General features: G+C 33.8%; 6 protein-coding genes across 7 annotated transcripts in view; 2 read left to right on the forward strand and 4 right to left on the reverse strand.

Annotated features, from left to right (window-relative positions):
• The first annotated feature begins 9,320 nt into the window (after positions 1–9,320).
• On the forward strand, positions 9,321–9,719 carry LOC110726133 (putative uncharacterized protein DDB_G0279653). The gene has a single exon (XM_021905599.1). It carries the CDS (start codon positions 9,321–9,323, stop codon positions 9,717–9,719), a length of 399 nt encoding a protein of 132 aa, XP_021761291.1.
• A 2,771-nt stretch (positions 9,720–12,490) lies between these two features.
• Positions 12,491–13,448, forward strand: LOC110726090 (probable calcium-binding protein CML15). Its single transcript, XM_021905546.1, has one exon. It carries the CDS (start codon positions 12,835–12,837, stop codon positions 13,303–13,305), a length of 471 nt encoding a protein of 156 aa, XP_021761238.1. The 5' UTR covers positions 12,491–12,834; the 3' UTR covers positions 13,306–13,448.
• A 1,203-nt stretch (positions 13,449–14,651) lies between these two features.
• LOC110726092 (putative phospholipid-transporting ATPase 9) lies at positions 14,652–21,959 on the reverse strand. 2 transcript variants are annotated; one of them, XM_021905547.1, is made up of 12 exons: positions 21,449–21,959; positions 20,645–21,133; positions 18,741–20,110; positions 18,295–18,405; positions 17,529–17,805; positions 17,310–17,398; positions 17,120–17,228; positions 16,708–16,917; positions 16,370–16,492; positions 16,159–16,257; positions 15,797–15,988; positions 14,652–15,708 (listed from the first exon to the last, which is right to left on the reverse strand). In XM_021905547.1, the coding sequence occupies exons 2-12, from the start codon at positions 21,041–21,043 to the stop codon at positions 15,172–15,174; spliced, it is 3,516 nt and encodes a 1,171-aa protein (XP_021761239.1). In that variant the 5' UTR covers positions 21,044–21,133; positions 21,449–21,959; the 3' UTR covers positions 14,652–15,171. The 2 variants fall into 2 exon arrangements, with proteins under 2 accessions (XP_021761239.1, XP_021761240.1); XM_021905548.1 differs by having other exon boundaries at positions 20,645–21,190.
• Positions 21,960–22,326: 367 nt separating this feature from the next.
• Positions 22,327–39,049, reverse strand: LOC110726093 (G patch domain-containing protein TGH-like). The gene is made up of 16 exons (XM_021905549.1): positions 38,747–39,049; positions 37,421–37,511; positions 37,238–37,332; positions 36,139–36,242; positions 35,721–35,782; positions 35,566–35,640; positions 30,822–30,973; positions 29,972–30,047; positions 29,785–29,871; positions 29,611–29,688; positions 28,663–28,810; positions 27,477–27,969; positions 26,884–27,168; positions 26,683–26,811; positions 25,023–25,199; positions 22,327–23,329 (listed from the first exon to the last, which is right to left on the reverse strand). Exons 1-16 carry the CDS (start codon positions 38,879–38,881, stop codon positions 22,703–22,705), a joined length of 2,814 nt encoding a protein of 937 aa, XP_021761241.1. The 5' UTR covers positions 38,882–39,049; the 3' UTR covers positions 22,327–22,702.
• Positions 39,050–62,619: 23,570 nt separating this feature from the next.
• On the reverse strand, positions 62,620–63,435 carry LOC110726134. The gene has a single exon (XM_021905600.1). The coding sequence runs from the start codon at positions 63,433–63,435 to the stop codon at positions 62,620–62,622; it is 816 nt and encodes a 271-aa protein (XP_021761292.1).
• Positions 63,436–68,445: 5,010 nt separating this feature from the next.
• The window catches only part of LOC110726094 (tRNA threonylcarbamoyladenosine dehydratase 1-like), a 6,708-nt gene continuing 3,064 nt past the window's right edge, over positions 68,446–72,089 (reverse strand). Inside the window, exons 3-7 of the mRNA XM_021905551.1 lie at positions 71,624–71,839; positions 70,887–71,011; positions 69,925–69,982; positions 68,948–69,120; positions 68,446–68,847 (exon numbers count right to left, since the gene is read on the reverse strand). Of these exons, the coding sequence (XP_021761243.1) occupies positions 69,010–69,120; positions 69,925–69,982; positions 70,887–71,011; positions 71,624–71,770 (441 nt within the window). The 5' untranslated portion in view covers positions 71,771–71,839 and the 3' untranslated portion in view covers positions 68,446–68,847; positions 68,948–69,009. The remainder of the gene's footprint in view (positions 68,848–68,947; positions 69,121–69,924; positions 69,983–70,886; positions 71,012–71,623; positions 71,840–72,089) is intronic.

Raw genomic sequence — 72,089 nt, forward strand, 5'->3', positions numbered from 1 at the left:
ATGTTTAAGTACGATTTTTGTACGTAATTTTTTATTACCTTCTCTTTTAGATTTTCTCTCTCTACTTAGAATATTTTATCTCTCTTAAACTTTCTCAACATTGTTCTTAATTGCATTCATTAATCCAGATTTCTTTTGGTAACAATTTCTTCTCTTTTAATTTCAGTTATTTTATTTAATTCATTAATTGATTTGATTCATTTAGATTTAATCATGCTTGAGTAGTTTTATTTGTAGGGTTTATGGGGATCTAATAAATAATATGAAGGGGTAAATTTGTGATTGTTGATTATCAATGCTTGGTTAATTTCCTATTGATTGATTTAATGCTATGCAATTAGGTTTGGCCAGATTTAATTGTATGAGTTTAGCAATATTAATTCGAGATTCGACAGATGAGAATTAATGTTTAGGCTTAGTTTCAATAGGCGGACTAATTTATAAATGGTTAAGTCGAGATTCGACAGATGAAATTTAATACCGGTAAATTAACTCTGTGATTATAATACGTAGCGAAAGCCCTTTATAATCTGATTAATCGATGATTGATGATTGCTTATTATGATTTGCCCTGGAATATTGTTTATTAGTGAACCTATGCCCTAGGCTTTTTAATATTTAATTTCTCTCTACTTCATTTTCCCTGATCATATTCTTCGTAGTATAGTCTTTAATTACAATAACATTGGTTACCTTGATAATTTAGATTATAATAATTAATTAGGAGTAGAAAGAATTGTTTCCATGTGGATTCGACCCTACTTCCTTATCTGCATTAGTTAGAGGATTTATGTAATATTTTTGATTAGGGGATACGACTTTACCCTGTCATCCATTTATTATAGCTTAACCCATTTATTGAGTTCTAATCCTCAAAATAAACATATTAAATTAAATTAAATGGGCTAATTTAATATATTTCTCCTAAATGAAATAATTTAAATTAATAGTCAAAGAACCATTAAGTCAAAGATTTGATTTTTTACCTTATAAATTTCGATGTGGCACTTATATAAATTTTACGTTCCTACACTTATATTATACCCCCTCCGATTCATAATGATGTTCCTATTTAGAATCTTTTGTATGAATTAAGGTTAGCAAGAATGATAATGTACATTTTTGGACCATTTAAAAATAATGATACTATCCCTTTTTTTTTTTTTTTTTTTTGGAATAAAGTACATTAGGATAATTTTTTTGGATCGGGACCATTTAAAGGGTCATATGGGAAAATAATGAGTATAGGTGACCTTAAATTAATTATTTTGTTTTGAATTGGCAAAATAATAATAAAAAAATGCCTCACGTAAATTACGACATGTAGGGAATTTTGTAAAAACACGACTTAATCTTGTGTCGGAATTTTGATTTCTTTTAGCATTTTTCAAAAATATTGCTCAAGATAAAACCCTTTCTTCAATCCATTTATTACTTACTTTGCAAAGCTACCTTTCATTCTTCCATTTAAAAAGGTTGAGAGAGCTTAATGAGACTATGAGAGTGATGATGATGTCAACCGACAATATTGTTACATTTGATGCAGTTCATGGAAAAAATATCTTAACTCCCAAATGCTTTGTAATATTCTTTATAACTCCTCCTACCAAAAATCAAAGTTATGCAAACAATAACATCTACACCTAAATGTTGGGTCTTTGATCATTAAAGTTGCAAATACATTTATCCAAAATCAAAGTTATGTAAATCAATTAAACAAACATTTACACCTAGATGTTAGGTCTTTGATCTATAAAGTTGCATAAATCTTCAATACAATTAGTTACCCAAATTTAGCATAGAAGGGTTGGTTCTAAACATCTACTGCCTCTGTTTCTTGACTTTCTCATTATGTGCAATAAAAGGGTATTATTTGTAAGACATAAAACATTTTTTTGTTGCACTTGCATATAATAAGAAACGGAGGTAGTAATACGAGTTAAGTGTAGTAGTGTACAACTCAAGATTACACAAATGCAACACCAAATATCAGAGGTAAGGGGTAATTTGGAAAATTTAGAATGTACCCTTAAAAGGTAAGGCACCTGCCTTTAAGATCCACCTCAGCTCCTCCCTCGGCAAAGAGCATTTTTTTTTTTATTTTTTTTTATTTTTTTATTTTATTTTTCTCGTATTTTTTTAAATTTTAAGCAGAAAAAGCGTAAAAAATGACGCACTTCCCACCTTCAAGAATCAAGATTCATTCTTTAGTTATTCCAATTTCCTTCCCATAAATATTCATAATTATAAGATAAGTCTCTTTTCTCAATTTATTCATTTAGTTAAATTAGCATTATATATTTATAATTTTTGACTTTATTTATAATCTTCTGCAATAATATGTTACACTTTATCTGTTTAATCCCTTATCATGTTTATTAATACTGATTATGAGATCTGGGTTTATGAAGATGATTTTTGTTGATCAATTAATTTCTTTAATTTTGCATTGGGTTTAACTTTTTATTTATTTATTTTATTTATTTACTGGATTAATTTTTTTAAAATCTGTGATAAAATCGAGTTAAGGGCACTGGAGGCAGCGGTTCATCGATCTGTTCCTGAACTGGGTATTCTTGTACATTCATTGCAGCAATCGATCGATAAACCTCTGCATCCAGCGCTTTATAACTGTTTTAATTTATCTAAGATAGCATTATTTTGGTGGGTTTTTTGATTAATTAGGAATTTAATTTTATATTCCATACTAAACCATTTATGTTATGATGCTGTGAATAGTATAGTTTTATTCAATTATGATCATATTATCTTTGATTAGTTGATAATATTTTGTTAGTATTGGTTGTTTGTAGGACCATTTGGTATTCATGTAGTTTGCTGTCTAGAATTATTGGATTTGGTTTTAGTTTGTTAATATCTTGATTTTGGAGTAGCCTAGACAAGAAGTACACCTTGTATTGGATCCAATCGTTTCGTTTCTGGGTTTTGGTAGGTTTAGATTTATATGTCCTTACCTTGAATCAGTTGTGCTTGTAAAGAAGTATGCGAGAGTCCTCTGTAGTACAACTGTACAAGTAGCTATGAGATATATGATTGAGGGAGACTGATATGTAATTGAGATTAATTATGATGTATTTGCTTATTTGTTACTCGTATGATTGTTTGGATCTTCTAATTCTAACGGTTTTTTTTTTTTTTTTTTTTCGTGGTTTTCTTGCTACTTGGTGGGTGGTCTAGGGAATGTATGGTTTGGACCTGTACAATCGGTTGTCTTGGTTTTCTATCTTGTATGATTTTGATCTGATTTTGTGTATATAGTTGAGCCAATGTCCTTGATGATATTCGTCAATTTCATTTAGCTTACCCTACAAACTTTATGCCATTAATATATACAAAGTACTATATAGTTGATCAAACAATGAGCATAACAAATTAGGGCTACAATCAGGAATCTCTTCAATAAAAGCTTTTTGTGAATCGGCCCAGGTCTGATTTTTGTGGACAGGCTTGGCTATATGTACCATATGTGTTTTAAGTTTCGCTCTTGAATGAATTTTGAAAGCTAGTTGTTGAACTGTTGAAGTCTCTTTATTCTATTTCACGTGGTTGATGCTTGGCAAATGTTTAGTTATGTTGGATAGAGTTAGATCACTCTGATTGTTTGACTTGTTTATATTACGGAGTACATTGATTGGAACTTATTTATGAATTTGGGCTTCCATAGTGAACCAAGCCTTGTCATGAATTTACCCAGTCAAGTATATGTTATTATCAGTGTTATTACTAGATCAATTGAGAATTGAAAAGAGGGGAATAGGTCAACGGCATGAAGTTGTTATATGTTGTTTTTCGAGTTGTGCGATTGTAGCTAACTGGAAAATCTATAAGATGATGAAAAGAGAAATGGTTGAACTTCAGATGCTACAGAGTGCAGACTGCGGTTATATTGTGGCTTTTGTTGTCTTGTTCATGACTCCGTAGGATTAAGTATTTTTCGTTCTGCTAACATTCTTGAATTGATTTAGAATTTGAATCAATTAAGTTGTGCAGTGATTGATTGTATGTAGTATTATTGATTTAGAATTAGAATATACAAATTATATACTGGTAGAAGCTACACTCAGGATTACCAAGAACGGTGTTGGGGCATTCGTCATGCACTGGCAGGACTACACACAAGAGACACCCCTCCACACACCTGAACGGAATCACAATTATTGGTACAAAATAAATTGTGATAGCTTGTAGACCTATACAAAAAGAGAATTCAACGAATTGTCATATTCTGGGTTTCAATCGTTGCACATTTGCATCTTTATGTCCTGCTCAGGTTGTTCGGGTGCTGAAATCAGCTTCAAGTGGAAGTCTGAGAAATTTGGGAACTTAAGAGTATAGTGAAAACTACAGTTTGTCTAGTAGAATGTTGTTGCTATCATTTGTGTAGACTTGGGGCATATTTATAACAAAAACAGTATTCCGTATCTATTAATGGCAATCTTATTATATGAGATTCTGTTATCTTTGCTGGCATAATTTCCCCCCTCATTTTAAGAATTGGGAAATTCTGATCCTTGGACCTTTATGAAAGACCCTGCTGCTTGTTGAGATTTTTTTTTTTTTTCCCTTATGGAATTGAAAAGTACAACATTCCTAACCTCTTATAGTGGCTACAGTACTAAATGCTAATGTGGTTGCTAAATTCTAATCATATCCGCCATTATTAACCATGAGTTCATGACCCTTTTCTTTAAAGGTGAACCCTCAATAATAATTACCTTTATTTAGCAATAATTAAGGTTTTTTTTTTTTTTTTTTTTTTTTTTTTTTTTTTTTTTTAATTTTAATTTTTATTTTTAATGAGCAATAATTAAGGTATACTTCGTATACACCTATATTTTCCGTTACATATATTGCATGTTATTTCTTATCATTTTATTTTTTTAACTAACCATATACAAAGAATGTACATAAAGCTTGGTTCGTGGATGGCTTGATTTTGTTGTTGTACCGTTAGGGCCTGTTCTCTTACGTTGAAATTCAATTCAATTCAGTTCAGCTCAGCTCAGTTCAGTTCAGCTCCTAATTTCCTTCTCTTATAAAATATTCAATTCAGTTCAGTTCAGTTCAGATCAGCTCAATTCAGCTGAGTTCAGTCAATGAGAACAGGCCCTAGTCGTTATAGTATCAAACTAATATTTTCAACCCATTTAAGATTAAGTAATACTTACTATTAGTGACATTACCTTAGCCAAAAGCTAGTTGTGTCCAAAATATGCTACTTTAAACCAATCCTACACAACCTCTTTTTTTTTTTTTTTTTTTTTTTTTTTTTTTTTTTTTTTTTGACAGAGAACTTTATAAATAAAGAGCAAATTACAACCTAGGTTAACAGAAAGGAACTAAAATACAAAGCACACTCAACAAATATATTACAAGCTTTGGTAATATAACCTATGTAATGGAGAGCATTGCCGCCGCGAACATTTGGACGGAAACCTGCAAGACAAACCCCGTTAAGACTTACCTGGGAGCTAAGATCTTGTCGCCGCCATAACATACCCAAACCAGAGCGAAGAAGGCGAGGAAGCTGAAAATGGGAGTAGCATAGGGGCCTAGCAAAGAGAACGGTACATAGCGTCAATGCAAGTCTATGTGAGCAAAAAAACTACCTCTTCCCTACTCAAGCCTATTGTGTTTGTGTATACCAAAAGGATGATTACACATTTTGAGAACATGTTTCTTTAAGTTTTAAGAAGTGATTGTTTTCTTACATTTCTTACTTATTAATTAACGAGCTCATCATAAAGTCTTCTAAGCGTTATGTAAACTAGATGTAAGCCCGTGCGATGCACAGTTTTTTTGTATTTCATTTTGTATATTATTTTGTAATTTCTTATTATCTTTTATATTAGAAGTAGAATATTTTTAAAAAATAATTAAAAAAATTAATTTTTTTTTAATAGAATTAAAAAAATCTTTTGATCGATCTAAATGATTTTATTTAACCACCCGACGAATGAGATAATATTTTCATAGTTTATTTCAATTTAACAAATTCAAGTTTTGCATACTTGACTAATGAATAAGAATAATTTTTTTTAAAAAAAACAAACTTAAGTTGATTTTTCTGTTTCGTATGCTCAACAAAATATTATTCCAAAGCTTTACATAAACTTGTTTTTCCTAATAAATATTTCAATAAGAACATTAAAAAAATTACACATAAGCAAAATGTAAAAAAAAAATTATTAGATACACATAAATATATGTAAGAATATTATTAAAACCTAATAAAAAATATCGATATAATTGTTGCGAAATAGATCTAAAAATTGTAAATGTATAAAATCAAATCTATGCATTGGAATTTTTTCATCATTAATTATTGAATTATTATTTTATTGTCGATTTGACAACGCGATATTGCTTATTATTTGGAACGACTGAAAAGTTTCTAATAGAGTAAACATTTCATTGTCTTCAATCAAGTTTGGACGAAAATGTTGAACACAATTGGCTTTAAATTGAGGCATGAACTTGTGTAATCACCCTAAAATTAAAAATAAGAAATTAAATTAATTTAATAAGTTGATTATGCAATCCAAATCACAATATTTATTTTTAAAAATACCTCTTCGTCCAATATTACCATATCCAGACTTATTAAGCTATTTTGTTTGCGGAAATTTAGTACAACAAACAGGTGAAAATCTCGTACTTTGAATTTTTAATCATTTTTGCTCGAATTTAATTCTCTAATCTGCATGTAAAAACGAAATTCATCAAACAAAACATAAACATATGAAATTAAGCTAAAAAGTACCCTACCATTGATGATCTAAAACTGACACAAAATTACCAATACAAAATTCTCTAGATGCGAATTTTGTATAAATATGAAATTTTGTTGGTGTCGTATATGTGTCAATTTATAACAGTAGGTATAAAAAAATTTAATTTAATTATGATTAATGAACAATTTTAATTTCTTATCATAAACACTATCAAAATTTATCTTATAATGATACTTTATCATTTAAATATAATTTTTTTTCGGAGGTATTATTTAGTATTTGTGATATAGTACGTGTCACAAGCTAGATAATTTTCCCTTAAATTTTTATTTGACCGAAAAAAAAAAATCATTTATAAGATAATTTTGATTCGGTTGCATTATTAAAGTGGAGTTGAAAATGACAATTATTATAAGATAAATAAAGATAATGATAAATAAAATTTGTGGTTTTTCATCCACGTGGCATTAAAATTTTATAAGATAAATATCATATCTTATTCGCTACTTTTACCTACGTGGCGATACAATTTTTTTATGTGGCATTAAAATTTTATAAGATAAATACCATATCTTATTCGCTACTAATACCTACATGGCGATACAATTATTTTATTCAAAATTAAAATACAAATCTAATTTATCATTGGACGAAATATTTACTTTTCTTATGTGGCGCCCCGAATGCTTCCGAAAAATGCCTACTTTATTTATATATATTAGATTGCAAAACGTATCACCTAATTTTTTTTTTTTTTTGAAATAAAATTGATTCATAAATAAAGTTATACGACATCTATAAAGAGATTTTTATCTAATGAATACATAATAATTGAATCAAATAAAACATTCCATAAGCAAAGCTACGATCATTGTTGCAAATCGTACAATCTCTAATCTTTATACCCTCTTTCATATCGCTGTGATTTACGGCCTTCATAGGCGAGGGGTCTATCGATATGTTGTAGCCGTGCATAAATTTTCCGTTTGATTCGCTAGATTGTAATCGAAATAATCTCTTTTTTTTATCCCGCACAAATTTTTACCCATGAAACAACTCTATAGCAATCCATGAAATAAAAAAGCAAATCCTCCTTCAAAAGAGAGAAGAAAAAACCGGGTTTTTCGAAGAAGCCAAATTCTCCTAAAGAAGAAGAAAAACCCTGTCTTTCGAGGGAGAAAAATTCCTCCTAGAAGAGGAAGAGTTATTATAAACCTAAAACAATAGAAAAAGCACACAAAAACAAACGATTTGGAGCTTTCCATCGATAAAAATTGATGAAAGCCTCTCCAATATTCAATAATGGAGGCTAGAGTTTTAGAGAGAGGAGAGAGGAGAGAGAGGCTAGGGTTTTATCATCACCTAATTTCTTTATGGTTGTGATATTTGATACTTTTCACAAATTTCACTTTCACCATCATTTATAATTTGTATGTAAAGATTATACTTACGTTAGGTTTTTATTTTTAGTTATACGTATTTAGTAGTGTAGTTATACGTATTTAGTAGTGTAGTTAATGTACAATGATTTAAAGAAAATCAGTAACATAATGTATAATCCATGATGTTCTAACAATTTATATTATATAATTATATACTAAGTATTAATTATAAAAAATACTCCGTATAAAGAAAATGAATAACTAGAAAGAATTTCATCTGTATAGAAAAATCTTGATGGCTAAGTAAAGACAACAGGTGCCTGAGTTTCAATTCCCTTTACACGTCCAACAATATTTCTTTTGATTAGGAAATTGCTTAACTGTTAATTGTTAATTGCTAGTCACTAACATGAAACATGATGAAACTACATACACAAGAAGAAAGTTTAATAAAAAGGTTAACTTACATGTATAAAGGACATAACTATCTTTTGAACTAATTAATCCCAATTATCTATAACATCCCTTCTATTATCTTGTTTGGAATTAGTAATCACATTGTTTAGATTTCCCAAACCAATTCATACTTCAAAGTGACAAACAATTGTAATTTCACTAAAATATTCTTTACAGTATTCACAAGTATCACAACCTCTCCGGCTCTCCACCCCTTGTATAAATGAGCTGAATTTATGGTTAAACATCACATAATCTAACAGTATGATAGTACAAGTTACGTCATATATTGTGTATTGACATGTGTGCCGAATTAAATTATGCTAGCTAATTTGGAGGGAGAGAATAATCAATGAGAGTTAATCACATGGGAGGATAGATTTCCACCTCACTCAATAAAAGATGGAATATTCTCTTAAGTTTTTTTCTTGTCTTTTCAAGTTAGAAAAACAGGTGAATGCCATGAGACTTGGCTAGCAAAAGCAAAAAGAAAAGTGGATAAAAAAGATAGTTTGATTACTTAGATATGTAACTCCATGACTCCATGCATGTGGTATTCCATTCCCTTCATAAAGAAAAAGTTAACAAGTATAGCACTAGTAATATAAAGTCTGTTTTGCCACTTTTATTACAATAAAATAAAACAAACCTTTAAAAATTTTGTCATCTAATTTTGTATAAATAGGCAATAAATTTTATGATCCGATATTACAAAAAAAAAAAAAAAATGGCAACAACAATATCAAATTTACCTAATCAAGAACAACCCCAAATGCAAGGGGATGTGCCATACACACAAGTTGTACCGAACAACAATGTGTGGCGTAACAATAACAATAATAATAACAATAACAACAACGACTACAACAACAAAGGATCGATAGGTCCATTTTTTGCTGTTATGTCTGTGTTGGCTGTTCTAGCAATAATTTCATGTCTTGTTGGTAGGTTTTGGCTAGGGAAGGAAGAGACTCCCCTAGAGAGTATCAAGTACAGGGGATCCTGTTTCGGGTGGCTTAAACGACGTTGGCGTTGGCCTTTTGCTAGGGGCGCTGATGTTGGAGGTGTTAGAGGTGGGAAGGTGGCTGCTGTTGCTCCTCCTCTTGCTGATGAAAATGACAATTAGAAATATGAAGAGTCTAACTAGGAATGTGTTTTGTATATGGATGATTCAAGGTATGATTAATTTAGTAGTAAAATAAACATAGTTTTTGTTACATGTTTTGTTATAAAATGTATCCAATTAAAGGATGGAACATGAGAATTTTTCATTGTGAATTCATTTTGAGGTTAAATGAAGGATCACAATGCGACGAAATCTTTACATGTCAACTCAATCCAAATTAGCAGGCTAGATCCTTAGGGTATGGAGAAGATCAAGGTTCCGATCTTGTGATTTCAAGGTCACGACTAACAAGTTAGGAATTCTACTAGACCAATGCAAGCTGCCTACTGTACTGCTTGAGATCTAGCATTGTCCTTGTGTAAGTTTTTTTAGATGTAGTGTTATCTATTGCAATGATATGATGAACATTGTATATATAAATTTATATGAAGATTGAAGATTATAATATAATGGATTTGAAGATAAATGTGGTTGTTTGCATATAAAAATGTTTGGATATCTATGTAGTATGTACGGTGCTGAAAATATTCTAGGCCGAGTTTATAATGCTTGGTTATGCACTCGGGATACGGTGTTCATTATGCACTCTTTAAAATGACAACTCACCAACATTAAACGTGTGTGCCTCACTCACCTAAACAACATAGTTAAGGGTGAATCACAAACAACATGGATTATAAACACAGTTCAACTCAAAAGAAGGTGCGTACATTCAATTTTCATATGTTGAATCCAATCCGATTCAAATTTCACATCTTATCCAATTCAATCTAATTTAAATTTGGAATTTTGAATTTGATTCGAAATTTCGACTTAAAATAGCTTTTAATAATTTTAAAGGCACAATGTCACATAGTTTTATACAATTGGTCCAATATTGGCCCATGATCTCAATACATGCCTTGAAAACATAGTATTAGATGATTAAAAAGATAGCTTAACAAGGTTTTGCAAAAATAAAGATAGTTACAAATAAATTACTAATAACTAGCTTACAACACATGAAATTAGTTGAGCTTTATTTATGTTTGGTCCAACTGCTAAAACAATCAAAGAATTAGTTGTACTATAAAATGTGGATGTCTAAACCAACAAGAATTAGAAAATTTGAATTCATCCCAAACACCACAACCTGTGGGCTCATGTTACTCCCTCAGTTTTTTTCGCTATTTAAAAAAAAAAAAAAAAATTTAAAATAAGTCTATCTTATAAATAGTGTTTAACAATAATACCATATAAAATGTTTATTTACTTATTAGTCTCATTAATGTTAATTGTTTCTTTTTTAAACTTTAATAATAGTGTGCGATCATTTATACCTTACAAATAAAATACTACATCCGTTCCTGAAAATTCGATTCACTCTGTGGTCAAAATAAAATAACTTTATGATTTATACAATCAACATGAATTAACAACTTTGATATTATTAGATTCCCCTAATAATAAAATTTTTAACTTTTTAAAATTTTTACTTATACATAACCGAAGTTATTAATGGTCAAGGAAACCGTACAAATGCAAAGTGAGTCAAACTTTTAGGAATGAAGGGAGTATTTGTTTACCTATTTCCCATTATTTATGCTACCAATAAGTAAAAGTGTGACATAAATTCTAATAGATATTATAGGATTATTATAATATTTGTCGCAAGATATATTTGTATAAATCGAAAAAGCTATATGGACATCACATGAGTAGCTGCGGTAGCCGCCCTAGTAATAGTAAGTGCTCCATAGCACTTTTCACTTGACCTACTTTTGACTAATGTTTATGATTTATTGAAATTTATTGGAATAGTCTCAACGAATAGATTATTTAATTTCAATTAAAAAGCTGTATGGACATCACATGAGTAGTTGCGGTAGCCGCCCTAGTAATAGTAAGTGCTCCATAGCACTTTTCACTTGACCTACTTTTGACTAATGTTTATGATTTTTTGAAACTTATTGGAATAGTCTCAACGAATAGATTATTTAATTTCAATTATTATAAATTATTTATTTATTATTTTTTGAAAAAAATTATTATAGTTTAATTTATACTTATTGATAAAGTTAAAAGTCAAAGGTTTGCATTGGCATATATACGCAAGAGAAATTGAGCACTTATTAAAAAAAAAAAAAGAAAAAAAAAGAGTAACTTATCCATTGACTCACTTACTTGGTTCGTTTAAGTCAAGGTATCAACTAGAGTTTTTTTTTTTTTTTTTTTTGTTTTTTTTGTTTTTTATCAACTAGTGTTTCTTACTTTTAAAAATACTATAAATTAGAATGTCAACTATCTTAAAAGGTTTAAAGTGTTGGAGGTTGATACCTAAAGTCGATTTTCTATATCACTGCTCTTATAAGTTAGGGTATAATATTGAGAGAAAAATATCCTAACCTTTTATTTACCTTTCCTTATAAAAAAATAAATAAATAAATTTCTTATATAGTTGTATACTTGTATTGTATGTATCTATCTTACATAACATATTGAAAAGAAAGAATAAAAAAATCCACCACATACATGGTGAACTAGGGAAGTATCATGACTATTTCCTAGCATGAACATCCTTCCTTTCCTATCTTATCTTAGACAAACTAAACCCAAATAATCACCAATATTTACAAATTTTTAAGAATATGACTTCTTTCAAGGAACTTGCCAAGTTGCTCAACTAGTGCAAAAATGATCACTATTCAACCAACTCAATACCAAAAAGTTAAAAATAAAATAAATAATAAATAAATAAAAAAGAAATTAAATAAAACAACCCATAAAATCCACCGACGCGCTTTATGTTATACTTTATCCAAACAACTATTATTACATTATTTACACTTGGTCAAAAATACACCCTTTAATTATCATAACAGAATTAACCACTTCCTCCCCTTTCAAAATTTCATCCTTTATATGCTCCTCCTCCCTTCTTTGGGACAACCCTTTATCTCTTCTCCTCACCACCACTACCACCACGGCACCGCCTTCATTATTCTCGATATCCCTATACGTACATCAACGTACGTACGAGCTCCATACCGGCTTGTTATTGTTATTGTTATTGTTTGAAATACACATACATAACAACTTGATCACCCACTAAAATAGAAAAAAAAAAAAACACATCATGGTTGATCAAATAAAGCAACTAAGAGACATATTTACACGATTCGACATGGACTCAGACGGCAGCATAACAGTGCTAGAGCTAGCTGCATTACTAAGGTCCTTAGGACTTAAGCCATCAGGTGATCAGCTAGAGGTCATGCTAGCCTCAATGGACTCAAATGGCAACGGAAGTATCGAGTTTGATGAACTAGTAAGCGCAATTATGCCTGATATGAAGGAAGAAATACTAGTGAATCAAGGGCAGTTGTTGGAAGTGTTCAGAATATTCGATCGCGATGGTAATGGTGTAATCACAGCTGCAGAACTTGCAGGAGCAATGGCTAAAATGGGTCAGCCATTGACATACAGAGAGTTAACAGAGATGATCAATGAAGCCGACGCGAATGGTGATGGAGTTATTAGTTTTCATGAGTTTGCTTCTATTATGGCTAAATCTGCTGCTAATTTTCTTGGTCTTCCTGTATCATAATAGCCAGATTTATGTGAAAATTAGTTGGTTTGTTTTTAACTTTCTTTTTTCTTCATCCATTTTAATTTTGGGTGTGAACTAACTGTATTTTTTTTTAATCCTTTGCATATTACACTGCTATATAATAATCTAAATTTCAGAAATTTTAATCTTTAACATTTTCATTTGTTTATGTAATTATGTTCATAGATTTGGGAGATCTAAAGACTTAGAAAACAGGGGAATTTTGACATTTTCTATTGTTTTTTTCTTCAGTGAAATTTTTGTTTTGACTTGTTCTATGTACATTTGACATTTCTACTAGTTTGTCTAGTTCTTTTACAGATCTAGTTTTCAGAATTTTCTAAATTTTTTTTTTTTAAAAAAAGATAGGTTCAATGCACGTAATATAATGTTCATGATTATGATTTAACCACCTAATTAAAAAGAGGGCAAGACAAGTTCATTGCACATGGTATTCAATCATTTATGTCTTTATTAATTAAGGTATGTAAGTTTGAATAGCTTACTAAGTGCTTCAAGTACACTACAAGCACATCTAACCATGGTACAGATAATTAATACTTTATAATATAAAAAATCAAAATTTTCCGTCAATATAACCATGATTGGTGTCTATTATATACTCGGATGTACCATGCACACTCATTTTCTTTCTTGGTTGAAGTTTTCCCAACTCCTAATTGAGAAGATGAGCAAAATTTTAGCAATAGGTTTATGACTTGACCGTAAAACCAGGTGTAAAATGGAAACTGCACGACTCGTGGAGTCATAGTACAGTCTCCAACAGCCGCTTGGTCACCATATTCAGTTTGTCTGTACAAGACATTGTTTCAGAGGACTGTTGCATTTCTCAACTTAACATATTAGTCTCACTTATTTGGAGTTGATCAATAAGCAAAAAACAAAATTTCTTTCCCTATTCTATTTTATAACTTAGGTTAATAAGAGAGAGAGACTTATTAACGCGCTGAGATGACAGACATTACAGCTCTTTTTGCTGATCGGCGTGCACAAGACTTTCCATGATTCCATCCTCCGTTTATGCAGTGGTTGTAGGATTTCATTGACAGCTTGTTTTTGGATACAAGGAAATCTTTGTCCCAATTTCGAAGATTCTGATTCAATTTCTCTACTTGTTCCATGTATCATAATTTCAGTTGTCATAAAATTTAGATAAATGAATAACAGTAGATCACAAAGGATATAAAGGAAGAGGGTACTGAAGTATCCCCTGAAAAAACAGATCTTGACAAAAATCAGAAATCTTGAATGTTTTTGCAATATTGGATACTGTTGGATTGACTAATTGTTTTGACAGCTATAAAGATGAAGACCTGGAAAAGTTTGCAGTTGAAAATATTCTACAGTGTATTTCTGATCTGAAGGCTACTATGCTCATTGTAAACACAGTAAGAATCAAGAAGGCCATGAAAAAGTTATACATTAGCATGTAATATCGATGAATTATTCATTAACTACCACATACATATGGTGATTAACAAAAAATGTTCAAGGATGCCTTTTCTTAGAGACTCCGAAAAAATAAAACAATTTTTGGAGCTTTCAATCTTAACATTATGAATTATCAGAGGAGCTTCATGTACTACGGTGAGCATGAACTTTGTACTTCACTCTGACCTTCGGCTCCTAGCTGTTACGAGTTCTGACACCTTTGATGTGTTGAACTTCAGCCCATATGTTAATTTAATGTAATGGAATCTTGATCATCAGAATAAGAATAATAACCAACAGCAGCTAATTCTTGTACAGTAAGACTTAAAACCTATAAAATACCTCTGGAGCTCTGTCTTCTCAGAAATGCTACACTTAAATAAATTGCACTGTACAGCCTAATATTCTGTGTTAATGTTCTCTGTCTAACAAAGTAAAATTACTTTGGACTCTCAGTTTAGCCATTAGCATTTGACAATAATGCAGGAAAAACTCCGTACTCAGAGCAGCATATATGAAGTAAGGAAGCAATGCAACCACGGAAACAAGAAGCATAACAACCCAAAAAGATGGAGCAGATGCACATGCTTCAGCAAAGACTTTATATGCAGTAGTTGATATGTAAGGATCAATGGCTCCGTATGCTAAGAGAAATATGTACCAAAATAGAATGCTTCCCCAGATGACCAAGTGTTGGATGAAAGTGAAATATTTTATGGAAAGAGCCATTTGAGCATTCACTACACATAACACACAAGTGTAGAGTACGGCTCCAATAACTTCAAATCCAGCTACTTCACCATCTCTACGAAAGGCCTGATTTTCCAATGTGAATATACAAAGATAGAAGATTGCCGTTGCACTAACTATCCCATTGAGTAACCAACCGAATATTCTTTTCCAGCTAAATAGGATGTTTTGTACACCTTCTTGGTGCAATTGAGGGTACTGAAAAGCAATCACATCAGTTATGAGAGCAGCAGGAGAGCAATAGCTCACTGACTAGTTGCAAGTACAGGAAGTTTAGACTAGTTACCTTGAGACATGACTCGGCAGGAATATCCTGGTCAAAAACTCCAAGAGCAATCACAGGGAGTGATGTAAAGATGACATTGTAGAGGGTCAAAAACCAGGTGTTGTATGCAGGTTCACCAGAGAATGATGAGTATGCATCGTAATAGAAGAGTGTGAAGCCAAACAATATATTCTTGTAGAAGAAATAACATATCTAGAAAATAGCCAAAAGGATACTGTCATTGCAAATTTTTGCTAACTTATAGAGCAGTTCAAGTGCTCAACTTTGACTAGTCATTCACTTATCATGCTCAAAGGTACAATACATCAATACCAGTAACAAGAGGATTTAAATGGAAGAAGGAAACAGGTGGAAAAAATTACCATTGATGAGATCCTTCTGTAAAACCAATGCCCATGAACAAGTACCAAACGCTCCAAAAAACGAAACTGAGCTATTGCAATATCACTTGCCATGACCGCCTATTCTTCAAACAATCCAAATCTCAGAGGTTACAACAAGCAAAGGAGTCGAGTTTTTTTATGTCGTTTATTTATAATTATAATGTGGCATGAATGAAGGAGCTACATCTACCTGCATTCCCTCAAAGCCACTAATACCGATCCCAATGTCTGCTTCTTGGAGCATGCCTACATCATTTCCGCCATCACCAATCGCCAATGTTGTTCCTCTTCTAGTTTTTACCAGTTGTGTGACCTGCAGGATATTAATAAGCCTATCACTGATTAAAAGGACCTCAATTTTATTACACATACAGTGCCTTGACTGCCTTCTATTATGCTGTCATTCTTTTTTCTGGAAGAAAGTGTATCTTTGTAACTTAGTCTGTAATCAAGTGTTGCAATAAGATACATGTAACATGGTGATAAATTGATAGCAAAAAATGATGAAAACTAAATAACATGACTTACTTGTGCTTTCTGTTTAGGAGATGAACGGCAGCAGATGACCGATGCACAACCCAGAGCAAGCTCTATAAATATGTGTTGGACATCATCCTCCAATGCATAACTGAGTGACCTTCCATCAATAATTAGAGCCAGTGCCTCTGAGCTCCCATGCGATAAACAAAGCAGTTCCTTCCCCTCTCTTAAGTCTTGGACAACCATTTCTTTTAAAACCTAAATAATCTGAATTTTAGTAACAGGGTTGTACAAGCAGATAGTCACCACTAAAAAAGGGATCACTGGTAAGCGATGCCAATTAATACATTATCCTCAAATAGAATAAGAAAAACAAACATTCGAATTTCAAAGTACGCAGCACACAAATCAACAATATGACAGTATGACACACCACCACTTGGAAGACCCCTTAACTTACTTTGTGTATGGAAGTCTTATCTGACACTTTAACGGATGCTTTTGCCCTATGTGACTCAGAGTTGATTACTATCTTCCTCATCCCTTCTCTCAACAAACTGCAAGCATAACTGTAAAATGAACAAAAATTAGAACCAAAAACAAGGGTACAATTTTAGATAGAAAGCAATACTTTCAAACAAAAGTCATACCCAACATTAACGGCTGTTTCAATTTTATCCCCGGTTAGTACCCATAACTTAATTCCAGCTTGTGCTAGTTTTTCAATGCATTCAGGAACCTGTTTAGTGTAAAAAAATAAAAGGATGAAATGGAAAATTGTGAACCAACCTCGCTAGCACATTAATACAATGTCAATGCAAAATATTAATGAGGAACTTCAGATATATCATTCTCAGAATACCACATACCCCTTTTTGGAGCTTATCTTCTACAGCTGTAGCTCCAAGAAGAATCAGATTTTTCTCAAAGTCTTCGGCCACTTCTTCAACCAATTTGTCTCGTTCTGCACTAATAGAGCTTTTGGCCGCTGTATATGCCTCATTGAACGTCACATATTCATCTTCATTGACTTCTTTGTATCCAAGTATTAGAGTTCTCAAACCAGATTCAGCATACCCCATAACATGTTCTCTAGTCTGCCTTTCAAACTCCCTCCCGTGATATGCTAGCCTTTCAAACATAACACTGATCCAGGACAGTTAAGATTATTACATTCAGCTGTCAGCTGATGAGCATGGACTCAAACAATCGCTTATATCAGCAAATTGATACAGGAAAGCTAGGTAATAGAGATTCAGCTAGAGTCAGATTATGAATCATAAGATATTAGAGAGCATGATATCATTTTTCTATCAGTAAAAATCAGATTAGAGAGGGGAGAGCAGGATTAAATATTGTAAAACATGACATTTGATGTTCTATATATGCATGGAAGTAGTTAAATCTTCATCTCCTTTCATTCCGATTTTCATTCTCTCTACTCTCCTAATTCTTTACATCCTCTAATGTTTATACCCAACAGGAAGCTAAAATATCAAACCATGTGACATTAACTGCATGGCAAGCTAAAATATCAAACAAGGAAAAGGTAAGGCCAGTAATTAACTGCTAAAAACTGATCTAACAACATATTATGTCATGATACTAGAGCTCTAACAGTTAATTCTTACAAACCTGTCAGCACCTTTACAAAGCAGTAGTATTTTTCCTTCCTCGTTTTTCACAATCACAGACATCCTCTTTCTTGTGCTACTGAATTCTATGATATTCAGAAGTTCAAGAGTCCTGTAAAAAGGCAGCTTAGAAATTCCGTAATAGCACAAACAAGCAAGACAATATCTTAAGTCAAGTAACTTGGCAGGTACATCCTATCAGCAAAAAAGGGCTAGTATAAGATTAAAGCCTGATACGTTTCATAGGCTAACTCTTTATTCGCAAACTAAGACCTAAAACTTGGTTGAACAAGATTAGTTTATTTTACAAAAATATTCATACATCAGCCATGATTTCAAGTCCATTTCCATTAATTTTATCCAGCACTCTCCTCTTGAAAACCAACCAAGAACTAAATGAAGAACTACAGGAAGGAAAATCTAATTTGACTGAGGCAAGAAATTTACCTTTCAACCTTTGCACCAGACAAAGGATCCAACTCTCTCAAGGAGATGGTTGCTTGAGTCCTCTCGTAAAACTCAAAACCAAGTTCTCTTGCTGAAATAACAAGTGCTGCTTCATCTGGAGATTCTGCTTCATATGATAAACTCCCTGTTTCTTCATCCATTACAGGTATAACAGTATGGCAAATAGCCATAACTCGAAAGAACTGCTGTATAACATCAGACCTTTCTTCATTTACCCAGTTCCCATTTGTGATTCTATCATCCACAAAATTGTAGCCTCTAACAGTTGACTGATCTACATTATCATTATCTTCAGTATCCTCATTCTCTTTCTCTCTACTCATCACCTTGCCAGTCAAAGGTATCCTCTTTCTATTAGCTATAGCCCGTTCCACTGTTGTGATCACCTGCCCATATGCAGTTCCAGCAATAGAACACTTAACAAATTCCATCAAATTGCATGTTAAAGTTCCTGTTTTATCAGACAATATCACATCAACTTGACCAAGTTCCTCATTCAAATTTGAGGTACGGGCCTGTGCCGGCTTGTCACCTTCTTTATAATACATGTGTATATCTTTGTTAATAAACTCAGTCTGCAGAACTTTAACCAGCTCTATTGATACATACAATGAGATGGGAATGAGGTAACCATACAGCATAACAGCTCTCAAAAAATGCAGCAAAGCAGCAAGTGAAGTATTTCTTGGATCATTGTATATTGTGGTATCATCAGGCCTTAAATACCATCTTGTCATTGTGATACCATCATCAAGGATATCCTCATTTGTGACTATCCCAAAAACAATAGATCCGAAAATACCAAGCAAAAATAGCAAGAAAAACAAGAAGATTACTATTACATCTGTTCTCCTCTCAATCTTGCTTCTCTTTGAAGGGGGGTCCACTGAATTTTGGATGACTTTAGTATCATGACCAGTGAAGATTGAAACACCATAAATGTACTCAGTATTCCTCAGTTGGGATTCCCTCAGAAGCAGCTGCGGAGATGAAAGGGGGTGCTGTTGCCCTTTCAAATCCAAATTCCCAATGAAAGAATATAAGTTCGCATTTGGGTCTTCACATCTAATAATAGCTCTGAAGTTCTGAAACATCGAGTCCTCATTTAAGCCTGCAGTTACTTCCGGTGCTTGCTTTAGTTTCAGATTAGTTTCCCCATCAAGGTTAGTAGTTTCCACATAGCATATAGCCTCGTCATAACTTGAGGAAAGTAGGATAAGATCAGAAGGGAAGAATTCATCCTTTTCCACCTTCACAACATCTCCAACTCTTAAGTTCATCCATTTTGAGTCCTCAAAGTTGCCATTACCGCGATGAACCTTAGTCTTTCTATTATTCACCTCATTATCCTGACATTATCAACTTTCAAAATTACTTCCATATCATTACATCCACATATTGTTAAGTAGAATTTAATGTAATACGGAAGAAACACTAGTTTATCAGACGAAGTACTGTTATAGCTACAAGCCTACAAACCATTTAACATCAAATGCAGGAATCAATTTACTCTTGTAAGTACTGTCATAAATCTTTCAAGGATGTTGATCAACATTTAACACTTCAACAAGAAATAACTTCAAAAATTTATTTTGTTTCAATATTATTTCAGAATAGCAGGATTAAGACTGCATACTTAGGACAATCCCGCCCCCAAAACAGCACACGCATCATAGCAGGATACACATTATGTGCCGTTCTACATGTAACAATTGCAGTCAGAATAAGCATATGAACTAGAACTCAGACAAACTAGGAAAAAAACTAACACTGCAACATCTGAAATTAGAGCATAAAATCCCCCTTCTTCTCAGCCTAAATATATAAGAAAAACATTAGACTTGTTCAATTGCACATTGCTTCAATGCTAAAACTTCCATTACCTGTTTCCTGCGCTTGAAATCTTCAATTAATTCCTTCACCATTGTTACAGTCACCACAACCACAAGAGGGAGAACACTACTGACTGGTGGGTTAGGAGCAATCGGAGTGAATGACAAGAACGCGCACATAAGGAAATATAGATTGGCAATCCGCCTAAACTGCTCAAACAACGATTTGGGAAAGAATGAAACAAGAGTATACTTTGTAGTTGTAACATAATTGTCACAATATTTAAGCTGTTCAGCTTCAGAACATTCAGGATCATTGCAATAAACTACCCTCGAAAATCCAGGCTTTCCAATCAAAGACCGATCACTTGGACTCTTAGACAACAATTTCTCCAATGATAAGGGATCAATTTTACCAAAATGCTGCTGCTTTTTCTTAACTCGACCCATTTCAAACCAGCAGTAATACTAAAGCTACTCCTTGCCTTACAAGATCTTACAATACTCGATTATTCGAGGAGCCTCGGCTTACAGGAAAAACTGACATAAATAAATTGCCTCAGTAACTTCACCTTTTAACATCAGTTCATCACAAAACTAAGCAAAAAAAAAAAAAAGCAAAGATTAACTGCTTTTAACATCAGACAGTATATACAAATTCTTCAACAACAAAAAAGCGCCTTTTGAAAAGTTAGCTGCATATTAGAAGATTGTGAATTTGTGAGAAGATTACATGATTTGACTAATACAAATACAATCAAAGAAAAATGAAAGAACACGTATAAAAAATACATGTACAAATTTAATATACAAAAGTAAAATACAGACAACAACACAAAGTGAATAGTTGATTACCTCCTATTTTGACTTTTGTAGTTGAGAACTGAAAGATTGTGCACGAGTTTCTCATGTCAACTGAAGAACAACAGAACCACTGATTCCTTTTTTTTTTTTTTTTTTTTTTTTTTTTTTTTTTTTTTTTGAAAATGAAATCTTGATTTTTTTTTATACTCTGTAACTACAGAACTCTAGATAAGGTAATTCAAGGGAAATTGCCAATTATGGGTTGTTTTCTCTCATCTTCCAGGATTAAATGATTATGTGAATCGGAATGCTAATAGGACAATAAATGTCCCCAAATAATTGGGAGAATGACCGACCAATGATATTTGAATATTACTCAATCGGTTAATTTCTTATAGGCAGTAATCACTAATCGGGATTAAATTTCGTTTACATTATTGTCCTTATAGCAAAATAAATAAATTAAAATGATAAAATGTGATTGAAAGAGTAAACGAGAAACTTTCCTTGCTATTGTGTCGTTGTGTGGATGAAGGCCCGCCAGATGCCAGTAATGTGATATGTCTCCAATTCTCCAAAGATACGCTAAGTAACGCCATTCATTGTTGTTCACATGTAAAAAAGGCTAGAATGTACAAGTAACTCGGAAGTACTGTACATCTATGGGAGCTTATGATCGTGCTAAGTTCAAATTTAGCGAAAAAATTAAATCGAGCTCGAGTTGAGTTTAGCTTAGTTGAGTAGAGTTTGCAAGTTTGATGAAGTCGAGCTCACTCAGATTAAGATTTGATTGAGTATCTCAAGTAAATAGAGCGTTAAATTTACTCATCCTTGCTGCAGCACTTCAAAAGAGCTATGGTTCAGAATAGCAAACCCCTAACATATACATGTAATTTTTTACGAGTACTATTTCTTCTTAGAAAGGTGGAGAAACCCAAAATTTATAACTACGGTGTATTACATCCCAAAATAGCAAGCATTACAAAAATTTCTTCATGTTCAATATCAAGTCTCAAAGACGAGGTTGAGGTGTTAGAGAGAACATGTAAGCATGATCAATTTCAACATCACAAAAGAATATACAATTATACTTCTGTCCCTAGGAATCATTGATCTTGAAAGATACATGAAATACATTCATTTCTTCATGCTCCAATGTTAGCCATGACAAACTATGATCCATCAGTCTCAAATTCTTGAACAGCGCTCTTCTTGCCTGAATAGCTGGCCTCAATAATCTATGGCATCATTTTCAGATTTCTCCTGTATTCACTATGTACCAAGTAACCTTCCCAGTTCCCACTGTCACCTATGCCTTGAATGCTTTCTCCTTCGATGCTTCTTCCGAGAAGACCGCCTTTTGTCATCTCTTGACCTAGAACTATGCCGACTTCTGGAATCATCAGAAGAATCATCATCTGAACTAGTGCGTCTACGATGATGCTTCCTAGAGCGTTTCCTACTCCTTTCATCTTCTGAAGACGAACTACTGGACTCATGTTTCTTTTTTCTGTTCCCTCGATCTTCCCTCTCCAGTTTTTTATTGCTGACACTATGCGAACTTGGAGTAATGACTTCCTTTCCCCTTATAGATGATTCTTTTTGCGCTCTATCCTTGTCATCAATCACACGATTCAAGATTTTGTTGTCCCGAGCTACAGACACTGTACCCAGAGCTGGAGGTGATGGCAAATCCTTTGCCTGGAGATCAGTGACATCTTTATGAGGCGCAGAAATCCCAGCTTTAGTAGTAGCAGATGGTAGATCTGGCGGAACCTCTAGGCCAAGTTCTTTGCCCAAAGACTCCAAAAAGTCACCCGCTACTATGCGACTAAATGCAGCACTAGCAGCTTCAGTCTTCTTCTGTGGATCTTCCATTTCATTTACAGCAGAAACGTCCTCTTCGTTGTCAGAGTCATCAGAGAATATAGCCTGTGCATAAAACAACTTAAAAGGTGAAAAACTAAAGCCTATGTCTGAACACTCTGAACCAGAGATAGTAAAAAATCTAGATGTATAAGGTCACACAAAAGTTTCAGCTTTTCTGCCCATTAAAAAAAAGGAAAAGAAAGAATTTCCGCTGCTCTGGAGCAGTTCAACTTCTTGAGCTCCTTTGCATACGAAGGTTACAAAAAAGAACCTCACATGAAAACCAGTGTTCCCATGACCTAACGTCCCTCCAGGGGCTCCAGCATACAGTCTACTTGTCATATCTCAACTTACAAGATGACAACTCTATCTCAACTTAGAAACTCTAGACAAAAAAGGGAAATCTCTCATATTGCCAATTAGAGATGCCAGCATGAATCTTAGATAAGAGCAACAGACAGGTGATACAAGGAAATGAAAGTACAATGTTTTGTAACAGACTAACCTAAGGAGGGGTAGTATGGGTAATCTAGTAATATTAGCTCACTAGGTTAGTAGTCCTTATTTATAAATAGAGGAGGGGAAAGAAAATAGTAGACATAAATTTATTAGGGAAACCTAGAAAGTTATGGCTTCAAGCCATTGTTAGAGAGTGACAGCCTAAAGCTATTGACCTATCCTTTGTAAATCTTTTGCCATTTTCAATCAATAGACAAGCTTCCATCTTTCTTATTTCTTCTTTATAGATCAATTATCAAAAAATCAGATTATTTAGCTAACCAAAGAGCCAATCTTTCTCTTAATTTTACTGTTAATAGCGTGAGAAATATTAGCCTATTTCACGTTCTCACAAAGAAAGAAAAAGATCCTGTTCTCTATAACGAAACACTATAATAAACTCTTCATTTCATCTCAAATACACAAGTGATATCCACTATGATAAACTCTTCATTTCATCTCTAATAATCAATTGTGATAATCTCTTCATTTCATCTCAAATACACTATGATAAACTCTTCATTTCATCTCAAATACACTATGATAAACTCTTCATTTCATCTCAAATACTCAATTGTGATATGGATTTGGATACTTGACACTTTATTTGGACCAAAAACATGCAATTGTAACAACAAATAAATATTGTAGATAAGAGAAAAATTCAGAATGTCTGGTTAAACAAAATCCTCAGAGACTGAGCTGAAAGTAATTATTTCACAGCAATAAGCATACTAGTGGGAACTCCCTTTGGTAAGCCTCTGCTGGGTTAATTCAGAGTCAAAAAAATTAGGGCCAAAGACAGCTCAGAAACAAAAGGGGAAATAAAGAAAAAAGATACCCCCTAAAATTTCACTTGTGAGACTTGGTCCCACCATGCCTAAAGGCTGAGTTAACTACCAATTGAGCTCCTCCTACGCATGTGCAGACCCCTTTCTAGGATTGTGAGTTGGAATGAAAAAAGGAATTTTATGTAATAACAGAAAGGAAAATATTGGACATTCCAGGAGTAAGCATAATGATTTTTTGCCAATCCTGACTCCATACGACCATAGGTATGCCAGTCATGTCAAACAGAAGCAAACAGCTTAAAGGATAAAGAATCAGAGCAACGTTAAGCATGACTGGGGAAAGATCATCTAAATTAAAATTCATGAGTGATAATGCTTAAAGCAGTGTAAAAAAAATCAGTAACTCGGACAAATGAGCTAAACTACCAATTGAGCAACCAAAAAGAGAAAATGAGAAGCACAAAAACCTTGTATAGGTCAACTGGTCGCTCTATATTTTCAACTTCCACAGTAACTTCAGCTTCTTTGCTACTCATGTCCATGGACAGCTCATTAGAGATATCCTCTGTCTTCTTCATTTTGGCAGTATCTGGGGCAAAAATGAGAGAATCCACCTTGCCTCTTATCTTTGGAGCAGGAGGCGGCTGGCAAAGTACATAATAATAAAACAAATTAGAAAAGCTACTTGAATATATACAGGAAAGTGAAATTACAATAATAGAATAAAAAGTATTAAATCGTTTTTCATTCGTTGATGATTTAGATCATAAACGTATATAGATGACAATAAATGACAAAATAGAGAGTAGCATAAAAGATATAGACACACGCACACAGAGTCGCATAAAAGATACACACACACACAAAATTATTAAAGAAAAAAAAAAAAAAAAAAAAAAAAAAAAAAAAAAAAACCCGATTAAACAGAATTTCATGGTATGTAGTGTATATTCTCTTGGTCTATGCTTTACCTAAGTCATGACATTTATCTTACACTTGATGTGGGAAACCTGAAGTGATTGGATATATATTCAGAAACCTATGTACTCTCTCCGTTTTTAAATACTTGCTCCATTTCTACTTTTTGCACTATTCATTTGTTGCTAATTTGACTAATGTTTGTGATTTATACATAAGAAAAAATATAGTCTTGTGGGTACTTGTTGGAATCATCTCAATGAATAGATTATTAATTTTCAATTGTTAGAATTTATACTTATTGATAATTAAAGATATTAGTGATCAAAGATTAGCATCGGCATGCGTGTCTAAGAGAAATGGAGCAAGTATTTAAAAACGGAGGGAGTAATATATAAAGAGAAGAGGTGTTTTTGGTTGGGAAATTTTGAGTGGACCATTTTACCCTCTCCAAATAATTTATTACTAATAAAAAATTTAAATTTACTTAAAGTCTAACCTTTCTTTAATTACATTCCATTTTTAACTACTCCATAAATGTTCCTAAATGTAAAAAGGTAACTCCTCTCATGGTAGTTATTTTTTCTCAAAATAATTACTTATGTTAGACTATACATATATATTACTCCAACAATTATTTATGTTTACTCCAATAATTACTTATGTTAGTAGTAATGTTAGACTATATATACTGTGTACATATTTTACATGTATAGTTTAAATGATATAAATACAACAAAAAAAATGATATAAATACAAAAATGAAACTTATCTTATGTATGATTTAATTGATGCACATTAATACAATGAAATTTTTTTTAGCCCGTGTAACGCTTAAAAATACATAAATTTGAGTTTGTTTAAAGTGAAATCTAGGACTTAAAAAAAAAAAAAAAAAAAAAAAAAAGGTTTTCTCAAGTTGCTCATCCCTTAACTGGATTCTTACATAGACTAACCATAAAAAAAATAGTAATATATTATGTCAATATGGTGCCATTTATGCAAATAAGTTAAGTATAGTAGATAACTTTATGTACAAAGTATAAATAACTGTATAAGCAAATTTGGAGGGGGATAGTCATGCCCGCATTGCGTGCGCCTCTAAACTTGTAAAAAGATAATGCTTACCAGGGAATAACTAGCTATTAAGTATAATATAAACTAATACATTGCAGATGTAAATTGAAAGCAAAAAGGAAATAAACTCACTTTTCCCATAAAAGGATCAACAATGTCAAAACGCTTGCATAATAAAGGGGCAGGTCGCCATTGGAATTCCTCACGCTTCGGATACATCTTTTTTGACACCAACTCTTCAGTAGAGATTTCCTTCCCAAGCTGTGGAGAGAATGCTTAGAAATTTAAAACCACTGCTTCTGGTACTATAGTTCAAATGATCCTGAAACTAACCTGAAATCCACCAGAGGTAAACTGCATTCCAGTTGCCATAGTGAAGTCCATTGACTGCTGGCCAGAAAGCTTGCTTTGGTTGGCAGATCTGGATTTCTGTATTGCCTCGGCAGCCGCCTCAAAATCCAATCTCTCACGAGCTCTAGCATCTTCCGACATATAAGTTGATTTACCTGTATCTGTCACACGAAGTCCTCCCTGATACTTGTCCTTTAAGAATTGCTCAAATCTTTCTTGCTTTCCTGGATCATCTTTGTAAGGCTTTGCAGTTTCAAGGAGTTCCCTCTGATGGACATACAGAATAAGTAAATTTTAATAAAAAAATTCAAGATTCTATTAACCCTAGTCCCTTGCATGCTATAAAATTCAAGAAAGCACATCCTGACAATGTCTACAATACCATGAGACACCTGCCCATAGCAAGATATGAGAGATCAGGTGTGTACTGTGCACGACCAATCAACAAAATTTTTGCCAGTAACGCAAAAATTCTAACATACATATCCAATAAATTAGAGCTAATATCAGTATCAAGCCATTAATGATATTATCAAGCACAATTAGAAAAACAATAATTATATAAGACCACTTACAATCACTTCAGGCTTAATGAATGTATCGGACAGATTGGATTGATTATTATTATTTTTATCGTCAGCAGCAGAAACAGAACTTGAATCATGTAATGTCCTTTCCAGTGGCCTTTCCCCTAACATTTTCCCACGACTCTCAGCTGTCAATTTCTGAACAACAGAATGTAACTTTTCATCTGGCCGCATTCTAATTTGACCATTACACTTCTGTTGTGCTTCCCATAACTTCCTTGCATAATAATCATGGCCACTTCCGCCATTAAGAAAACTAAACAGTGGGTTGGTCTGATTCTTTTCTCTAGAAATGTCCTCAAATAATTTACCACAGCGAGCCACGAGAGCTGCAACTCCCTCAATCATGACTTTAAGGTTATTGTCAGCAGGAGGTGCAACCTCTGGTGGAGGGGGGTCGCTCATCAGGTTGTTTGTTTCAAGAGGAGCAGGAAACTTATGTTGTGGCACAAAATCTTTCGGAATAATTGGAGGATCAAATCTGGACACAGATTGATAGAAAATTTGTTATATTAGGTCAGAATAGTATTTCAAGAATAAAAAGTGTGAATGTATTTAATTGTTTTCATCACAACCAAGAAACAATTAGACTCTACAGTGGCAACACTGGCAAGGCCAGGAGTTTAACGAAAACAAATAAAGAAACAATAGCAAGGCGATATGTATACATGTGATAGATGTAATTGAAAAGGTCTTGCCAATCATGTTGTGGAACAAATCCCTCAGAACAAGTTAACTACAATAATCTTTAGCCAGTTAGTGTATATCTCCTACATTGCTACTTTTTAAGCTTTCTTTTTGTAGGGTCAGTTTCACTAGGCTATATAATATCTGATTTTGTACCCTACCAAGGCAAAAAGGGCACCTGTGTGGAATACAAAGTCCTTCCTAGTAAGTGCCATTCCATGCAAATCAAGTAGCTGATTATGGATGTGACAGACTGACCTAGAAAATTCGTTAAAATAATTATGCAAAAACTTTCAAACCATGCAAATAATTCGACAAATCCTTTAAAAAGCCTACAAGCAAATAACATGGTTGGAGGAGAAAAATCCAATGTGGAAACAAGCATTGATAACAATAATAATCATCAAGAAGATGATACAAAAGAGCTATAGAGCACAGAAGATAACAAAGCATGAGATATGCATACACTGCTACGTATGGAAAGTACCTTTCCAGCTGATAATCAGTATTAGATGCAACTCTGAATCTAAGACCAGAACCTTGGTTCACTTCAGCTGCTTTTTGCCCATCAGCTATTTCCAGTCTCAAGAGCTCATCATCATCATTTGGGAGATAAGTCTCAACGTTATCATGTCCTAAACAGCAGAAATCAAGCATGGATAACAATGTCAACAAGGAAACTATAAGGTCCGGAAAATCTCAAGCAAAGATGAGACCAGTAATAGAAACACAAATACAAATGCTGAACAGCCATTTCAACGAGGCAACGGCTGACAGGATCCCACAGTGTCTCAATTGGAACACCACCAAAAAAAATTACATAAATAAAATAAAATAAAGGGAAAAAAAAATTAACACAAGATCCCATTCAATAGCATCTACAAGCCTATAGGAAATAATAGTTCAATAAAAGAGAAATTATTAATTAAATCTACCAACAGACAATGAGTAATAAAGGACACTAATGGAATATAGCCAGCTATTTGACTTTTAAAGAGTGTTTAGAGCAAGAAAGGAATTTTTAATAGCAATCTATGAAAAGAAAGAAAACATCAGAAGATAAGGAACCAAAGTAAATAAAGACAAACAATCGGATATTTTTTACATAAAAAGAAAGTTAGATGGGAATTTTAAGTTTCAAGGAGGACCAGGTACCCCACAAAGTCAAAGACATAAGCACTAGGAGCAAATGATCCAACCTTTTTTTTTGGGGGGGAAGTAAGCAAGAAATTATTATACTCATCAAAGGAAAAATGACCCAACCTTTAGATGATGGTTTCCACCACTCTAAACTATGTAAATTTACAATTTCCTATCACAGAAGTAATCTACAAAGTCAAAGCCATCCCACAAAACCAGATCTTTTAAAATTGGGAAAAACTCATAAATCTAAGCACCAATCCCATATAATGTTTATCTTTAACGTAAGACTAACCAGATGAGTAGATATCCTCATCCTCGACATCATATTCCTCCAGGGCACCAATGCCAAAACCAGAAGCAAGCTTTCCTGCTGTAAGTAAGAAGTAGCAGTTAGTAACTTCATTTTCTCAATGTCTTAACAAAATTAAAGCATATAAAGTAATCTATAGGCAAAGGGAAATATTACATTTGGCAATAAGAGGTTCTTGTCTTGATGATGAAGTTTTTCTATATCCAATCTCATTATTCCCTGATAAACGTGATCTTTTCATTTCTGAAAATATAACCAAACACTTCAGATTTCCCACATCAAGCATGACAGTAAATACCTTGACTTGGATAAGAATACAGACAAGAAAAATCATGTCACATACCTCGAAATTCTGGAGCATGCTTGTATGGATCATAACCTAGACCGTACAAATCCTGCTTTGGCTGACGTACATATACCTAAAACAAGCAAAACATGTTAGATAGGGGCACACTTTTCAAATCATGAAGCCAGTTAATATTCAACTCCAACAAATATTGATACTCGTCATTTTTGGCATTCACCCATAAATAGGTAGCATCAATCATAAATTTGCTACAAACAGTGAAGTTTACACGATACAGTACGCACAAAATTCAGATATAAAGATGCCTTGAAACATTAGCAGAAAGAACCTAGCCTATAACCGTTCTTTTATGACAGTATACCTCTTGAAAGAAACAGTTGTATTATGTTATATTTTCCTTGAGTAAATCTTAACACAACCAGATTAGATTCTACATTGTTTTAAGTGCAGGTATTCCGCAATTTGTGCAGAAATGAAACAGAAGACAAGTCAGGATCTTTGACTCTGTTTTTTAAAAAGTCAAATAGGCTAATGGCCTTCACCACTTAAAAAGCACAGAGTTTGTTTTAAGACTGTTAGCAGTTTATTTTCACGAGTTCGGATTTATTTTATTTAAAAAAACAATTATGATCAAGTTTGAATGTTGACATCTTATCTTTAAAACAGCAAGTAAGCAAAAAATAAATAGAAGTATTCTCTAATCAACATATATAATGGACATATATCTTACATTCTTATATACATGCTAAGAAAAATATTTCATTGATTCATAAAGAGAGAAATATAACAAGAGGACTAAGTAACCTAACAGTGAATCACAAAATAGTTATAAATTTGCCCAATTCCCAGGTGACAATTCAAATAATACTGCAAATTATAAACTTACTGGTGTGCTCCGGGTGGACTGATCATCATCAGTAGCTAGCTCCTCCATAAGGCCATCAGCACCATTCTTATGGGGCTCAGAGCCAGCTGTATCAGAAGATTTGTCGGCAGAAGAAAGGGCCATAAATGCTTTTCTAGCTTCTCGGCGAGCCTCTTTCAACAAGACAATACATATTGATAAATATCAATATAAGAAAACAACCTCCTCCATCCGCTCAGTCAGATAAGAATCCATTAAGGGAAAAAAAAATTAAAAAATTAACCTAAAAGAGAATGACAAACTTAACAACAAAACTACTTAATTATTTCAGTTACTGACACATAAATAGCCCTTCACACAGCCACTCTTCAGTTGAGTCTTTATGATGTGGGAACATCCATGATGCCCATGAATTAAATATGGATGTTTGACTAAGTTTAGAACTGGTGTATTAAACTACTGTTTGGATGGTTATCCAACTTTACAACATGGCTTAGGTATAAGAAACTTTGTGTGATGGTCAGTCATTAAAAAAATAGAAGCAAAGGTGAAATTATGTACAAAAGTATAAGTGCTCGGTTGTTATTCATTATGGTTTATTAATTTTGGATAGCGATATCATCTTTGTTACAATAGACTCAAGGTAATTCCACTTGAAGATATGAATTGTGTTCAAAGGCTTTCCATCGATAGGTTATAAACCAAACCTAATATGAATGAGAAAAGAGTTTATAAGTGTTTCAAGTCAAGCAGTCTAGAGTTTCCTCCATGGCCAATTTGGTTGCCCCGCCGAGGCAATCCTGCCCTGATTGTTCAGGGGACCTGCCCCATGCCCAAGCACTCTAGGGAACGACTTCTTTCAGCTTTCAATTTTCAAAAACGCCTGCGCTAAGACTTCTATGGATATTTTACAACCTATTCTGTATTTAACCAGTTGATCTTGACCATTCACATGTAAGCTTAGGACTCTTATTAAAAGTTGACCAATCAAAGGGTATTGGTAGCCACCTATAAAGGAGAGATGTTTTTCAAGAACAAGTTTTGCTTATTATCAATTAATAACATTTTCTCTCCTATTGCATCTTTGTGAGCATATTAATGTTTGTGATTGCATTAATTATATCAAACTTTGCATGAAATTGAAGATTGAGAACCTTGATTTCATTAAACTTTTTAATAAGTGAATCACATATTTAACTTTGCTTGTAATTCATTTATTTCCCACACATCAGTTTCCATCCTTAAAATACACTATACAAACACAGGTCGAAGCTCTTGTTGGCCACTGCTCCGCAAAATATCAAGACAGTTTATTCTTTCCACCTGGCTTCCCACAGTTCACACGTAAGGTATAAGTGTATAACCATTATTGAAACCCTCAAGGCCTCAACTTCAAAATAAAGTTGGAAAATGTTGCAGTTATTTGTAAATAGATTTAGAAGAAAAGAAAAGGTGATAAAGAGCAATATTAAAAGACATCATTTAATAAGAGCCATCCTACTCCCATAGGAGTAAAAAGCCAGCTTCCATCAATCCTATACCTTAGAGACATTCTCAATCACCAGATTCCAAAAGGAGAACATTCAAGGATAAATCCTTCACGTAATTTCAATATTATAATAAGAAGACTCTAAATCACTCAACCAGCCAAGGAAGCAAGAAGCCAAGGACATATGAACGGAAGTTGAGATTAGAAAATCAGAACCAGACTTAGTAAGGTTATTTTCTTAAATAGACAAAAGCGTCCACAAGGAAAATTCATCAACAAATAGTGAATGAGAGAATTTTAGCCCTATCCCTTCATCTTAAGACCTCATCATTTGCTAGAGCAATGTCTCACAAAGAGTTTACTGAATAAACCGACTATATAAGGAAGAAGACAGTACATCACCTCGTTTTAAACCCCGAGAAGAGCTAAACAAACATCTAAATCTAGATGTCTATATCTACCCATGTCCCATATAAGTTGTATATTCCCAATGGAGAAACCTACAAACTTGCACCTCAAAAAGTGTCAAAAAATAATAAAATAAAAAGACCAAGTAAACAATTGCACATGCCTATATGGCTATATGGTTTAAAATCTGTAAACATTTAAATAAATGTCTTATTGGACACATGTCCGCCCGCCCGCACGCACACAAGACGCACGGAGTCACGGACACACACACACACAGAGAGAGAGAGAGAGAGAGAGAGAGAGAGAGACACAGACACACACACACACACACACATAGAGAGAGAGAGAGAGAGAGAGAGAGAGAGAGAGACGCAGAGATAGAGACACACACACAGATGATGATTCCAAACAGTAAATGATCCCAAGTCATGCGCTAAATGATCCCAAGTCATTTACTAAAATATTGAACCAACACCTTGCACTGTTCATATTATGTCTCCTACTGAAAATAGTTTCAAACAGTAAATTGCACACCTCAAACAAAAGCTCTATTGTACTGCTCGTCAAAGTTAAATTTTGCATGCAAGGGTGACAACTTGCGTTAGCGGCAAGGTGGTGCAATCTAAGGTTAAGCCCACTTTAACAAAATTCAACAGAGATTTGTCTAGTTGTTTATTCCCATACATCAACACTAACACCTTAAAAACGTGATCCTGAGTCCTTGGTTGCAAAACTTACAACGATGGACCCATGAAGAGGTCGGAATCTAAAATGTGTCCCTAAGGCCTTAATTTTGAATTTTCCTTGCGACTCTAAGCAGCTTTTAATTCCATATTATGGTTAAAGAAGTACCTATCTTCTGTGTTCTGTCATACGTAGTATTAGAGTTTATCTGCACTAGTCTTCCTACAAAATCAAGCATTTGAAAATATCCCAAAATACATTACCACCCACAATTCTCATATCTAATGCCCTAAAATTCTAACAAGAAAAGTTGAAACACCATACCGTATTTTTCCACAAAATCCAAATTTAAGAATATTACCTTTCCCGTCTCTAATACTAATATCTGTTATCAATTCAATAGCAATCTATAAAAGCACTTAGTATCAAACAAAGTGCACCAGAAAGCACAATGAACTGGCTAGCCCTCAACTCAAAATATTATACAAACTATGAGAAAGTTTATCACCTCACATTTTAAGATCAGTCTTTTTTAAGAAGAAAATAAAATTTGAAGCTCACACTTGCCGATGCTTCCAACATAGCAGACTTGTTGAAAATCCTTGAGATCACTTTAATTGTATCCCAACATGCCTTATAGCGCACCACTAAATTCTTCCAAACAAATATTTTCCACCTTAGTTTCATGTTCTTCAAAAGAGCATTGCAACAAATTATTGACCATATAATAGATAAAACTCCATTACAAACCATCATCAAGAAATAATATCATCCTTAATAAGTCCCTATTGAAATTTTCATTAAGAGAAATAACCTTATTGTCTTTCAAGACCTAATTCTCCCTTAAAGCATTTTCTCATGAAATGCCTACCAATCACAACCTTTGAAAACACATTCAGAACAATATCTCCTCCTTTAGACAGTAAATTTTATCATTCTACATAAAATATTAACTACAAAATTTTCTACTCTAAACACTTTTCCTCCAGTAGCTCAATCTTTAAAAAAGTCTCTCCTTAATTTTCCTAACATCATCAAATATTCAATGAACTCACCACCAATTTTTTTTCCTTTTTTACATAATTTAACTTCTTGACGACTTTATTTTTATTTAATAAACTTCCAAAGACTTTAACCCCAACTAATTCCCAAGTTCATATTTCCCACTTATCCCACTATTCTTTGACCCTTCTTCTAAGATCGTGTTAAGAAGTCCACATATTTTTCAAACCTAGATGAGGGAGGGCCCCAGAAGATATGAATTCGTTTATAATAGGAAAATGAGTTGTAATAGATCTAAGGCCAATGCTTTGAACCAAAGCAATTCCCTATATATCTTCCTCAAACACAATCAGGGATTCCGCTCTACATTTCTACCCTCATATGCCAACCTTTGATATATAATGTGCAGTGACATACCCCATAATATTGATCAAGTATCTTATTTAACGAACCCAATGAAAGCAAAGTTAAGGCAACCTTTTATAATATGAGATATAGCACTTTTGTCTTTAATCTGATTTACCAGGCTTGGCTCAAACTATGGACTAACTTGATGGGCCAATTTCTAATTTACAAGAGCCCTATCAACCTATTCACCTAGCTGTGCATGGGCCATGTAGAATACAGCTAATTTTCAATCACTTTATAACGGTCCGAAGGATATAAATGTCTTTTGACTCTGTTCCTGATGGAAAATTTATTTTAGAAAAATTAACACTTGGAAACTCAACTTTTTACCATTGAAAAAGAATAATAACAATATAAGCTCTTAAACCCATTGAATTGACCCGAACCTGAAACTTAGGTTGAGTACTTTTACACTTGTAACCCGAACCGACCCTACCCAGATATCCAATGACCTGGAGACCAACCTCAAACTCGATTTAACCAACAAGTCTGCATAATTTATCCAAAGTTGATAAAATTAAACTTTTCATACAAGCCTTCAACTCAGTGAGTCAGTGGTGAGCATGATTTAGGAAGAAAGATCAATGCTCAATTACAATATCTGGTTTGCAATTTTCTAAATTTTTTAGAATTGGTTTCTATACAGTAACAAATGCAAGGTGAAAAAAATTAATTCTTTTTCAATGGGGTCTATAACAACATAGACAAACTTGTAAACTAAAATGACAATGAAAGATACTTCAACAAGCTATCCAAACTTTAAAAACATACCATGGAGAGAATTAACAGAAGAATCCTTTATTGATCGACCATGGCGCCATCCCATCTTTAACAGCAACTTTACACCTAAGAAATGACACAGAGAAGCTTTAAGTGACTGTACAAAATTTTCTCTGAAACTAAATTACCAGCATCAGAAAACAAACCAATGGATTCTGTAGCAGGAATAACTAATTCGTCAGGAACAGGAAACAGAATAATTGATGGCCTGCAACACAAAAACAATTTGTTACTAGTGTTATTCATAGCCTTTCCAACAAAGTATCTTTATACAAGAAAGTCATATTGCCCTTAGAATTACACCCCAGAAGAAGAAAAAAAAAAAACCACTACCATTTCCCAAAAATCCAAAATAACTGAGACATTTGAAAAAAGAAGAATCATCAACATTACTCAATTAAATTAGCAATCAAACAAACTAAGCAAATAAGTTCCTAACTTTCACAACACCATAATTTGGATCTCAAAACACTTGATTATTAAAAAAAATAAAAATTAAAAAAAGCAACTTCAAGAACACCCATAATTATGGAGCAATTAACAAGGGAACCAAGGAAAACTCACCTCTGCTTCTGCTCCTTCTCAGCTTGTTTGCGAGAAAGCTCTGCAGCAGTAAATCCAAACGTATCAAATTGTGATGATGTTCCCAAAACTTGGCCTCCCATTTCCTAGTAAGTTGAAAGACGTATATCACTCTCAAAGTCATGATTAGTGCTTTATTTATAGATGTTAAAAGATTGCATGAATAAAACCCAGACAAATGGAAGAACATTGCATTCAAAGACACGTGAACCAAAATCTACAATTTAAAGAGTATTAAACCAAAGCAAGATATACTCCAGTTTCTTACCCACAGATCTTTTTCCCATCATTTCTTCTTACATCCTCTTCTTAATTTCTCCCCTCCTAAAACCTCTCTAACCATACCCAACTTTCCCCAGCAAAATTGTCTACCTGTATTGTACTGCCTTTCCTCTCTCTTTCTTCTATTCTACTTGCATGAGTTGCATCAATTTACCTCCTCAGTATCATTCTATGTTATTTCCCATATTGTTTAGGCCGCATGCATTTGCGTACTTGTTACTACAAAATTTTAACATGCTTTAAACAAGAGAATCAAACTCTGATTAAAACAGATCATGAATTAACAATAACAATGACATATAACAGCAATGATACTCCGGTAGTTTTGGATCAAAAGTGAAGCAAGGCAAAACAAAGAGTATCTATGTGAAATTGCATTATTGCATTGCCTGCTCAGCTAAAATTATCAAAGAAAAATTAATAGGAACTAACATTATAAATGGGTATGTTATTATGAAGATATCTGACTTTAAAGAGCATTGATCTGTGCAAAATGCATATCTTGAACAACTTATGCTATAGCATAATGTTTATTTTTCAGAATATATTATACTTCATTGATAAGCTATGCATCTACTCCAATGCTAATGTATTTTGGTTCACATAATCCATTGTCCATCCAGCATTTCTATGCTAATAACATCAATAAACGAATGCTACTATGCATAAAGTAGACATGCAATAGTAAACATTAAACACATACTCAACCAACAAACAGAGAAAAAGAATATCCAGCAAGTAATAGCTAATAAGTAGTAGAAACAGTCTAGATAAGGAATAATATAAGCATATCACATACATCTTTTTCATCATCATCCAGGAAGTCCAAAATACTCTGCTTTTTAGCTTCAGCTCTGTTTTTCCGGGAAGATGTGAATGACTGCGGAGCCCAACCTGCACAGAAATTCACACAAAAAAGATTAAATCAATCTATAAAAAAAATTTTAAAAAACAAATATAGATTAAGGTCATCAGCACATACCCTCTTTTGAACCCACTGTGTTGTAAAAACCAGCAGAATAACCTCCAGTGAATGCTCCATGAAATCTTCTCCTCCCTTCTTCATCTCTGACCTAAGAGCAACATAATCACTTCTAAGCAACAAAGTAGAAGAAAGCACTAGCGGTTGTTGACTTTCCTTTCTAACCTTCACAATTTATACATGCCTATTCTATTTTATTCATATATCGTTTACATGCCTATGCTATTTAATTTACATATACATGGAAAACTATGGACGAGAAAGAAAATAGGAATGAAAAACTTACATAAGAAGATTTTTATAGGAATGAAAAACTTACATAAGAAAATATGCTATGTTCTATTATTCTGTTAGTCTGATTACCTTGTTCAATACTCATTACTTAATTATATCTAAATCACATCACATCAAACGGAGCATACGGGAGGCCAAACAACAATAACAAAATTAAAAATTCTACACACATATCAAATCTGATCAAGCTGGATTAGACCCCAACAGAAATCTTAAACTCAGAAAACTATCAATGTTGTTGATGATTGTAGAAAAGTTTACGACTTCACATCAGTTACAGACTAATAAACCCAACACAGAACAAATCAAACACATAGGAAAGAAGCAATCATCGTTACGCAAACTGATTGTGTGCCTAAGAGCACAGCAATACGCTTACAATATACTAATTTCATTCCTAAGCTGCGACACACAAGTGATTCATCTATATAACATGGGAAATCCTAAAGAGAGTACTATCAACACACTAATGCTCCTCCTAATCTCCATTAATCTGTGCAGGCCATTGTATTCTGACTAGTGAGATATCGAATGCTGTTTCATCTTTAGATTTTTAATACTCCACACGGTAACAACTAATACTTCATATACAATTCGCTGTGTAACGACTAAATAACTAGCAACCGGATACCTTATACCTCACTATCCGATTTTCACAAATCGCAGCGGATTTTGCAAATGTCGTAGACAACATCAAACTTTAGTGCATCAAATTACATTCCGCTTATATACTGAATTTCACAAAAGCTACCTTCGATGCAATGAACAATACTAAACTAATAACCAAAGAATTAAAGGTTTATTGACTAATTTGCCACATTTTCAATAACAATAACTCTATAAACTATGCAATTTCAAATTGCAAATGCAAAAAGAATTTTCCAGACTTTTCAATCAACCAAATGATACAACATGAAATTGAAATTAAAAAAATAAAATTGAACAAAACAAATTAATTCGACGAATAAACAGATGATGAAATGCAGAATAAGATGAAAATATCGAACAAAAATCCAAAAAAAAAAGGAAAACCTCTTGTTTCCATGAAGGAAGGGTGCGAAGTTGAGATGAAGCTTCAGCAAGGGCCTTCTTCTTGCGAGTAGTGAGGTCTTCTTCTCTTTCAATGGGAGTTCCGAAGAACACCAAGTCTTCTTCGTCGGAATCCATGGCTTTTTTTCTCTCTCTTACTTTCGCTCCCCTATTGGCTGAATTAGAAATTTAGAAGCACAGACGCCGCAGAATAGTGTAGAACGGTGCGGTGCGGTGTGGTGGGCGCGGAGCTAGACCCTTCCCTGTGTTTTCTAGTTTCTTCTTCCTCCACCAGTATAAGAAATACTTCCTCCGTTTTTTTTACTTGCAACACTTGTCTAACAAGAAAACGCCACAATACTTGCAACACGCTATAAAAGGAAAGCTACTTTAGGGAAAAACTATATTATTTCTCTTATTTAAAGCATATGGCCCACTAAATTACACTCCTAACAACCACTCACCCCATTTTAAAGAGTACTAGTTTTGTGCCCCGTGCGATACACGAGTTGTTTATGAACTTTTAAGATAAAATTATATTATAATTCAATTTGATTGAAAATAGAATTCTATATTTTTATCTTTGCTACAAAGTCTATCTATATTAATCCGACATGATATGACACTTGGTGAAAAGTTAAAACGCTAAATGACATTGTCTTGCGGCCTTAAGTTTATTATTTGGTATTTTATCGAAAATAAAACTCTAAACTAACAATCTTATTCTAAAATTCTATCCTAATTTGATTGAAAATGAAATTTTTAACTAACTTTTTTTTTAATCTTATGAAGTCTATCTAAATCTATCCAAGTGGCGCGATATTTTGGCGATTTTTATCTTATGAATTCTATTTAAATCTATTCAAAGTGGCGCGTTTGCAAAAAAAAAAAAAAAAAAAAGAGATAACTGAAAAAGGCGGGAAAATTTTTCACAAGGTAATGACAAATGTTATAGATGGATTTGCTTTTAGTATAGGTTAATAGATTATATCATGTTTTTTTTGGTGTTTAGAGAGCCTCAAGGGCAAGTGATGAGAATCGATCCCAAGATCTATTGGAATCGGAAGGGGAGCTATAACCACTTGAGATATCCCTCACTCTCAAAGTATATTATATCATGTGAACCCCACATTTCTTAAATACCGTGAAAAAGTGTGTGTTGCATCTATAAGAAAACGGAGGAAGTATGTACTACCTCCGGTTCTTATTACTCGTAACAAAGGGGTATTATTTATGAGACATAAAATATTCCTTTGTTGCGAGTAATAAGAACCGAAAGTAGTATGTAATATTATAGTAAAAAAAAGGTTGAAATTATTACAATTAGTACTAGCAATACATACGTGATTGGAAAAACAGAAATTACTACATGAAATTAACTTTACAAACATTAGTCATTAGAAACATCGGCCGCAATAATTTTGTCCATATAATATGCTTGTTGCAATTTGTCTTTCGTGCACCATGTTAAAAAAAATATTAGAATCTAGTTATAAGATGTATATAACAATTGCAAAAGATAATACTTGGAATGAAAATAGTGTGAAGCATAATATTAATTACCGTGTTTCTAAAGTGCTAAGTAAAATGAGGTAGAAGAACTTCTTTATAAACAACGTTTTTAGTGAACACACCATCTTTTCCTTGAATGCTGCCATTGGTAACCAAGATCTTGGTCGTTTGTTGGGAAGTCCCTCTTGATAGTGCAACATACAACTGGCCATGACTAAAAACATGTTTGGGAAGATAAATACCAAAATGAGGAATGGTTTGACCTTGAGATTTGTTAATGGTCAAGGCAAAGCACAATTTCACTGGAAATTGTTTTCGAATCATTTCAAATGGTAAATTTGCATCTTCAGCTGTTTTTAAAGGAATGCGTGGAATGAATACTCGTGTACCTTTGCAATGTCCAATCATATGATTTCAGCCTCTATACATGATTCATTAATTGACAACATATTAACCTTGTCCCGTTGCATAGGCCGCTACTTGTATCTGAATGTGAATCATCGTGGGCGTAGTGCGGTGCAGTGTGGTGCAATGGGCGCGGAGCTAGACCCTTCCCTGTGTTTTCTAGCTTTTCTTCCTACCCCATTGTTTGTGTTTTTTTTTAATTATTTTTTTACCTTACTTAACGACAATCCCAAATGGAACCCAAATAATATGAAACCGAGGTAGTAAAAACTTAACAAGAGCCTTCTCATTAAAAAGTTAGGACATGTTCTCTTTCACTTATTTCAGATACTTATTGTTTCTGTAACACCCTAGAAATTCCTTTCCTTAAAATACCTCTTTTACCCTTTTAAAAATACGAAATAGGAATATCTAAGACATTACCGCCACCGTGAAAACGGCTAAGGCAACTATCAAAGATACACAGCGGAACACTTAAAATCAAAACCGTTCAAAACAAGTCAACTTAAAAGTCAAGCAAACGAAAGTAAAGTTTAAAACCAAAACAACAGAAGTCAAATAAAATCAAACTACAACTTGGAACCATTAAAGGCCCTTATTCAAAACCAAACCAAAACTAAATCTTTGCGTTAGTTCACATATAAAATAACACCATAAATAGTCAATGCATAAAACACATCGTAATCTAATATAAACTAGCATGATTCGCTTTTCACTCATGCCCCGTCATGAATATGCTTTAATACCTGAAAAGCTTATCTCTACTTGCTTCCACTACTCTTCATAAAAAATGGGTCATTATAGGGCCAAGATAAAGGCATGGCCAAAACACACAATCAACAAAGCTGAGTACATAAGCGTAATTAAACACACTAACATGCTTTCACCTATCAACACACACTTACCTCCATGTACCTGTTTACAAGCACACACAACATTCAAATAGACTCATTATCTAGACACTAAATAATTTATTTAGCGTTGATTACGCATCGAACGGGTTTCCAACTCTACCTCCCCCAAATAAATTAAGGTTAACTGACACGGGAGCTAACCGTGTCAGCGACAAAACCACACATAGGTGGCGGAATTCCTGCGCATAATAATAAATAAAAAGGAATGTACAACGTCCTATACTCCATTAAAAGTTATGGTTAAATATAAAACCCCATAACTCCCCCAATATGTTCATACTCAAGGTATATACGTTCCAAGAGTTTTGGTGCGTAATCTCTTTCACTTTACGTTATTTACATATTATAAGACTTGGTGATGACTCTCAAAGCATAATAATTCAATCAACAATAATTATTAAATCAACAAACATACCAATTTAATTCTTGAATATTTAGCGACCACATAATATTTAATGTTAAACCCTTTTTAATTCTACCTCAGTGTCAAAGACACCTTAAACGCATAAAGCACCAAAAATCCTATCCCTCGGTGTTAAAAACACCTTAAGTGCACAAAGGCACCAACATACAATTTATTCCTCGTGTACATAGACACTTATATAGCTCCTTCCCCATGCTTAAAGCATCAATAAAAATTATATGAACCATAATAAAATTCCGGCAAATTTGTTAAAAAAAAAAAAAACCTTTTAAATGCATCATTTTGCGAAAAAAAACCTTTTAAAAGCTTTATTGTAAAAGAAAACTCGAACTTAAATTATTTTTTTTGTTTAAAACAACCTAGTAACACTAATCCAGATAATTAATATCTAATTTCTTCTAATCACTCTATAACTCTTACTTAACTATTTAATAATTTAATTAGTTTATAAATTCAAAATAAAATAATATACCACCACCCCACTTACAGGCAGCCACCCTTTCCTCCTCCCCTTGCGGCAACCCCCACCCTCGGCGACCCAACTCCACCGCTAGCCAATCCCCCTCCTTTTCCCCTTTCCCCGTTGCAACCCTCCCCCTCCCTAAACCCTGGCAGCAGCCCCCAATCGCCATAATCGTTGACGTATAACCCAATTCATGTCTTATCCGCCGCAATCACCGCCGCAATGAAGTAGAAAACTGTCGAGGTGCTCTTATGCACTTATCTTCTCTCTCCTCGAGGTCTGTTCTTACCCTTGACTATTCTTAAAACTTTGAGGCTCTTGATAACAGAGATGGTGGTTTTCGTGGCTGAGGTGGTGCGTAATTAGAGGATCGGGGTTTAGGGGTTTTGGAAGAAAGGGTTGGGAAAGGGGGTTGCTGCCATGGTTTAGGGAGGGGGGAGGTGGTCGCCGGGTGTGAGGGCTGCTGCCAGGGGAGGGGAAAAGGGTGGCTGTGGTAGATTGGTGGTTTTCTATTTTTTTTTTAAAAAAAATTATAAATTAATTTAATTATTAAATATTTAATCAAGAGTTATAGAGTGATTAGAAGGAATTAGATGTTAATTAAGTGAATTAGTGCTACTAGGTTTTTTTAAACAAAAAAAAATTAGCTATAGGTTTTCTTTTACAATAAAGCTTTTAAAAGGTTTTTTTTTCGCAAAATGATGCATTTGAAAGTTTTTTTTTTAACAAATTTGCCTAAAATTCCTTTTCAATATTCCAAGCCAAATTAAACATGCACTCTAACATGCCATAAATAAAAGTGTAGTCCATATAATCATGCCAAAATATAATTTTCCAATCCATAAACCATCACAAATAAATCATGTTTCACAATTCAATCACCAACACCAATTATTCACAATTCCAATCATAGACCTTAGCATGGTACTACTTGTAATTGATTTAAATCAAGCCTAGCATGATACTACATCACCAAAATATGCTAAGTACGCGTACGTACCTTGAGTATGATCTTAAAATCGTCACGACTAATAGAAATTACTTACTTCAAAGTCGCCTACACATTAAAATCATAGTAGAGAGTATTAAAATCCACTCTAAACAAATTTCCAGCAATATATATACTATTATAAAACCCCTCATAATTTAATTAAAAAAAGTTGAAATTATATTTAAAACACCATACTTAAGTCCCAATTAATGGGTAATTGAAATTTCTTCAACAAACATAATATTAAGTGCTCTACGTAAAATTCTAGCACTTTATTTTAATTAAAATTTTCTGTAAATTAGTCTTAAAACACTTTAATCAAAGATCTAAACCACAATACATCATAATCTTTCAATTATTCATAAATCAAGAACCTAGAGTTTCAAAAATTGGGGCTTTTTAATTAAAAACATAATCTGAACATTAATCAACATAATACTTGTAATCAAACATCAAAATTGAATCCCAAAACTCATAATTAACAAATAGATTTAAGCATAGATTAGTTTTAAACAATAAAGATTAATTTTTTTTGGGGAACCGCAAATGGCAGCAGCAGCCACCACGGCACGGCTAGGCTGCTGCCGCCCCTGCCTATGCCGTCGCGGCTGCTGGCCATGCGCAATAGTGGCTGGTGGTGAGGTGGTGGTCTGGCCGTGCAAAAAGGGGAAGGGAAAAGAGGAAGAAAAAGAAAAGAAAAATAAAGGGAAAAGGGAGAGAAGTTACCTTGGGTTTTCTCCACTCTGGGCAAAGTTGATTTGCCTCATAAGAGGGATAGTTATACCCCTTCTCTACCACCCCTTTTTCCCTAAACTTTCTTCTTTTAGTTTTTCCTAATCCCTTCCCTAATAAAACTTGTTAAAATCATACTTTCCTAAAATAAAACCCCAACTTTTATAAAATAAATAATTAAATAAACTTTCCTTATATAAAAATATTTTCAAACTTACATAGGATAATTAATTAAAATACCATAATTAAAATATTAAAATTATTTAAATACCTTTATAAAATACATATTTTAAATAAAATACGTATAAAAATACGGGGTATTACAATTTATTCCTTGATAAATTCAAGAAACATTCAGATCAGACTAGCATTATCATTATTATTAGCATTGTCATTGTTGTTGTAAAATATGCTAAAAAGTATAATATTTGGCTTTAATTATCATTAGCAATATCATTAGACATAAAGATAGATGAAATTAAATACATCGGCCCACCTAAATTAAATTGTCATTAACATTAGCTAAATCATATAGAACAAAAAAATTAAGAGTTGAACTGAACTAAACTGATTGGAGCTCAGCTGAACTGAACTGAACTAAACTAAACTGAAATTAAGCTAAAGTGAACAGGCCCTTATTATTAAAATGCGGTCAAAGTTTAGTCAAATTATTAAATCAGATCAGACTAGATTAGATAATAAAAATTCAGATCAGACCTCATTAAAATCAGACCATATCTCCTTGTTTCAAGTGAAGAGAACAAGTCCTAATTGTAACACCCTATAAATTCCTTTCCTTTAAAAATACCTATTTTACTCTTTAAAATACGGTTTAGGAATATCTAAGACATTATTGCCACCATGAGAACGGCTAAGGCAATTATCAAAGACACACAACGGAAGACTAAATTCAAAATCATTCAAAACAAGTCAACTCAAAAGTCAACCAAACGAAAGTAAAGTTAAAACCAAAGTCAAACGAAGTCAAATAAAAACAACCTACAACTTGAAACCATTAAAGGCCCTTATTACAACCAAACCAAATCCAAAACTTTGCTGTTCCACATATAAATAATATCATAAATAATTAAAGCATAAAAACACATCATAAACTAATGGAAACTAGCATGATTCGCTCTTCACCACTAGTAGAATAAACATAAATATGGCAAGCGGTTCAAACCTTCTAATGGGAAGCGGTTTTGAACCGCATGGGCTTAGGGGACTTGCCATTAGCCATTTAAATGGCAAGCGGTTCAGAACCGCTTGCCATTACTAGAGAAAGGGCAGCGGTTTTGGCGCCAAACTGCTGCCCATTATGGGTATAAAAAAAATTGATTTTTTTCACATAAATTGATACACAAACATTAAGCATATGAAAAAACATAAATATTTTCATTAATAAACTATTCTAATATTAAATTTTCTGATTTTCATAAAAAACAAAAAAAAAATTAAATTTTACCTACCACCACCCCCCCCCCACCCAAACCACGACCCCCACCCACCAAAACCCTCACTGGAACTACAACCCCCACCCACCATGACCAGACCCTCACCCACCAGAACCCCCAACTGACCCCCACCCACCAAACCCCTCACCCACCACGACCCCCCACCCACCACGACCAGACCCTCACCTACCAGAACCACCAACTGACCCCCACCCACCAAAACCCTCACCAAAACCCACTAGAACCCCCACCTGACACCCACCCACCAAAACCCTCACCGAAACCACGACCCCCATCCACGACCCTAACCCAAACCACGACCCCCCACCCACCACGACCCCCACCAAAAATAAAACTAAAATCGAAATTAAAAAAAAACTTCGACCCACCTTAAAAAAAAACCATCTAACCCACCATGACCTCCACCCAAACTAGATCCCCGCCATGAAAACGTCGATTTGGGCTTGAAATTATGGTTTTGAAGGTCAAATTCGACCATAAAAACTCTAGATCTAGAGTTTTCATGGTCGAATTTGACATGAAAAACTTGGACACCCACACGCTGCACGATTTACTTGAAATTGTACTAGAAATTGTCCTCAAAATCTGCTCGAAATTTTACTTGGGGTTTTGGTTGAATTTGCTCGAAATTTTTTGGTTTTAGTTCGAATTTGTGGAGATGAGAAAGAACAAAGAAAAAGAGAAAGTGAAAGAAGAAAGGAGCGAAAGGAAGAGAAGAGGAGAGAGAGGGAAAACGGGCCGAAAATGAAAGAAGAGAGAGAGATAGAGCACCGAAAATGAAAGAGGGGAGAGAGAGAGAGAGTTGAGTAAAGAAAGAGGAGAGAGAGAGAAATAAAGGGAGGGGTGGGCAGGTATGGTTTTAGGGTTTTTTTTTAAATGGCAAGCGGTTTGGGGTTGAACCGCTTGCCATTATATATATTGGCAAGCGGTTCAACCCCAAACAGCTTGTCATTATATATATTGGCAAGCGGTTCGTGCCAAAACCGCTTGCCATTCAATATTAGAGTTGTTTTTTTTTTGTTTTTTTTGGGTAAATGACAAGCGGATTTTTAAAACCGCTTGGAATTTGGGGCTTCCCATCAAGTATTTTCTACTAGTGCACTCATGCCCCGTCATGAATATGCTTCAATACCTGAAAAGCTTATCTCTACTTGTTTCCACTACTCTCCATTAAAAATGGGTCATCATAGGGCTAAGGTAAAGACAAGGTCAATAAACACATAAACACACAATCAACAAAGCTGAGTACATAAGCGTAATTAAACACACTTACATGCTTTAATTTCACTTATCAACACACACTTACCTCAATGCACCTATTTACAAGCACCCAACAAACAACAAAACTTCTCAACTAGACAACTAAATAATTTATTTAGCATTAATTATGTAACACCCCAATAATTATCTCTAAAAAACCTGTGAATAACCTGAACAATTCCAAGAGAATTACTAGCGTGCTACCGCCACGTGTTCAAATGTTAAGGCTTTTTCAGAAAATAGCAACGGAAAAACTATAATAAATATATATAAGTTTCAAAACCAATAACCAAAACCAAATTAAATCATACAACTTGGAACCATTAAGGCCCTTATTCAAAACCCCACAAAAGTAGTAAATAAATAAACCAGAGTTTAAATAAATTCAAACTTATGAAAAGAAATAAACTGCGAATAATAACCAACTCTCCACTCAAAATCCCACAACCCTGATGCGAATGTTGCGTGTGTAAGAGCCTGTAGTTAATCTGCTCCCCAATATTACAAGTGTAAAAATTGGATCGTCATAGGGTCATTGAAAGGCGAAGGCCATGACCAAAGAAAAACACACACAAAGCACACAATCAGCAAAGCTGAGTACATACAAGCTGCGAAATAAATTAGGAAAATAACTAACATGCTACTAATAATCAAGCATAAGCATCATTAAATTATAGACTTAGAACATGACTCAACCATCAAATTTATTAAGACTTCACTAGTTAATATTAACTAACCCATTTATTTATTTCATTGGATTTAGCAATAGACAAGGTTTTTCCAACCCACGTCCCTTTTGGAACATCAATAAAAGAAAAACCCCATGCCTCCTTTCGGAAACATCAATAAACATCCAACGACCACGAGCGCGACTCCGTGACCGTAGTTAGTATGAGATCTCACCTAACTCATAGTTTTAAAAAAATAATATTTAAAATAGGAGACTCGTAGATCAGACGACCTCGATAAAAGTACACGACTAATACCCCATGTACCCCAACCCCTGATTGTCATTACTCCAGAAGTGCACCAATCCAGAGTTTTATTGCTCATCCATCTTGCACTTTACGTGATTTACAGGTTTAGACTTGGTGATGACTCATATGCGAACAATACAAACAATCCAATATCAATTCAATCAAGTAAAACAACTTTCCAATTTCAGTTCTTGATTTATTAGTGACAAGCAACATTTCTTATTTATTCCTTTAGCTACCTTGGTGTATAAACACCTTGAGTGCATAAGGCACCCCAAAAACCTTAACCTCGTCTTATAAGATTTAAATTATTCCTTTACTCATCCTGCTTGCATAATCATGAATGAGTAATAAATTAATTTTTACACCAATCACATACCTTTGCCTTTAAGCGCACCTTGCATAATTAGAGCACAAATAATACTTGCATTATAAACTAGTGCACATCATTTGAAATTCACAATGTATAACCAAACAATTTAACCCAATCATCCCTATATATGATACTAAGTTCTCGATCCGTCGTCCTTAAACATGCACCTAAAAGCAAGGTTTCGTAACTTGTACGTACCTTGAGTAAACGAATTGGTATGCCACTTTACTATCTAGAAATCACCTTCAATAAACTCCTCTCCTAAACCAAACAATAACATCTCAATCAATACCCAATCAATCAAATTTACAGCAATACTAACTTACTTTGAAACCTTCAAAATCCAAATCAAACATCACTTTAAAACCTTCCCTTTAGTTAAAATTAAAGGCTTATATATAGGTCTTTAAATTTTCTTCATAAAAACCTTAAAATACACTCTTATACATGAAATTACAACAAGTTTAAAGTTTAATAAAAATCTTAAAATTATTTAAAACCCCCTAATAATCTCCCTTTTTAATGGATGATTAAACCCTCTTTATAAAACATCAAAAGTAATACTTAGAAACTATTTCCAGCACTCAAAGGTAGTGAGTCTTTCTTAAAATGTTGTTTCCACATGAAAAACACTACTTTTTCAACAAAATCGGGTGAGTTTAGAACCTGATCGGGATAAAAACGGGATTAATACTAACGAACGGAAATCTAAAATTAAAACCCGAATTTAAGTGTTCAAAATAATCTGGAATTAAGTTAAACTAATCATTAGTTATAATCACCAAAATCTCAAAACATCATTACTATAAAAACCCTAAATCAATTGTTCATAAAAACCTTAAAATCATGATCTTCAATAATTAAAAACCCTAGGTTATAAAATTTACAAAATCTGAAAATTATGACATTTATAAAATCTGAAATTATAAAGTTTAATCATCAAAATACAATTTGATACTAATTAAATTAATTTCAACCAATAAAATCAAAACCCATAAATCAATAATTATAATTACACAAATTAATAAAACAAAGTAGAAAGAAAATAAGACTAACCTTTTTGTGTGGGAAAATTTTGGAGATTCATGGGGTATTTATAGGAGAGAATTGTAGGGTAAATAGGATGGTTGGACCTCATAAAAATAATGGGTCAATTAAGTAAACAAATGGGTTAGGTTTGTTTGATTGGACATAAATTGTAGAATAAAGGTGCATAAAATAATTTGTTCTTATAGTTTTCGACCCAGATTAATAATTTCAAACTTTTGAAATTAAATTCCGGAAAATAACAAATAAATATTATAAATAAAATAAAATTTCATTTATAAAATATTTTAAAAATACGGGGAATTACAAATTACGCATCGAACGGGTTTCCCACTCTACCTCAAATAATTGAGGTTACTGAGGGAGCTAATCGTGTCAACATCAAAACCACATATAGGTGGCGGAATTCCTGCGCATAATAATAAATTAAAGTAATCCAGTAGAAGTTATGATCAAATATAAAGTCACATAACTCCCCCCATATGTTCATACTCAAGGTATATACGTTCCAAGAGTTTTGGTGCGTAATCTCTTTCACTTTACGTTATTTACAGATTATTAGACTTGGTGATGACTCTCAAACCATAATCATTTAATCAACAAACATACCAATTTAATTCTTGAATAATTAGTGACCACATAATATTTAATGTTGAATCATTTTTAAATCTACCTCAGTGTCAAAGACACCTTAAACGCATAAAGCGCCACAAATTCTATCCCTCGGTGTTGGAAACACCTTAAGTGCACTAAGGCACCAACATACAATTTATTCCTCGTGTACATAAACACTTACATAGCTCCTTTCCCATGCTTATAGCATCAATAAAAATTATATGAACCATGATTAAGTTCCTTTTTAATATTTCAAACCAAATTAAACATGTAGTTTAATTAAACATGCATTCCAACATGCCATAAATAAAAGTATGGTTCACACACAACATGCCAAACAATAATTTTTCAACCATTAATCCATCACAAATAAATCATGCTCTTTAATTTAATAACCAATATCAATAATCTACAATTTCCAATCAAAATCTTAGCATGATACTACTTGGGATTAATTTAAATCAAGCCTAGCATGATACTACATCACCAAAATATGTTAAGTATGCGAACGTATCTTGAATACGATCTTAAAATCACCACGACTAATAAAAATCGCTCACTTCAAAGTCTCATACAATTTATAATCATAGAAGAGTATTAAAATCCACTCTACACAAATTTCCAGCAATATATACTATTATAAAACCCCTCATAATTTAATTAAAATAAGCTGAAATTATAATTAAAACATCATACTTTAATCCCAATTGATGGGTAATTAAAATTCCTTAAAGAAACTTGATTTTAAATGCTCTACTAAAAATTCCAGCACTATATTTTAATTTAAACTTGTTGTAATTAAGCCTTAAAATACTTTAATCAAATGTCTAAATCATTATACATCATAATCCTTCAGTAATTTACAAATCAAGAACCTAGGGTTTCAAAACTTGGGGCTTTTTTAATTAAAAACATAATCTGAAAATTAATTGACATACTACTCATAATCAAACATCAAAATCAAATCCCAAAACTCATAATTAATATTTAGATCTAGGATTAAAGCAACAATTAAAACAAAAGACAAGGTTTTTTTTCGAAGAGGAGTGTGCAGCGGCAGCCACCACGCTTGCTGCCAGCGACGGTGGTTGCCTGCTGCCGACGGCTCACGTTGCTGGCGGGCGGCGACCACTGTTTCTGGTGGTCGGCGGTGAGGAAGGGTGGTGTCGAGAAGGGGGAAGGGGAAAAGGGGAAAGAAAAAGAAAAAAGAAAAATAAGGAGAAAGGGAGAGAAGTTTACCTTGGGTTTTCTCCACTCTGGGCAAAGTCTGATTTGCCTCAAGTGTTGAATATTTATACCCCTTCTCTAGAAACCCTTCTCCCTAAACTTTCCTCTTTTAATCTCCTAATCCCTTCCCTAATAAAACTTGTTAAAATCATACTTTCCTAAAATAAACCCCAACTTTTATAAAATAATAATTAAATAAACTTTCCTTTTTATAAAATACTTCCAAACTTATATAAAATAAATAATTAAAATGCCATACTTAAAACATTTAAATTATTTAAATACTTTTACAAAATACATATTTTAGATAAAACACGTATAAAAATACGGGGTATTACACTAATGGACAATATTTTCATTGTTCAATCTCTCTCTAATCACTTTTTCACTCGGTCACTCTTCTTTTTCATGGGCATTTTATTTTTCATAATTTTTCCCCACCAATAATAAAAAAATTAAAAAAAAAAATATCATTCTCTTTCCTACTTCTTACCATACTCTAGGGTGGCCTATGCGTGCGATGCGCTCGGTATTATGTCTTCGTCAAGTGCAATTACTAGATATATAATGGATCAAATTATGGAGATAATTAAGTTTGTTCTTTTGGGTCATCGTATTATCATAGCTAGAGCCTAGAGGTACTTACGATCTTTGGGCTAGTAAAATAGCTTAAAGCCCAATGAACGGATCCTATATGGTCATACAAAGGGCCTAGATTGAGCATTAGAGGAAGAGGCCCATCATGGGCCTTCTCCCTCTAGGTGGGCCATATGGAAGAGTATAGGTGGATTGGGCTTGCTTCCTAGTCTAGTTATAATATGATTATAAATAGACTAGGTGCCTAGGGCTGAACAGAACATTCAGTGATCATTGATCAAACCCTAATTAGCAAACACAAGCCAACCCCTCACAAACTCTCTCTCACTCTCGTCCGTCATCTTTGGTGTGCGACAATGGTGTGTGCACAGTGGTGGTGGTTTGTGGTGGTGGCCGGTTGTCCACAAAGGTGGTGATCGTGGTTATCCTCCTTCACTTGACCAATCTAGTATTGGTGGACAGCTCATTCCAATCCCGTGGACTAAGTAGTGGAGCAACACTTGGGGCTCCATTCTCTCCCTAATTGGTAGTTAATCGCAACGTGAAAATCACGCGTCAAAGGTATGTATTATGTGATTCTTTATGTGTTATGCTTGTAGATCCTGTTTAGGTGCAAACGAATATGATTTGTGAAATTCCGTATTAAAGTACCTATAAACTCTTACAGTGGTATCAGTTAACCTCCTGCATTAACGCATATTGATCATAAATCTTTGATGTCCACAAATTTTTAATCAATTAAGGGAGGAATTTAAATATGAATTCAATCACATAATTAAAATAGTGATTTTAATTGATTGGAATATGTTAAAATGGTGATTTTAATTGCTTAAATAAACCTAACCCTAGCTGTTATGTTCCTTATTGTGAAGAATCCTAATTTTGATAATCTGGTTCAATTTTATATGTAATTTAATTTAATCAAACTAATTATACATTAAATTAGTTATTGTATAATTAATTAATTCATGTAAAAATGTTTTATATGTATGTTTAAATTAAATTATTAAGTGCCTTGATCAATTAAAATGTTGCAATATGATTGCAAAATACAAGATAAGATCTAGTTTTGATTTTAATTTAATCGATTTACTAGGCATAAAATTGGGGAGATAGAGAGAAGCTAAGAAAACTAAAGGCGATTGGGGAGAGAGGGGGGTTGGGGGGAAAGTGTACAAGTGTAATCTATAAATTTTAAAAGCCTTTTAGAGGATGAAATAGGGATAAGAAGAATTAGAAAGTAAGAAAGAGACTAAGCCCTGTTCTTTTGAGCTTCTGGGCAGGGCAGAGCAGAGCAGATACTACTACTACTGCTACTCCTGCTCCTACTACTGCTACTACTCCTACTACTACTGCTACTACTGCTGCTACTACTACTGCTACTACTGCTACTCCTACTACTACTGCTCCTACTACTACTGCTACTACTCCTACTACTGCTACTACTCCTACTACTGCTACTGCTACTGCTACTGCTACTCCTACTCCTACTACTGCTACTGCTACTGCTACTGCTACTGCTACTACTACTACTACTACTACTACTACTTACTATTAGTATAATTACTATTATTATTACTATTATTATTATTATTATTATTAAATATTAATTATTATTGTTATTATTATTATTATTATTATTATTGTTATTAATAATTATTAATAATATTATATTATTGTTGACATTCATGATCGTTAATAATATTATTGTTGTGGTTGGGCGCTCCAAAAAGGTTATCACGAAAGGGGTTAAGGAGAAATTATGGAAAAAACTTCAAGGGTGGAAGGGGATGGTGCTTTCTAAGGCGGGTAGGGAGGTCATGATAAAGGCAGTGGCCCAATCTCTCCCTATCTATGTGATGAGTGTGTTTAAGCTTCAGTCCTCTTTTTGTGATGAGATAAGATCCCTGATTTCTCAATTTTGGTGGGGTCAAAAGCAAGGGGAAAGAAAAGATCCATTGGTTGGCGTGGAAGAAGTTATGTCGAACAAAGAAAGAGGGTGGGCTAGGATTTAAGGATTTTAAATTGTTCAACTGGGTTCTTCTTGGGAAGCAGGCATGGAGATTAATAAAGAACCCAGGAAGTCTATTGGAGCAGGTTTTGAGAGCAAGGTACTATCCAAATTCGACTTTTTTGGAGTCGAATGTGGGCTCTTTCCCTAGTTATACTTGGAGAGGGATTTGGGAGTCGAAATGGGTGTACGTAGAGAATTGAGGTGGAGGGTGGGAAATGGAGAACAAATAAATGTTTGGAATGATGCTTGGGTGCCAGGGACACAATCGGGTAAAATTATTTCTCCTAGGGGTAGTGCAAGGGAGAACTTGATGGTTAGTGAGCTGATCAACCAGTCAGATGGCAGCTGGAATATGAGCGCCCTTTCTCAATATTTCTTCCGATTTGAGAAAGAAAGGATCTTAAGCATTCCACTGAGTAACAGAAGCCCTGCGGATATTGGGACCTTGAGAAGAACGGAATTTACACTGTGAGGTCGGCATATAGAGCCTTATTCGATGACAATTGGCAGAGAGAAGAACCTGCTACTTCAAGTAGTTTGGCGCTGATTTAAAATTTCACGCGTTTTCTTATAATCAGATAGAAATTGTCGTACAGGAGGATAAAATCGTATTTCCCTCAAAAATACTCTTTGATTTTAATTAAAACTCTGAAAAGTCAACAAAAGTCAATTTATCAATGCTAATTGAATTAGAAATGAAAAGAACCTTCTAGAAGAATCTAGAAAACTAAAATCTTTCCTAATTGCATTAGGAATGATAAATCTATATTAGGCCCTCCGCTAGATCATTGGGCCGCATATAAGGCTCAAACCGGGCCCAGTTCAGTAATTTAGCCATAACTTCCTCAATATTCATCGGAATTGGGCTTATAATATATCGTCGAAAAGTTCTCGTCAAGCCCCATCCAACTACACTACTATTGGACCCATATCATGGACCAACCAAACTATATTGGCTGTTTTCTTAAAATAAGTTTTCAAAAACAGAGAGAAGAGAAAAGAAATTAAAACTTTCCGCAACACTAAACTTTCCACACTTTCACTTCATTCGATTATGATTCAACGTGAACGGTACTCATCACCGGGTTTGGTTTTGGGGAGACACAAATGGGTGTCTACAAAAGCAGACGAAGCAGACTGACTCGACAAATCCCAAAGAGCCTCCAGTGCGCAACCGATCCCTGAAAACTCCACAATATCCTTTACCACATCGGGTAAGCTCCTAAAACAGGCCCGCAAGTCACCAGAACCGTATAGTCTCATGCTAGCCTCACTTTAAAAAAAAGAGAAGAACAAAGAGTCAAAATAATAAAAACGGTTATTAAAAGAAAAGAGGGAAAGGAAAAGAAAGAAGGCGTAAGAAACTCACAATGTCGCGCCACCCTCGAATCGAGACGTGATGGTCTGGGTCCCACTTAAGGACCCAAGAGTCCCAGTTGGGAGGAGCCTCCCAGATCACATCCTCCTGGCGACGTCGATCAGTAGCGACGCGTCGCTCTCGAACCTCCTCACGAGGCCGAGTCATCCTCTTTTGAGGGCGAACTACCTCGTCGGATCAACTAGAATCTCCTCAGCGTCGACAAATGGAGGCGAATCCATGCTATGATAGACGAGATTTCTCTATTAGTTTATTTTTTTTCCTAAAACTAATAATCGTGTTCTAGATCCATTTCGGCAGCATAACAGTTGCCGATAGGACAATACACAAAAACCGAATGCCACCCATACTTGGGGGCTACGATCCTGCAGTTAAACTCAGTAAATGGGGGCTTTTAATACCCACAAAAGCCATCCTATACCAGTTTCAACTAAGCATTCAAGGGATTATATTCAAAAATCTCAAAGAATAATTCATTTTTAGGCGAATAATAGTAACACCAACACAATTATCATCTACCAAACAATCTTGAAGTTCGAATATGGCAAAAACAAGCTAAGTATACACTTCACGCCATTTTTTTTTCAAAATTTACAAAATGTGGATTATGAAAGTAATATTAGTTTTAATACTATAATCTACTTCATAATCAACAAGTATAACCAAAATGAGCAAGAAAAGCAACAAATTAAAGTAGAATTCGAACAAGAAAAGCAAGAACGAACTTAAACAAAGAAATGCTCATACAAGGTTCAATACTTAACCATTTTTCATGAAATTTGTTGCAAAACATTCCTTAAACATAGCATATTAACATAGAGCAAACAATTTCAAGAATAATGGACCGAATTAAAAACCCCACAAATTCAAAATTTGGGGTTTATGGTTCAAAAATCGCTCCAATGCCAGCCAAAAATGAATGAATTTAAGCAAAAAACTTACATTGGATTATGGCAAATGTGAATTAAGAGCGAGATTTGCTTCCTTCAGCTTCGAAAATAGCAAAAAATGGAGTTCTTTAGAGTGAGAAAGAGTAAAAAATGGAGGATAGAAGGAAAGAGAGAGCGAAATGAAAAATCGCTTCTGCAATTTTCTATTTGCTGAACTGAATGTCGCGCGCAACTCTAGAAGTTGCGCGTGACATAGCAGCGCAACTCAGAAAGATGCGCGCGCCTGGCCAGCACGACCTACTGAGTTACGCGCGGATACTGGTCACTAAAATGACCGGTATCCGGATTTTGATCCGTTTGATCATTTTTCGACGGTTTTTGCTCGTTATTAGACGTAATGGCGCGCAAATTATCAAAATAATTTTTAATTGCTTTGCATTTGTAGTTTATTTTCTTCTTTGATAGTTTTTTGCATCATCTTGCATGCACACCGTGCTTTGTGCCTTCCTCAATCATACGTTTTGAACGTTTTTTGTAAGCGTGCCTTAAGATGTTTCGTGGTGGTGCTTTACGTAAAAGAAACCATAGACAGGTTTGTCATTTTAATGTACTGACGTTATAAATGTTCGGGTTTTCTTTTTTTTCACGTCCGAAGCAAAAGGAAGGCGTTTTCATGCAGCGTAAAAATGAAAATGGCGTAGCGTACAGCGTAAAATTGTACGGCGTAGGTGTTGCGCAAAATTTCACCTCAGCTCAAGCTTTGCGAGATCTACCTCTCGGAACTAAAAGGTAGATTATTTACTGTAGGTGTTAGCTCACGAGTCGACAGGCGCGCCGAACCTTCAGTAACAGGCACTTCTTGAATGGAATCAAACACGGTAGTTAGTGAGCTTACTAACTTACCGGACAGTTAGGGTGTCCGTCCACCCCCTGTATAAAGAGCGACGAAACAATGTCGCACCCATGTAGTCACGTGCCCCCCGTCCTGAGACACGTGTACTCATCTTGTGGACAAAACTGCTGAGAGAGTTGTTGACTTTATTCTTTCTCACTGGATTTGGATATATGCCTCCAGTCCTGAGACATGTATTTCTATCTTGTGGACATCTGGTTTGAATACCGGACCCGGCTCGAATATTGTCGTTTGAAGTGCGCCTACGTTAAAGCATGTTGTGAATATGCTTGGCACTTATAGGAAGTGGGAATTGACATATACGATTAGGGACAAAGCAAAGTAGGGAGCCTCCAACAAGTTTTTAAGGAACTTGTAAACCGTTCACGGATCATAAAAGGCAACCACGATTAAGAGACAACGATAGGCAACAACGATTGACCCATGAAGGTTACACCCCATTCATAATCCATGAGATTACTAACTCCATATCGTTCAGAACCACGAAAGGAGGATCGAGGATGATAGTACAAAGTGAGTCATGGAGTCTCATTCGCCCGTATTGCCCTCAACTCGATTCTTATAGGGAAAAATGATTCCTGCGATCTCAAAGGCATTCAAACAAAGATTCAATTTGTTCCAAACTATTATTGAGATAAATTGGTTGAATATTAATGCAACACATAATTCTAAAATATTAGTGATCGCTTGATTAAACAACAAGATTAAAAAGGAACTTAAACCGGTTGTCCAAATTATCTTATTAGGCATGATTTTCAATTACATATTCCCTTTAAACATGCAATATGGTGATTAAAAATAATAAAAGAATAAACATTAATATTGGAAGCAATTTAACCATAATATTGTTTGTTAAATCAAATCATAAATTAGCCTAATCATGATACTAGCAACAAGAATAAAAATAAGAGTAATTAAGTGATTAATTACCCACTTTCCGCGTTTTCTTGAATTGCTACATCATGAATAAATTGTTAGTAACTCCAATAAAAATATAAATCAAATTGAAATTAAATTAAATAAATGTAGATTTGATTTGGTCCAAACCCTCAGTTATTTGTACCTTTCACGCCTTGGTTTAAAGATGGAACCTCGGGTTAGTATGGACTCCTTGGAGTGCTTAGGGGAAGAATGGTGTAATTAGGAATATAGGTTTAAGGCTTAGAATATGAGAGAGAGAAAGAGAAGAGAATGATTTTTGGTGTAAAATAGAGGAAGAGAGAAAATTTGATGATAAAGATTGTTGATGATTGAAAAAGGGAGATATGACGTCTATTTATAGAAAAAAAAGAAGGGTCGAAGAATCAAGATAAGATCCGAATTAAATCGGAATAAAACTCGATAGATTGCAGTTTTTACGGTTTTTGTTTTTATCATATCTTTTTATCCAAAAATTGGAATAAGATGAAAAAGATATAGTTGGAAATCTCTTGAAGTCTAATTTCTGACACAATTAAAATCAGATTTGTAGAATATAAGATATGGCTGAAATAGTGAGACGGAGTCAGTTTTGGATAGAGTTTGGTATTTTATTCATATCTTTTCCGTTATAGCTCGGAATTAATATTATAATGTATCATTGAAAATATAATTTCAAGGGCTATCCAACCATCTAAGATTTGGATAAAAAATATGAGGCAAGAAAATAATATCCGTCTATCTTTGAACGTCTTTCAATTCGAATAGAATTAGGATTTTCAAAAAGAAAAGTTTTATTTAATTTCAAACTTTTTAATCTTATCTTTTCAAAAAGGATAATTAAGATCTTTTAGAAACTTATAGAAGCTTCCAATTAATCCTAATTGGTTTAGGAACGAGCTTAAATCATTTGGACCCTCCACATGATCATTGGGTCGTAGGTAAGGTGGACTTAGGTTCGGTTTGGGCTCAGTTTAATATTTTGGTCATAACTTATTCGTTATAACTCGGATTTGGGCTTATAATATATCGTTGGAAAACTCTTTTCAATTCCTATCCAAATATTCAATCATTGGACCCAAATTATGAACCAAAATAAATTGTAATAAACGTTTTTATAAAAAGGACACGAAATGAATTATTTTGGGTTTAAAGGCACGAAAAGAGGAAAAAAAAAGTTATGGTTTGGGGAAATGGGCTAGGAGTTGGGTTGGTTTATGAAATGGAAATATGGATTTAAGTACTCCAAGATTAAATGTTCATCATTTGGTTTGGTTTTGGGGAGACATTTTTAGGTGTCTACAAAGGTGCAGAGAACATTGTGGCAAACCACTTGTCACGTATCAGGTATGATGAGGGTAAGGATTCTATTCCTATAGATAACTCTTTCCCTGATGATCACATGTATGCAGTTGTAGAGCAGCACCCATGGTATGCCGATTTTGCTAATTATTTAGTGGGTGGTACTCTACCTCCCCACGTATCCTACCAACAGAAAAAGAAATTCCTTTATGATGTTAAAAATTATTTTTAGAATGATCCTTTTTTGTTTGTGTGTGTGCAGATGGATTATTTCGCAGGTGTGTTCCCAAATGGGAAGTCCACGACATTCTTACCAGTTGCCACACTTCACCTTATGGTGGACATCATGGTCCCACCAAGACGGTGGCCAAGATAAATGAGTCAGGATTCTACTTGCCCACCATGTTCAAGGATGCTAACACTTTTGTGCAGGCTTGTAACTCTTGCCAGAGGACTGGCAACATTTTGCGGTGGCATGAGATGCCTCAAACCGGGATTTTGGAAGTAGAAATTTTTAATTTTTGGTATGTTGATTACATGGGACCGTTCCCTTCTTCAAATGGGAATCTTTATATACTTGTCGCCGTCGACTATGTATCCAAGTGGGTTGAGGCCATTGCCACTCCTACCAATGATGCCAAGGTGGTCCATAGACTTTTCGAGAAGACCATCTTTCCATGATTTGGAGTACCTAGAGACATAATCGGTGATGGATGATCTCACTTTCATGAGCGGAAGTTAGACACCCTTCTCAAGAAGTATAGTGTATACCCATAGGACAGGTCTAGCCTATCATCCCCAAACTAGTGGCCATGTTGAAGTTTCCAACCGGGAAATCAAGGTCATACTAGAGAAGGTGGTAGCCAAATCAAGGAAATATTAGAGCGATAAGTTGGATGACACCCTTTGGGCATACAGAACTGCATTTAAGACCCCAATAGGTACTACCCCCTATAGACTTGTGTACGGTAAATCATGTCATCTTCTGGTGGAATTAGAATACAAAGCATATTGGGCTATTAAGGAGCTCAATTTGGATGCTAAGCTAGCAGGAGAAAAGAGGTTACTTCAACTTAACACCAAATCGATGAGTTAAGGTTGATGGTCTTATGATAGTGCACGAGTCTACAAGGAGAAGACCAAGAGATGACACGACAAAATGATCCTTCCAAGAGAGTTCAAAGAGGGTGAAAAGGTGTTGTTGTTCAACTCTAGACTTAAACTTTTCCCAGGAAAGTTGAAGTCAAGGTGGTCTGGTCCCTTTACTGTAAAAAGGGCTAATAAGTTTGGTTCTATGGAATTGTTTGATGAGCAAGGTAACGAGTTCAAGGTTAATGGTCAAAGACTCAAGCTATACCATGAAGGGGATACGATCGGTGCGATTGAACTAGTTCACCTAACCGGTTCCGGTTCATCGTGAGTTACATTGTGGTAAGAGGGTCGTGCGGGACCTAGATAAACCAGCGCTTTGCGGGAGGCAGCCCGTATTTCTTGCTTTCTAGACTAATTTTTCCTTTCTTTTATTTCTTCTTTTTTTATTTTTGAGAGGTGAGGAGAATGCAATTTTACCTTTTCAAAGTGTTTTTTGCACAGGTTTTGAACAAATAAAGAGTCTTCAAGAGAAAAAGTTAGAGAAGATTGAGTGTCCCGAGCTGGGCAGGGGCCCGATCGGGCGCAAGAGTGAGCCAAAAATCGAGTGAAAAATCGCCCGATCGGGCGACCCCTGCCCGATCGAGCGCGCAAGTGAAGGAGAAATCGAGTGAAATTTTGCCCAATCGGGCGCAAAATCGGAGAAAGCGAGTGCACAAAAAAAGAAATCCCGGGCGGACCTGCGCCCGATCGGGCGCGCCTTTTACCCGGGTTATCAACAATCAAAAACATTTAGATGTGAGACATTAGGTTCTCGACCAAAAACTAATTGTAGTGGTGAGAACTTATGATAAGCAATTGGTCTCAATCTAATTAGAGTTGCCGCATGTATTATGGCATGACCCCGAGATGTAGGAAATTTTGATTTCATCAATAATGGCCTTGCAATCAATTGTAGTCTCTTAATTAATGACTCATTGATGCCATTTTGTGTATGAACATGAGCTACTGGATGTTCTACAATAATTCCATTTGACATACAATAATCATTAAATGTTTGGGATGTAAATTCCCCAGCATTGTCAAGCCTTATTCTTTTTATTGTATGTTCTGGAAATTGTGCTCTTAATTTAATAATTTAAGCAAGAAGTTTTGCAAAAGCAACATTTCTACTGGACAAGAGACTAACATGTGACCATCGAGATGAAGCATCTATTAATACCATAAAATATCGAAATGGTCCACATGCAGGATTAATTGGTCCACAAATGTCTCCTTGATTCCTTTCTACAAATGTTGGAGATTCAGTAGCAATTTTGTTCACAGATGGCCTTATTATTAATTTGCCAAGTGAACATGCAGAACATGTTAATTCATCAGATCGAGGGATTTTGACATTCCTAATTGAATGTCCAACTAAATTTGCTATAATCTTGTGCATCATTCTTGTACCACGATGACCCAAACGATCATGCCATAAAGTTAGCAGATTCTTATTATCTAACTTCTGGTTAGATATCGAATTTATTTCAACTGGTCGTATATCTATATGATATAACCCTAAAGAATATGCTGGCAATTTCTCATATACATGTTTCTTGCCATGTTTCTCTGCCGTGAGGCATAAATATTCCTTTTGATCCACTATCATTGTTTCTAAATGAAAACCATTTTGACCCACATCTTTAAAGCTTATAAGATATCTTCGAGATTTACTCGAATATAAAGCGTCATTATAATGATTAATTTTGTTCCATTTGGGAGTATTATGCAAGCTTTTCCAGAACTTTCTATTAGCTTAGCTGACCTAGAAATGGTATCAACATTTGCTTGAAACAATTTTAATTTTGAAAAATATTTTCTATCCTTCAGAATAGTGTGTGTTGTTCCACTATCCAAAAGGCGTTGAAATTTGGAACCAACTTTGGGCAGATCCATATCTTCTTAAAATAATAAGTATAAGATTAGTTTAATATAATTAAATCGGAGTTACTTTATTAATGATGGAAATTAAAAGTACATAACTTGAACATGAAAAACATAAAGAAAAGTACATAAAGAAAACATAATACATATCATAGTAATTAATGAATTATCTAAACATGATTATTCTCTCCAAAGATAAATTCACCACCAGCTTCACCATTGTCTATGAGGAAATCAGACACATCAAGGCTAGTTCTAGAGACATTTTCTTCATTAAAAAAATTTGCCTCGACATGTTTTTCTTTCCCATTAATGGAAGCCTGATAAAGTTTTACCAAATGTTTGGTCGTACGACAAGTACGCCCCCAATGTCTAGTCATGCCACATCTATAACATATGTCTTTTCCTTTTATGGTGGCTTGATTTTTGTTTCCTTAATGATGCCCCCTTTGAGTGTTGTTTCTAGGGGGAAAATGACCTCTACCATGGCCATGACCATGTCCACGGCCATATCCGCAGAAATTTCCACGACCTCTGCCACAGTTATTATATTTTCCACGTCCACCTCTATGAGCAACATTTGTCTCAGGTGGATTTGAGCTTTCTACAGCATTTATTTCATTGAATGCTTGAGACCTAGTTGGTCTTAGGTTGTTATTCTTCAAAAAAAAGATCATTATTCTTTTCAACAACCAATAATGTAGAAATAAGCTCTGAATATTTTGCAAAGCCTCTTTCAATTCATGGTATTGCTGTTGCAATATAATGTTATTAGCATGGAATGTAGAGAGTGTTTTCTCAATCATTTGCACTTCAGTGACTAGTTTATCACAATATCTCAATATTGATACAATTTTATATAGTGGTGAATTATAATAACTGACAGATTTAAAGTCCTGAAATCTCAGGTTTGTCCACTCAAATTGTGCTGAAGGAAGGAGTACCCTTTTGTGGTGGTCATATCTTCCTTTCAGGCTATCCCATAGTTCTTTGGCATTTTCCACCATTAAATACTCAGTTTTTAAATTGTTATATAAATGATGCCTTAAGAGAACTATAGCTTTTTCTTTCTCTTGATCAGTAGGAACTTTAACTTGAGCAGGGGCATCTTTCTCGTTTCTTGGGATGGTAATTTTTTTTATTGTATGTTCGAATCCCTGAGCCTTTAAATTTATTTGGGCATCAAATTCAAGATAATTATACCCGGACAAGTCTAATACGTCAAATTTTCTTTTCATCAAGTCTCCCATTTTTAACTACAATCAAATAGATAATTAGTATTAAGTCAATTAAGTAAGTGATAATTAAAGTAATCAAATTATAATCATAATAATAAGCCATTTAAAACATATTTTGCTTCTCCCCCTTGGGTTATTATTATGATTTACATAAAATTAAGCTAAAATAAAGCATGATAATTACGTTAGTTAAACAACAACAATAATAACAACAATAAAGATAATATTAACAATAAATACAACTACTATTATGATAAGACAAAAGGTTCATTTATTATAACAAAATGTACTTATAATCTACCTAGAAGACAAATGAAAACTTGAAGTATTACGGAGATTACATGCATTAATTCCCTTTGTCGAAAAACCGAGCGCTACTTATGTAAAATGATGAAAATCATCATTGCCATTAATAAAAATACTAGGGCCATAATTAAAACTAAGTATAGCTTTAATTTCCTTAAATCTTCTTCAAAGGTAAAGGGGTGTGGTGGTTGTCGGTTGTCGACAGGGAACACGGTGCGTGGCCGAAGTGAATGTAGGAAGAAGAAGAGGAAATAATTTGGGTAAAGTTAATTAAGGAGGGGATAAGGTTTGTATGGTGAAATAAGGGGGGTGCAATCCGCTTTTATAGGGGGTGAATTATCCATTGTAGTTTTACACAACTGTAAATATATCACACAATGTTCTAGTAGACTGGTAAAATATTTGTAATCAAACTATTAATATTTATTAACGTAAATAAGTATCACATTGAGATGTAAGCCGTAGTGGTCCGAGAACCCTAATCTATTCATGAGGTCAAGAGTTCGAAAACTGGAAGAAACATAAAAAGTGTGTAATCTAAAACTAAATAAATATAAAGGCTGCATCATTACCAAACTAAATATCATAAATATAGAATGTATTGATATCCTCATTTTTATCAACATGGCTAATTATGTAGAGTAATTTTGTGGAGAAATATATTGTGAGTTTCTGGTATAGAGGATCCCACATGGGCAACTATATAGAGCATACTCCTCAAAATATATTTTGTGAAAGAAATTGAATCTTTGTAAAATTGGATAATCGATAAAAGTAAACCTGATTGAAGATGGTGCTGATAACATGTTATGAAATATATAGAAATTAGAGGATTAAGAGAAGAAGGTAATAAGAGAAGTATTACTACTTGTATATATTACTCTTGGTAATATTTCTGTGTGCCTCATACAAGTGAATTTGCATGGCTATTTATAGTAGTAAGAATCACTATTACATTGTGGGCTATAACCTTAGAGGGTGGCAATAAGGTTGGCTACTACATTAAATGCAATGAAGAAATTGGAGTGTGGAAATTCACACCATAATTGATGACTAAATTAATTAACTCTTAACAGCTCTACAATTGTAGTTGGATGCTTAATTTTTTCATAGAGAAGACATGGAGAGACAGTTAAATTGGAAGGGAAATGAATTAAAAAGGGAACAGGGGGTGGTTGAGGAATTTAATTCCACGTAGGCTTAGGGGAGGGGAAATGAAAGTCAATCCTTGACTTACCACAAAAAATTAAACTTGCCACGTCACCAAGTTTACCTGCAAAAACTGGTTACCCATATTTTTGTACCATTTAAGGAAGAAATACATAAAGAGCGTGGTGTTATTATGGAATAATCAAAAGATGGTGTTATTCTTGATAGACCGCTCAAATGTGGTGTTGTTTTTGGCAAATTTCCCAAAATTTTTAAACAATTTATTAATTGCATTGTGACACGTGTCACAATTAAGCTATTACATAGGTTACTAACCAATCGCTGCTCTATAATGAACAGAAATCCATCAAATGTCATTTTATTTTTGGAAAACCGCCCAAAGGTTGTTTTATTTTGACAATTCAATTATCTATACTAACACTATATTTCTTAGTAACTAGATAATTCCCAAGCCCTACTCGATTTTTTAAAATTAATGGTAATTGAAATTGAAATATAGGAAAAATGTGCATTACAATAAATAATTAAATAACAATGTTCCTTTTTTGACACACAAAAAAAAATCTATTAAAAAATCTATAAATAGCAATGTTCCTTGGAAAATTAATAATTGTATAAAAATCTACAAAAAAAAAAAAATGTATAGTTCACGAGAAAAAATCCTTAAGAAAATTGATGTAGGGGAGCAAAGGGAAAATTAGTCAAAATCACCAAAATATAGCAAATCTAGACATTTTTTTACATCTAGCCCAAACTCATTTTATGATGATAGGAACCACATATTGTTAGGTGCACACTCATGCACCTAGAAATAGGTTTAACAACAAAACAATATGAACATTAGCTTTTCAAAAAGTGGACATTAGCTTTTTTCTCCTCTATTTTCTCCTTCATTTTAAATTTTTTCTCCCCTCTGATTTTTTAATTTTCCCCTTTTTTACACTTTTTTTTTATTGAATTTGTTTCTTACAACATGAAAGTAGTTATTAAGTATGTTTTTTAATTTCGATTTTGTGCTAAATTTCGATTGATTAAGGTTTATATGAATCTTTGAATTCACAAATTTTGTTTATATGATTTTCTTAATTTCAATTGATTCAATCTTTGAATTCACAAATTTTGTTTATATGAATCTTTGAATTCACAAATTTTGTGCTTAATTTTTTCCTTTTTTTTTACACTTTTTTGATTGAATTTGCTTAATTTTGTTTATATGATTTTCTTAATTCTATATGAATTGAATTTTATATGATTTTCTACAATTTTTTTTATCAATGAACATAATCATGCACAATATGAACATTTGCATAGGTTCCCTTAAATGTGAACATTAGATTTTCAGAAAGTGAACATAGATATAAAAAATATGAACTTATGCATTTCAGAAAGTGAACATAACAATTCAAAATATGAACGTAAGTATTGGTTTCCTTAAAGTGAATATAAGCATTTAAAAGGTGAACATATACGTAAAAAAATATGAACATTAACATTTAAAAAAGACAACATATGCATAAACAGATTTAATTAATATTTCATGAGCAACACATATTTACATTATGAATATTTGAAATTATATATGAACATTATAAAATATTATTATGAATATAATGCATTTAATTATGAACATAAAAATTTGAAGAAATAAAAAATAATATGATTATGAAACATATGCATTATAAGTATTAAATGTTCATTTTTTTAACGTGTTCATTTTTTATTATTAAATGTTCATTTTTTTCATGTTCATATTTTTTTACTAAATGTTCATTTTGTAGAGCGTAGTGTTGATTATGGCGGATCGCGAATATGTTGTCTGGGTTATTGATTTGGGCAGCGTATTTTGGGTCTTCCCTTGTTGCACGTATAATAGATGCATAAGTATGCACATAAGACCTATTGCCTTACGCCTGCAATATGTACAGAACGGGAGTGGGTTAGTACCCAATAATATTAATCTAATACTACTTCCGTCCCATAATTTCGTACTTGTATTCTTTTTTGGTGTCCCAAATTGTTGTGCATGTTTCTAAATATAACTCATAATCATTATTTACTTTTTATCTTTCCCATACAAAATACACATATACCCCAAAAAATTATTACTTACTTTTTACAATATTTAAACGTCGCCCTCGAATCTCTAACTAACGCCCGCAAAATAAACTAAAATTACAAATTTACCCTTTTATCAAAAAAATTACCCCCTCAATTTACCCCCTCTTCATCATACTACTATACCCACCACCACCACCACCTCCTCCTCTTTTAACCACCAACTCCTTACCTCCGGTTTCACGATCTACACAGCCGCGGTAATGACAAGTAAGGACAAAGGAAAGTCGATCGCCAACGGAGAAAATGTTTTTTATTTTATTTTTGTTGAATTTGCGGCAAACGCCTAGATTTTTTGCACGTCCTAGGCTCAAACGCCTAGTTCTTATGAACAACCGTATGGTTGTATGAAAAATCTGGGCGTTTGAGGTGAAACGCCTAGTTTTTTAGAATACCCTAGGCTGAAACGCCTAGTTTTTTTGAATAGCCTAGGATGTTTCGAAAAAACTAGGCGTTTCAGCCTAGGGTATTCTAAAAAACTAGGCGTTTCAGCCTAGGGTATTCTAAAAAACTAAGTGTTTCCTGGGTTTTGAATTTTTTTAAAAAAATTTATCGCGACGTACCGATTTCATACGGCTTGACGAGCCTTTTACAAGCGTCTAAGGTTGTGTTTCTTGTATTTCGTCGTTGTCCATAAGATCTAACGAAATTGATTTTGCAAAATTTTAAAAATTTGTTTGATTTTGAAACTCACGGTGGTTTGGGTGGTTGTTCGATGAGCGTTGGTGGCCGTTGACCACTAGAGAGAACGGTAAAAAAAATTTGTGTACAGTAAAAGTGTGAAATTGAGGTAAAATTAATTATTTTTTATAATTATTATAAGGATAAATACGTAATTTTATTTTATTTTGCGGGCGTTAGTTAGATATTTGAGGGCGATATTTAACAACCCCCTTTTCTCTACTTACTTTTTATTATTCCTATACAATATTTTCAACTTTTTATATTTTCAATAGCATATTCCCCTACTTTTACCATTCTCCTTAATTATCGTATTTTTTGAGAAATAGACACCAAATATGGGACTGAGGGAGTACATTATTAGTGTTTTTTAAGGGTAAAATGTAGGTTAGAAAAATAGCAAATTTTGTACTCCCTCCATCCCCAAAACTTTGACCCTTATGGCCTAATTTTAGTCCCAAAATGATCGACTCATTAGCATTAATACACCCACTAATTTGCAACAATATTTGTGCAAAATTAGATCCCCATATAAAACTTTGTTTTTTCCATATACTTTTATTACTCTTTCTCTCTCTCTACTTTTTTACAAACCCCATGTAAATTTATCTTTCCAATATACTTTTACTTTTTTTTTATTTAAGTTTCTTAATACCCGCAAAATCAACCCAAAAGGATCGAAGTTTCGGGAACGGAGGGAGTAGTCAATGAAAGTTGCCTTAATCAAATACTTATGTTTAAAATTTCCTAGAAAATCCAACATGGGAAATAATATTTCCAAAGAAGTTGCAATTCTTACATTCAACCAAACGGATTTTAGGAAAATTTTGGACGATTGAAGAATTGATAAAAGGCATAATAGCTCTAGTAAATAGGCATAAAAGCTTGGGGAGATCTAAATAAATAACTCAATTTTGTAAACAGCACCCTGTCATTATCTATTTTGTAAAATTCTCCCTGTCATTAATCATTATTTATTTGAGATTTGGCCTCCCTGTCACCTCTTAGCACAAAAAGGGCCATCACATTGAGGGAACACTACATTGCAGCATTAATTGTCTTCTTTTTTGGCCTCTGTTGAGGAGTGAATCCCTTGACTACTTTCTGATCTTCATATTTGAGGCCATTTTGATTTTAGGACTATGTATGAATCTGCAATAGCCAATAAAAATGTGCTGAATTTTCGATTTTTTATGGGATAATTCCAAGATTGCTAAACTGTCTCAAATAGACAAATTGAAATATTGCTTACCGAAGAAGGACCCTTCATTAACAAGAATGACTGAATTTAGAGATGGAGGACATGAAGTGCAGTTACAGGCAGAAGTCCAAATCAGCTCGCTTTAGAACATTAGACACACGTTTTAAAAACTCTGGTTCCTTCTCTTTAATGTCATCAAGTGTCATTGATTCATGTTCATCCACCTGCGGATTAGACAAATTAGAATAAGCTCGAAAATTAGAGAATTTGGAGGGGGGAAGATTAACATAGATCATAGATGACCAAAGGTAATCAGGTGGAGTTTGATTACAAGAGCCAGCTTCACCATGAATACTAAATTCTATTTGTATCCATATCCATGGTAGTAATATAAAAATATATTCCCTGTATTTTGAACTACCTTTGACCATCTTACCCTCTTTACGCCACCATATTTATTCAACTTTTTCTTACACTCATCCATCTTTTACCTTATCACTTATATTATAAACTATTTTCTTGCACTGACTCACATTTCCTAGAAACAATAGTTTGCAATAAATGACCAATACAGTTCATGCTTCAATTATACACATGGCTATTCAACTTTGGATGTCCAATAAAGATTTTCCCTCATATTTTAGAGTTTCCAATGAGTTACAAAACTTGGGAAGAAGATTGCTAAAGGAGTAACAAGGAGATTGGGACAGAACAATAGTGCCTCTATCAATAACAAAGAGAAAGGGCAATAAACAGAAAGTTGTGATATAATATCTCTTAAGTTGTGATATAAAACAGATGTTGGCACAGCTGCTGCGCCAACATCTCTTAAGTTCGCTGCACTTCATTACAGTAAAAAAAAAAAAAAAAAAAAAAAAAAAAAAAAAAAAAAAAACATTTACGGTGAAAAAATTGAAATCTCTTGATTTCTGAAAGCAATTTTTTTTTTTTTTTTGCATTCAGACATACTATTTGTAGATTCGCACTATAGAACAAGAAAAATAGTGCTTATGTAATAAAAATAATACCTCATCGAACTTCAGAAGAATCAAGTTTGAAACAGATGCAGGCTTTGTGCTATCCCACCTATATTGGCAATGACCAACAGTATGCCATGGAAAGCAGAAAATAATTAGCTATATTAACAAGCAACTCACCAGTACACAAAAATAAAAAAATCAGAAGATGTTTTGGCACATTCATTAGATCCATGTTACCCCTTTTATTGTGGGGCTGAAGGGGTAAGATGGCAAATGCTGAGTAGAACATAAAAGAACAAACTAAAATCGAAAGTGTAAAACTAAAAAGAACGGAGGGAGTAATTTTTACCAAATATAGAGGCAGTTAAGCTTTATATACTAATAAGAAATCATATTTCCATACACTGAATATAATCCTCGAATCACACAATAATGAGGGAAGCATTGAATATTAAAATAACAAAAACTATTTACAATATTTCCATAATATTCAGTTTCCATCAACTGCTTTGTTATTTAATTATCTCTTATATATTTCCAATTAAGTACTATCAGTATATGTAAAGCTATATATATTACGATGATAAATCATGTTCAAATCATGGACCGCCAATCTAGTGTTACAAGTTGTAGTCATTGCAACAACTAATTAATATTACATTGCATGTTAGTGCCATTGGTCAAGTAAACAATAGCAGCAAGAACATTTACTTACTCTCTCACTTGGCAAAATTAACAACCACAAGAGCACAGGCAAGTGCTTAGTTTTCCAACAAAGTCCTTGAATATTTTTATGTTTTGATCAACAAAATTAATAACGTTAAAAGCTTACTCCAGTCTTTATACCTTCTTGAAAAATATGATTGATTATTCATCAAATAAAGCATATAGTGCATAATAAATTGGTAAGAAAGAGACAACAAATACAAACAGATATAAAAACTACTTGTACAAAATACGGACTCTTGATTGCTTGAGCGTTTACCCAATAACATAAGTAGAACATGTACCTTACAAGCATCAATTCGTTAACGGATCGCCACATTGCACGTCCCACGCCATTAAAAGAACCATCTTTAGCACTTCGTCCATGCCACAACTCCTTGACAACATACCTCACTTCTTCAACATCTACCTTAATAAAGGAGAGTAATAGTCAATAATGTACGTCACAGAAACAGCAGTCAGTAAAAGCTGAGGTGAGCAACAGGCGAAAAGGCACAGGTTTTCTCCCATCTTTACATTCAAGGTTGAGGGAACAACGCTTAATCCAACAAATTGATGCACCCCCCCCCCCCCTCCTCTTCCATTCCCCTTTGAGGAGTCCACATTACTTTATGTAACCAAGAAATAATGGTTTTAGTGGCAAAACAGTAAGAACAGCTTGGTTTTAAAAAAAGTAAAGGCATAAAATCTCTTAAGGCACACATTACATTTCTAAAAACCTTAAAATTCCACTAGTATGTTACATGGAGAAAAATCATGCCAAAGTTCAAGCCTTCTTACCAAAATTCAAATTTTAGTATTTCCCCTACTGATTTCTATGGAAATTTCCTAATTTTTTGTCACAGCCAACTGTAAACAAGTCTTGTGAGTGTTCTGCTTCAGAGCTATGAACCTTTTCTACTGTCTCAAGTAAAAGCTTTTAACTAAAAAATAATCCGCTTTCCATTTTTGTTATCGGGATTGGAACAAGAGAGGGGGGGAGGGGGGGGGCAATGAGAGATTCTTAAGGAAATCATCATACCTGTACTTCGCTAGCAGTACCATAAACTAGTTCTTCATGCTCAATCAACCGTTGATGGAGAGCTTGATAGTGCTCCACATCAAAATTAACTATTGGCTCATTTTCAATTCGCAGCCCTGCTAGCTTTGTGACAACATACGAGGACATAATTTGCCCAAAAATCGCAGGCACAGATCCAAGAACAGGTATAATCCGGACCCTAAACCCTGGTACAACCTGGATGAAAGAGTTAAAGGTCAGAACATCAGCAACATTAAAAAAAAGCGTATGTATATATAATATGTATTAAAAACCGATGATAACTAGTCACTCAAGGTAAAAGTCGTAAAACACTTAATATTGGAGCTGTTGTGAATTGGACACTTGATATTGGATATTTTGTGAATCAGACGCTTGATAAGTTTTTCACTAAGATATACTTCATAGAGCATGCCTATTGTTAAATCGAGTAAATCACTTGAATCTT

The sequence above is a fragment of the Chenopodium quinoa genome, unplaced genomic scaffold (genome assembly GCF_001683475.1).
Source record: "Chenopodium quinoa cultivar QQ74 unplaced genomic scaffold, ASM168347v1, whole genome shotgun sequence".
NCBI classification, from domain to species: Eukaryota; Viridiplantae; Streptophyta; class Magnoliopsida; order Caryophyllales; family Amaranthaceae; genus Chenopodium; species Chenopodium quinoa.

Excerpts from the sequence above, each read along its gene's own strand:
- LOC110726133 (XM_021905599.1), top strand. The coding sequence starts at position 9,321 with ATGGCAACAACAATATCAAATTTACCTAATCAAGAACAACCCCAAATG.
- LOC110726134 (XM_021905600.1), bottom strand. The coding sequence starts at position 63,435 with ATGGGAGACTTGATGAAAAGAAAATTTGACGTATTAGACTTGTCCGGG.
- LOC110726092 (XM_021905547.1), bottom strand. The coding sequence starts at position 21,043 with ATGGGTCGAGTTAAGAAAAAGCAGCAGCATTTTGGTAAAATTGATCCC. Across the intron at positions 16,918-17,119 it reads ATAAGACTTCCATACACAAA|GTTTTAAAAGAAATGGTTGT; the intron begins GTAAGTTAAGGG and ends CAGATTATTTAG. Across the intron at positions 15,989-16,158 it reads ACAGAAGGATCTCATCAATG|ATATGTTATTTCTTCTACAA; the intron begins GTAATTTTTTCC and ends GCTATTTTCTAG.
- LOC110726093 (XM_021905549.1), bottom strand. The coding sequence starts at position 38,881 with ATGGATTCCGACGAAGAAGACTTGGTGTTCTTCGGAACTCCCATTGAA. Across the intron at positions 37,512-38,746 it reads TTCCTTCATGGAAACAAGAG|GTCAGAGATGAAGAAGGGAG; the intron begins GTTTTCCTTTTT and ends TGTTGCTCTTAG. Across the intron at positions 25,200-26,682 it reads TTGATCCTTTTATGGGAAAA|CCGCCTCCTGCTCCAAAGAT; the intron begins GTGAGTTTATTT and ends GTACTTTGCCAG.
- LOC110726090 (XM_021905546.1), top strand. The coding sequence starts at position 12,835 with ATGGTTGATCAAATAAAGCAACTAAGAGACATATTTACACGATTCGAC.